Source organism: Micromys minutus, assembly GCF_963924665.1.
Source record: "Micromys minutus genome assembly, chromosome: 17".
NCBI lineage: Eukaryota > Metazoa > Chordata > Mammalia > Rodentia > Muridae > Micromys > Micromys minutus.
The window spans coordinates 44,155,141-44,227,229 of record NC_137952.1 but is presented as its reverse complement, the minus strand read 5'-3'; the positions used below and the strand labels follow the sequence as shown (position 1 = coordinate 44,227,229).

Sequence of the window (72,089 nt, the reverse complement as noted above, 5' to 3'; positions counted from 1 at the left end):
CCTGATACATAGAGCTGATCAGAAATTGGGTAGGACTTCCCATGTTTTATCATTACCTTTCCATCCATGTTTGACTTCTTATAGTAGATTGAGAATGCTTTCCCATCTTCAGAGTTGAGCCATGTGGAATTATTGGCTTCTAGTGATGTTGAATGTTGAAGATTGATACATTTACTGATTGTTAAAATCAGTAAAGAGTGGCTAACAGAAACCATGGACATTTCACAAAGATGTGTTTCACTGTTCTTGGTAAATCGACAGCCTTTAAACATTGACTTTCAAGGCTGGGTGTAGTGGCACACACTTAATTTCAGCACTCGAGAAACAGATGCAAACATATCTCAGTGTGTTTGAAATATAGTCTAAACAGCAAGTTCTAGGCTATCTAGGGCTGTCTCAAAAACAAAGGAAAATTTAAAGATTGGAAATATGCTTGTATGTCTGTGAGAGAGAGTTTAATTCTTATTAAATAGTGTTTTCAAATCATAATAGATTATGTAAGTTCATGGAAAGCACACTTAGTATATGAATAACATTTGTGGATATAAATATATATTTAAGAGAAATCCTGACTGGTGGAAATATGGAGAAAATAAACCAAGGGAACATTTCAGAAGACAAAAATTAAAAAGAGTTTGAGTAACTGTCTACTGAAACGTATAATTTCTCCCATAAGAGACAGTAAATTATATCTGAAAATTTAAGTGACCCTTTCAGCCTGTTGAATATTCCATAAATACAGGATCAGAGTCACTGAAACCAGCTTCTATGGAGTAAGATCTCCTACTATTTAGTCCTAAGACACTGACTTTCTCATTAGTCACTGCCTCCTGCAATTCTGTACACGCTCTTCACTTCCACAGGAGATCCTTGGTTTTCTTGGGTGGGGAGAAGTGAAGCATTCTTTCATTGAATTATAGGACCATTTGATCTGTCTGTGTTCCAAAGATAAAATGCCAATCACATAGCCCTAGATAATGCCAGAATTTACTGGTGTTGTCTGTAAGATCCAAAAAGAAATATGAGTTGTTGGCCAACACTCAGAAGTCCACAATATCATGAGCATGAGCGCTGTGGTACCATCCTCTTGGGATTCTTGCCTTATTTCTCACTGTGTGTTGGCTTGGACTGTGGGCTGGCTTCGCTCATAGTAAGAATGAAGCTGCCAGCAACTCTGGGAGTTCCCATCTACTTTCTTTGTATCCAGCAGTGAGACAAAGAGAGTCAATCTTCATCTTGACATTTATCTCTACTCTGGAAGACTGCTTACAGAAATGTTTCCATTTTCCACCTCTCTCTGAAATCATAACCTTTATAATATGAACTCATGCTTTCTACCAGCATGAAGTACAGCCTCTTCCTTTACCTTCTGAAGTTTTCCAGTTTTCAGCTTAACCTAGCAACAGAGTATGGCAGACATGATAAAGTGCATGTACTGAGCTTAAGCTTCAAGAGAACATCATAGTCACTGTCTCAAAGTTCTACCTTAAATATGAGGACAACATTAACTGGACACTTGAGGGTTCTTTGGAAAGCTGTTTAGATGGTGTTTTGCTGGGGGCAAACACATGAAGGAACGTTTAGCTGAACTGGACACTGAAAAGCTAAGGCCGACTCATGAAGGGATGTTTCACCAAAGCAGACACAGGAGGGAGGCTATTCTGCTAAAGCAAACACTTGAAAGGACATGTGATGAAGGGTTCTTTGCTAAGGACCCACATTTATTGGTCCACCTTACCCTGCATAGTTGAGTTGCATTTGTTGGAACGTCATCAGGAGAAACACATTCTGGTGATATACTGCAGTTTGTTTCTGCCTCCAAGGACTTGGGTTGATTGGATGCACGTGCTGAGGCAAGGCACATGGAGGACATGTGATGTTTAGAAGGTATAACTAGGACTCCACAGAGTAACAGAGACAGAGCTTGGCTTGCCTGTACAGCTGCTGTGCAACACTTGTGGGTCTCCAGTCTTTGCTGATCTTCGTTTCCCTGAGAGAGGTAGAGCTGAGAACCTCTACTGGTGCTCCTGTTGGTACCTTCTGCTGACTTGAACTGAGGCTGAGGCCTAGGCCTGGCTGTCTCCGCTAGGTCATGTCACCACTGTTGCTAACGAGACTACCAAACAGGAATGCCGGTGTATCCGAAATGTGTTTGAGAGTGGATTGAGCTGCTGCTGCCTGCTAACCCGCTGTACTGAACTGCTGATTTCCACACAACACAGACTGGAATGCTCCAAAGAACCTTTCTAAAGAGGTTTACTTCTCCCAGATCCTTTCTTTGACACTACGTCCAGTGGGTAGTGGGTTACAAGGAAGGTTAAAGCATTTAAGAACCATCATTAAAAAAAAAATAAGGTTTAAAAAAATTAAAGTTACAACAAACTATCCTAATGTGGTATGAGAGGTCACATGGAACAGAGATAAGCCACATCAACTGGGGCCCAACCCAGACAAAGCTATTGACAGCCAACCTTCAAACACAAGAAACCCCTTCCTGAAGTGCTGACCACAGGCCCACAGTCAGCTGAGAAGAGCTTCAGAATACACTTATGGAGCTACGAGTCATAACAAATTCTTAGTGTTTAAGACAGGGGTTGTCAATCTGAGTTGCAACCCCTACAGTGTTTGCATATCAGATATTTATTTACATTACATTATTATATGTTCACAGTAGCAACATTACAGTTGTGAAGCAGCAATGAAATAATTTTTACGTTTCGGGGTCACCATGACAAATTATGTTCAAGTGTCGCAGCATCAGAAAATTTGAGAACCACCGATTTGAAACATCTGAGTACTCTGGTAGTTTGTTCCATGGCAACAGTTAACTGATTAAGAAATTGTCTTAGACAGTCTTCACTGCATGTTAAATCCTAGACTCTCCTGAAACCAATAAGATAGTGGACCCAATCCATGTGATGTCTACCTGGAGGTGTGATGCCAAAGCAGAAATGGAGGCCTTAATGAACGGCAGGGAACACTCAGCAGGTGAAATGTGGGAGAGATTATGCTGTCTTTGAAGGCGTACAGATTGTCTTCCTCTCTCATGGTTTTACCAGACTTCCCCGGTGTGAGAATGGAAGGAGGTGAATGTGGCTGAAGAGCTCCGCTGGACTGAGAGCCTCGAACCCAAAACACAGCATCCGAAAAACCTCAGAGGAAATGCTTCCCTCGACAAAACTGCCAATCACAGGCTCTGAAGGCTCAAGGTACTGGACATTCTTATCTGTGTCTCCAGGTACCATTTCTTAAAGTACTGCCAGTTCTCACAGTCCATGTGGAAACAGGCCAAATGCCATGCCTTTGGAGCTCACAAAGCCTGCTAAGAAGAAAGTTAGCATACTTCCTATGAGTATCCAACAACATACAAGGCCAGCAACACCCATGATACTTTTTTCTGGAAGGCTCTGTAAACAGATGAACCTCCTGTAATGTCTAGCACTGCAAGCAAACATTTAGAGAACTTTATTTAAAACTCTCAAGTGTTACTTCAGCCTGTTTCCTAGAATTTGTGTACCTTTTTTTTTTTCTTTAAATACACTGGAAAAGGATTAAAAATAAGTTTAAAACAATTGAATAAAAATACAAAAAGCAGAAATTCACATGAGAGTCATTGTATCCTGGCAGTTAGGAGGGGATTGTCCAAACACCACTCAGTACAAAATCTCTGCTGGAGGCTCCCCTTCAAAGGAAAGGCAGACATTGACCAGGAACGAAGGGGAACAGAGGCACCTTCCAGTACAGAGAAAAATAATCGTGGCTTTCTGGTGGCAGGTGGTTTCTTTGTTTCTCAGTGCCGCTCTTAGAAGCAAGCTGGAAGTTGTGTGTGTGTTAGAAAAGTAGATTACAGCTCCAAGACAACAATGTAATGGAATTTTAAAAATCACATTTGTAAGTAGTCAGATTTTATTAGCAGATAAAACATCAAAACTTATGGAGAGTGTAGCAAGAAAACAACTCCTAGGGATTCTGATCTGAGAACCAGGAAAGGGGATAACATTTGAAATGTAAATACATAAAATATCCAATAAAAAAAGAACATTGGTTGGATGGACTGTGAAGGATGTAACTTTAAGCATTATATGCACCTTTACAGACTTGTTGATTAGAAATGAAAGAAAATTGATGATGGAGATGTGGTTCAGCATTTAAGAACACTGGCTGTTTTTCCAGAGGACCTGGATTTAATTCCCAGAACCCACATGATGGCTCACACCTATCTGCAGCTCTGTGTCAAATGCCCTCTTTCAGCCTCTGTAGGCAATGAATTAATGGGGTGCATAGACGTACATGAACACAAAGCACAAATATACATTTGAAGAAATTTTAAGTATCATAAATGATAGAATAAGTTAAATTGGATTAAATATCCATGGAAATCAAAGTTAATTACCTACACCATGCCCATGGGTATCTTTACCTTACCAGTATTTGGTTTTATATTGAACAGTGGAACAGTAATACACTTGACACAAGGAGAGGCTAGAAAAGTGTGTATAGTCTCCTTTGGTCTTAGATTCCTGTCACCATATTTATGAACATTGAGTAGCCTGTCATGGCCTCCTGAAATGAAACTCAGTCATCTCAGCCTCCTAGAATTTAAATTAATAAAAACAAATACAGAATTCATAGAATCTGGGAGAAGGCAGATCTTATTTAGAGTACCGAGTCTGTATTAGTTATCGACAACTTGTTGCAGGGGCTTAAAATGACATGTTTATTATCCCCATATACTTTATATGGATCACAAATCTGGGTCAGGCTTAGCGGAGAGGTTCTTCTTGGGTCTCACACTAAGATATAGTCTAGGTGTGAGTTGAAGGTCTGAATAGGCTAGAAGGATCTTCTAAGATGACTCACTCAAGGAGCTCTTAAGAGCTGCTATTATCTGATAGCAAAAAAAAAAAAAAAAAAAAAAAAGTCACCTTGGTGAGGTGCCCTAAGGTTATAGATACTTCCTTCCTCTAGAACAGCTTTTCAGATAAAAACTCAGATAGCGACTTGAAGAAAGGTTAAGCATGCTTTAATGAACGGAGAGTGCAGTAGGAGACCAGAAAACCATAGCAAGAGCAAGGCAGGGTAGACCAGGAAAAGATTAAAGCTTCTTATAACCAGTCTTTCTCCCTTCACCCCCAGAACCTTTCACGGAGGTGGACACAGACTGCACACTGCCCAGCATGACATGAATGGTGGACCAGTGCTTCAGCCCTTTGACCAATCATGGAAGAAGTAGTCAAATGTATTCTATTACTGTTGGTCTGAACATTCCCATCGGTTAAGAGTTTGTGCCCACAAACTCAAGATGAAGGTTTGCAATATAATATAAATATAAAAATATACTTATCCTTATGAATTCATCTTTCAGTTTTGTTTAGCTGAGTTAGAATGGTGTGGGTGGTTTGATTGACTGTACTTGGTTTACCCTTCAACTTTGAGGCCAGTTTAGGGCCCCCACGCTGCTGGTTTGCTTTAGTTTTAACTAAGCACCAATAAGCAAGCTAAGGATGATTTGTCAAACCATTAGCATTCCGGAGTTTAACACTGTGTCTTTGAGATACGGCCTTCTCTCTCAATTCCCGAAAGTTTTGCTTGGCCAACAGCCTCATGTGCTTGCTGGCTGTTGGCAGAGGTCTCAGTTCTATACTATTCGCATCTTTTCACAGGAAAATTACCTTAGTCCTTTTGTGAGGATGAGCCGCTGGCTTTCCAGAAGTGTGAATGACCCCAAAATACAAATCACAGGTTATGGTATCTTTTCTGACAGTTAGTAAAGTGACACAGCATCATCCTCTGATTGCCTATTAATTTCACAAGGCAGAACATTCAGTGTGCAGGAAATCACATAGCAATTTGAGTCCAGTGACACAAGAATCATTCCCTGAATACCATGTTGAGGGAGGGGGCTGCTAGAATATCTTATAGATTTAGGTCTGCATGGCAAACCTGAGGACTTTGGGCTTTCCTCTATATGAGTCTCCAATATTGCTGGGAAATGCCCCAGACCTTACTATGTTTCATTTAGCAGGGACTGCTGCTTTGATGACTTCTTCTGGACTCTACACATTTAGTGGCTCCCACAAATAAATGACAGGATTCAGACCTTTCCTTTCTTGCACAGATTTTTGTCAGAGGCTGGTGTCTCCTGCGAAGCTCTTTGTAATTCTCCATCAGCACCAGTTACCTCTCATGCCTCACTGGCCCACATGGCTGATTCTGGATAGCCCATCCATGGGCTCTTCTTTCTGATGATACTGCCTCATTGGTATCTGAACTTATGCCATCCCAAATGGCCAAGGTGTCGATCTCTCAGGGCCTATGTTCTTCCTCAAGCTCTGATATTAATGAGTACTTCTGTACACGTGTGTATGTAGTGTGAGTTCGTGTGTGTGTGTGTGTGTGTGTGTGTGTGTGTGTGTGTCTTTTGTTGTTGTTGCTATCCTTTTCTAGGACATCTCTAATGGCTAAAAGAAAGCATCTATCCACCCATGTGAAGAACAGGAATCCTTCAGTGTGTGAAGCAGTCCTGAGTGAGTTTGTGGTTTTCACAGGACCTGGCCATGTCAAAACCTTCCTCCAGCCTGAGAGCACATGTGGATAGTGTGTGCTGAAAATGTCAGTGCTGTTCCCTCTTGCCTTCAGACTGCAAATTAATGCCTGAAGTGCAGCTTCCCTGGAGCTGCTTCCCATACAGAGACTGCTCCCATTGAGATTATTAAAACCTTCCTCCTTGACTCAGCTGTATCCCATAAACTCTGCCTCCTTCCTCAGATGTTTACAATAACCCCACCTCCCTGGTCAACTCAGCATATGTAATGACCAGGTGGAGCTTCTGGGTTACCTTGGCTTCTCCATCAGACAGCTCGGTCCACTTGGTCCCACTGTTTCTTTGTCCACATTTTGATTTTAAACATCTATCCTTTATTCTCTTGCCACTCCTAGGCTGGGTTCCAAGAACCTTGGAGCCATGCAGGACTGTGACATTACCTTAAATAGAGAAGGAGCTGGCAGGTCAAAGAAAGGGTCCCTTCTAGTTCAGAGTGGCAAAGAAGGCTCCTGGACTCTCTCCAGAAGCATGGGTGACTTCCAAAGGCATCACTGCTGACAAGTCCCTAACTCAGTCCCAATATGCTTAAGTTGGAAAAAGGGAGTGGTGAATAGAATCTCAGGTGATGGGCTCAGTCTGTCTTCTCTCCATCCACAAAGGAATATCAAGAGTGTCATTTCCATGGTCACACACTCAACTCTCTAGTATATATTGCTTATTGTGATTTCATGACTGCAGACCAAGGTCTCCTATAATTCATTACAGTGTCTTAGCTTCAATGTGACTGCATAATATCAAGCCTAGGGGAAACACACACTAAAATAAGTGTGTGTTCGAGTGTACACACTACTCCATTTTCTTTTCTGGACATACACACACACATACAGGTTTGCCATTTCAGCTTTTCTGGTTTCATGCATAACATTTGTTACTGTTAAAGGACTGGGGAGATGTGGAGCAATTACATGTACATCCACTCACTGCACTGCACTGTCCTGACCGAGGGATTCCTGCTGTTCATTTCTTGGGAGCCAAATGAAAAGCATTAGCTGGATGTCAGGAGAGTTGTTTCAGCTAAGAAACAATGCCAGGAGAGTTTGCATGCAGGGAGAGGAGATGTGAAGAAATGCACAGACTGGAGATCTATTTTTATTACAGAAACTGCAGGATTTACTAATAGATTAGATACGGGCAGTAGTAAAAAAAGAGCCTGGAACTCGATTGGGAGTCACAGCATTGACTCAGAGTCTAAACAGAAGCAGCTACATTCTGTGGATGGTGGTGCTTTGTTTTGTTGTTTTGTCCAGAAGTAGAAGTAATCAATAATTCCCCTGGAAATAGATTTTTGAGATGACCATTTGGACACTCAAATAAAGCAGCAAGAGGGGTCTGAATGAACTACATTGAATCCAAAGTGATGAGCTCAGCATAAATGTAGGGGCTATTACTCAGTATTTCTCAAAACTTAGTGCAATGAATGGCGATGCCCCTGTCTGTGAATTAGTATCGAGCAGAGTAAAGATACATGGTGATCTCTGGCTCCTGATATCTGATCATTCATCAGGGGAGTAACTGGAATGGCTGGGGCAGGAACATCTGGCCCTAGAGGATCCACTTTCAAGCTGTCTTCTCATCCAAGTCCTGTTACTGCCTTAAAGGACTGCTCTCAGAATACAACATGTAACTGCCTCCCCCAGCATATATGACTGCCTCATGGTAGTTGTCTACTCCATTATCACTAATAGTTCTGGGAGTGTCTGAGGTCAACAGTGATCAAGACCTTTGAATATGACCTTCACAGTCACAGTGTATCCCCATGATTTCTGTTGAATACCACGAACCAGCAAAGTTCAAAGGAGTAGGCAGTGATCCTGCTTCATTCTGACGGAGCTGCAGATAATTCAAGCTCATATTTAAAGCTGACACGCCTCATTCATCGTACTCTCTCACTAGAGGGTCAGGTCTGTAACAAAGGGACTTTAGCCTGTCTTGTCCACTGCTGTATCGTCATACAGAGATGCCGTTTGTGGGATAAACAGAACAGGAGGGTTTAATGTTGAGACTGAACCATGTGAAATGAGAGGTCAAAAAGTCTAAGCAGGAGGCTAAGAAAGCCATCAGTATAATTCAGTCTAGGTCTTAAGTCTTTGAACATGGGGCCAGGGGTATAAATACCTCAGTATGAATGCCTGAGGCTAGAGGCCGCAAGGAAGGATGTCCATGGGTAGAGTGGTCAAAGGCAGACTAATGTGGGAATCTTAACTGAAGGAGAGAGTCCTTGCCCTTCCTCTCCCCTTTGTTTGTTCAGAGCTTTCAGCATACTAACTGGTCCACGTTAGTGAGGGTCAGCTTTTGATTGTTGTTGTTTGTTTTGCTTTGCCTTGTTTTGTTTTGCCATTTGACCTATTGGTTCGGTGGTAATCCCGTCCAAATACTTTCACAGATATACCTAGAAATAGAGTTTGACCACGTATCTGGGCATCCTTTAGCCCACTCGAGTTGATCCATGAAATTACCCAGTATACTTTGGTACCAAGAAAGATGCATATCTATTGAAAAAAGACAAACAAGGGCTATATAAACTTATGAATAATTATCAGGCATAAATAAGAAGTTTACAGGGCTTTAAGAGTAACAACAACAACAACAACAACAACAACAACAACAAAAAGCAACAATATTTTCTTCACAGTGCCCCTAACCTAAGCCTCTTAATCAGGGAAATAAGATCACTTTGAATCTATATTTTAAATCTCTGCCTCATGTAGTATGTGGACTCTTCTCAGTCCCGAAGGCCACAAGTTCCCTTCCTCCTAAGTACAGGCCGTACCACCAGGATGTTCTCATAGAGATGCCAGAGATGGTTGGTTCTTGGGCTGTAGCAGACCAATTTCAATGTTTGCGTAGTGCAAACCATAAATAAATAGAGAAACATCTCTTCTTCTAGATAAAATCAAGGATGGAAACATACACATACTCATCACACAGGCACAGTATCTCTTCACCAGAGCTCTGTGGAACCAAGAATTTGAAACTTGAACCCAACTTCCAGGCTGTTACAAAGAATAATCAAAATAGAGTTCTAGGGCATGTTTTGCTCAGCAATTCTATTAACTTCACTAAGAAAGCCGAACACATGATAGAGTAGTTTGTAAGCTTAATTTAGAACTCATAATATTTACACATAGAGTGAACAGACAGGCATTTATATGACCGGAGCACTGGAACTGGGAGGCAAGACTAAACAGTGTGTGTTAGAAGGCACAGAGCACAGCATTCAGAAACCAGAGTATCTGAGACTCATCTCAAATGCTCATAAACTTTTGCTGCACTTGCAATTAAAATTTGCTAAAATTAGATTATGTTGCCACCAGGGGAACTGTGTGAATGCCCTAATGAAGTCATGATCTAAACTTCCAGGCTTCTCCTAAATATGATTAACATAGACCAAGAATTTAGAATGCTTCTCTATTTAATTAGGAATTTTATGAACTGGGAACCCTCATTTAAGCAGCAGAGCAGAAGTATCAATCCATACATTTAGGATATATTATTTAAGCTTTAAAATTCAGGAGTATGGAAATCTCGTCCACATTACACAGCTTTACTTGACCATCTTCCTCTGTGTCAGGGCGAATTCTCTATCATGTGTGACCCGATCCCAGAATTCCTCTGTCCTACTAGTCCGGACTCAGCTCATTGTCCAATCAGCATTTGATTGATAGCTTTTCCAAAGTGCACAAGAGATTATCTATATATATATTGCTTCAGAAGAGATGACCACACCACCCCTGTGTCCCGACAAGAGTCTAAAACAAGCCAGGTTTACTCTGAAATTGTGTGTTCAGTTTAAGTGTTTAGAGCACAATCTTTTAGAATCACAAATTAAATGTAATGGATGAGTTACCTCCACCCAGGAAATAAGTGCATCTTATTTATTAGCTCCGAGGCCCTATTCCTCCCTCAGTTTTAAATAATTTTTATAATGGAAATTTCCAAATGAACAATGGTAGATTTTACATTGAGGTCCATTTCCTCTTGAGAAAGTTCAGGCTGTAAACCTTCGCTTCTGTTTGTTTTGTTTGCTGGTAACACATCAGGCTTTGGCAGAATCTTCCCCTGCCATGGAAACAAGCAGGGGACAAATTTCTTAGTTTGTTTGTTTCTGTGTTTTTGTCTTGGTACCTGAATGAGATTCATGGTTCTGTCATCCTAACCGATGGAAATGGGCTCTCCTGATGGACATCTCTAGATGATTTAAAAAACCATTCCTCTCAGTTAGAGGTTTCCCAGTGCATGCTGGGCTTCTCTTGTCCGTTGATGACTCCACAGATATTTCCATTGTTAACCAGAAAGAAAAGTGCTTAGGGAAGAAAGAGGACTAGTGACATCAAGTTTATACACATTTGGGGTTAGCAAAAAATGATAGGTCAGCAGAGACTGGTCAAATGGCTTTCCCTGACAAAAGAATCCAAATGATTCTGGGAGCTGCTTATAATCAGGCATGAGACAAGACAACTCTAATAATGACCGATGAGGAGCTAGGTTCTTGTTCCACACAGTGATATGTCTGTTTAGCCAGGGTGTAATAGAAATCATATATGACAAAACTCAGGAACTAGCCCTTTCTGTTTATTTAGGTTCTAGGAAGCCATTTTATAAGAGATCTGGTGATACTCACACCCTCACAACCTAATTCTTACCACTATACCAACAGGGCCACTGTGGCCTTTTTAACCACCCAGGCCCTTTCTTATTCTTCTATCTCTGTGAAGTGACCATTTAGTTTTGAGATATTAATGCTTTTTTTTTTTTTTTACAAAAGAAAGTTTCCTTAATCTTAAATTTTTGCTAATGAGCGAGGTGAGAGCTAACCAGGACCTGACATTAGCTGGCCAAGGTCAAAACTTAGAGCTGGCTTGAGCTGAAATCATTGAGAAAAGAAGGAAAGTTGTGAGAGAAGGTGTAGGGACCCAAAAGGATCTCTGGCTTCCTATGTGAAGCTGATGTGATTCCGCCTGGGGCAGAACAAGTAAGAGCAATGAGATTTCAAGTGTCTCCTGGCCTCGGGGTGTATGTGAGGCTGTCAGGAGCAAAACCTGGCTCTTCCTGGTGCCTGGTGAGCACAGAGCTCACGTAGCTCACGTATCTTTTCAGCCTCAATGTATCTTCAGGGCAGGATTCTGTTGGAACGTGTCAGAAAAGGCCTTAAGTCTTGCCTCATCCCTTGGCCTTGAATAGGTCATGGGTTTGGCTTGCACTTTGGACTCCCTTGGAAGCCCAAAAGATAAAAAACACCAAGTAAATACCCTGAAAAGGTCATCTACACACTGTAAGCAAAAGGCTTAGCAGACCCACAAAAAATCCTTACAGGCTTTGGGAGCCAGGGCAAGAAGACCTAATAGAACCACTTTTATTAATCTTCATAGTAGGGCTCTATGCCAGAGCCCTCCCTGCCCCCAAGGAAGCTGAGCCTTTCATCCTCCCAAAGGCTTCTTATTTAGGAGGAAAGTGCCACAAAGTCTAATCTCTCCCTGCTTCCCCTTTTCACTTCCCTGCCATCTCTATCCTCTCCATTTTACTTTGTGTTAGTATCCTGAAGGCTCCCCTGCTCATTTTTGGAAACTTGCAACATCAGAGGCCAAAGAAATTTGCTTATTTGGATGGAGCTGAGTATATGGATTTAGGCATTGTTTAGCTGAGAAGGCGGGCATTTTTTTGAGCTCTGGGGAAGAGTTTGGTTAATTTATATTTTCCTTCTGCACCCCGACTTCAAAATGAGACATAACAGACATTAAAAAATGATGAGGAAACCAAACTGTACAAGTTTAATAAAATAAACAAACAAGGAAATAAATCACACTCAAGTAGTTTTCTTGCCCACCTAACTAATTTGCATACTGGAATATTAAAATAACCGTAAGAGCTTAGTGTACCAGGGTCTATGCCTTTAATCCTAGCAGAGCCAAGCCTTGTCTACATACTGAGTTCTAGGACAGCCTGGGATACACAGTGAGACCTAAAACAAACAAAACCCAGTAAATCTTACTAGAATAGATGTAGCTTCCTCTGCTTGGCTCGTTCTAAACCATTATCGCTATGCAGAGGCATTTTCTTCCTGTGTAGAGAAGATGGCTCAAATGGAAATGGGAGCTTTAACAGCTAGGAAGAGATTTGACCTGGTGTTCAGCTGTAGCCCCAGTTCCTCTGCCACCAGTGAATAATTTTCAGAAACCACTGGCTATGTGGTTCCCATTCAGACCAAACACTATTGTCAACTAAAGCAGTACACACAGACCCGGACTTCTAGTAAAGAGTGACAATACTAATTAAATAGTAACAAGCTTTAACATCATTGTTCTGTTTTGGATGCTGAACATGACCCTAAGTGCCCACCACTGAGTTTTCCATTTTAGACACTGTGTGACTGGACGGGAGTCCTGGGGAAATCAAGCCATCAGTATAAACCGCAGATAAGCTATGTAAGGCTTCTTGGTAAGTAGAGTCCCTAACTTCTCCCTCCACAAGCCCACCCTTTACCCAGCCCCCTCTTCCAGCAACAATTGGGAGGGCTGTTAAGGAAAGCACAACTCCTTCCCTTCTGTCTCTTGAGTCGCAACTGAGGGTGTCCGAATTATTCCGAACCTGGAATGAAGCCTAGGAACATCTAGGGTCTTCAGAGAGCAATGCTTTGACTCCAGATGGCCAGAGAAGCATAACAGAACTCCTATTGTTCTTCACACCTTATTTTGGCTTCTTGAATAAGACGGAACAGTGAGGTCCACAGGACTGCAGTTGAAAGCCATGTGGTGACTAAAACAACAACAAAACCAAAACAGAAACAAAAATAAAAAAACCCCTCTGAGGTGTTGACTGAGTCCAGGTAAAACAGGGATGGGAGTGTGATGGAGAACTTCACCTGGAGGGCAAGAGCTGAGAAGGACCACTTAGCAGAGCCCCCTGGAGAGGAAAGTACACATTGGTATTGGGAACTGCTGTCTGGAGAGTCGTGGAGACTTTACCTTTCCTCTGTCATTTCTTCACAACTACGTTACTGATTTTAGTGCAAATAATGGCTCTGCAGGTAACTATGTGAATTTGGTTCTAGGATCAGAATGACCAGAAAATCCATTTGTAGGTCTGACAAAGCCAGGTGCATGTGAATCTGTGAGATAAGATCAGCCTGGTCTTCAGAGGTAGGTCTAGGATAGCCAAGGATACACAGAATAACCCTTCTCCCAAACCAGACCAGACCAGACCAAACCAAACCAAACCAAACAAAAGGCCTAGGTCAAATGCTGTGTCTGTACTCAAGGTCCAACCAGTCACATCTTGTTTCTTGTATCTCTGAAGCATTCCTTGGTAAGGGTCAGGGCACTTAACTCCCCACATGTAGCTGAGTAGCCTTTGACCGACGGAATGCTGTAGAAGTGAGGATTTCCAATGTGAGCCCAAGTCATGAGAGATGAGAAATGTTTCTTCCCATTGTTGGGCATTTTCATGAGAATGACCCCTCAGAAGGATGAGAAACAAAGCAGAGCCGTCTCAGCACAAGCAGCCCACTTCAGGGGTTCTCCACTTGTCGGAAGCTTTGGGATTCTGACCACTCCTCTCAACATATATATGGGATGCCCTCTGTTCCCATCCTATATACAAATCCCTGGCAAATGAATTCCTTTGAGGATTCTTCTACAAACGCGCAGAGAATCCAATCCGAAGAAACAAAAATCTGTGTGCATATGTTGAGAGGCACATTTCCCTATGTTAGTTCCCTTGGGAAAGAGGCCCTGGCACTGGCTGGCTGTAGTGTAGATGAAGAAGGGAAGAAAGCACTCTCAGGCAAGGTAGATGTGACTGCCAACAACTGTGGACCAGGCTGGAGTCACCAGTACTACTGGGACACCTGTGGTTACTTAAATGAATGTAAGTCACCATTCAAAATTCCCACACCATTCATATCCCTGCTGTCAACAACAAACAGTACCAATGCTAAAAGCAGTTTTAATCACAACATATTTGCAGGAGTCATATCCCAAATCCTCTAAAACTGCAGTACAATAAGAGGTTATTTTAACATTGAAATTAATAAAGAATTTTAAAAAAAACCCTTCAACATAGACTTGTTTTGGAAATGTCTCCTTTACTTCACCCCCCTTTTGCTTTTACAGTCATCTGAAGAATCCTAGCAGAGAAGGCATCTGATGTGTCAGAACATCCACACCATAATAAATCATTTCTGTACCTCATTAAGATGATAAAATTAAAGTTCATATTAGAAAGCTAATTACAGTATGAGAATTCCTCAACAATACAGCCCACTGTAGCTTTACAAACTCGGTGGCTCTTGAGTGTGAGAGTTTAAAAGAATAGCACCAAGGCTGTTCTCAACTCTCTACGTCGACAACTCGCTAAAAGGATGTGTAACTTGAAAGTACATATGTACACAGGAGGAACATCGATGGTTTGCTTTATGACTTTTCATCTCCGGTTTTGCTGAGCACGTACAGGTGGATTTTCTGTTCACCAGGCACTGCCACAGGAGTGTCAGGATGCTGTCATCACCTAACTCTCCTAGGACGATATTATCTTACCACCATTCTGGAGAGATGGGAGGTTCAGAGGCAGAGCAATGTGGATGGCAGTCCAGCGTCAGGCTGAGCCACTAGCTCCTCTACATTTTCCAGCTTCTTTAAAGAATGTAAGGTGACAATCTCAAAGGCTTTCTATAAGACAACTACTTAGCTAAGCCAAAACTCCCTACGAATAAATGTAAGGCAAGAGGTTTCTTCATCTTAAGTTGCTTTATAATAGTTTCTTCAAAACTCAGCCCTACCCTGCAAATATCCATCGTTTTAGCCTAGCTGCTTCAGTCTTCATTTACATTGTTCTCCCAGAATCCTCCTGGCCTCTAGCCTGATCCAGTCTATCCTGCCCAGAGACCTATACCTAAAATAAAAGTTTGCCCAGTCTATTCTGAAATCTCTTTGGTGACCTTACCTTATTTTGTTTAAAAGTCAGATAAATGAGCCGGACACACGGAATGCTTACCAGCCAGGTCAGTATCCTGTACCAAACAGGCTGCAGCTTTATCCTACTTTGACCCTTTATTGTTGGCACATGCGGGTATTTTTGTTCTGGGATTCCTTCTGGGCTCCACACTACAATTGACTATGTTAGCAATAATCATTTTCTTTTCCAGACTAAAGCTGGTCTACATGCTAATGATCTCCTAGGAGTTCCAGCCTTCCTCTCAGCTCTGCTGCTTGGTAATCACATAGCCCTTTCTGGGTCAGTTATACTTGATCCAAACTGCTGACAACAGCGTTAGCATCAGGTGGAAGCCTGTTGGATATAGTCACTCGGGCTCCATTTTGGACTGACATCAGAACTTCAGAGGAATGTGGCTCAGCCACCCATGATTCTTCTGTATCCAGGATTACAGCATCCTTGACTTCAACCACAAGCTCCCAATGATATAGCCCATATCTTCCTGGCCTGATTTCCTGTACCTCTGACTGCTTTCGATGAAGCAAAGGACCAATAAAAGATCAATGACTGAATGAGCGGTGGGTTAATCCTCTGAATGACTCATTACACTTTCTGTGTCTTGTTGGAGCCAGAAAGACATTGATCTCCAGTCCACTGCTGTCTATGAATATTCTTAGAAGTGGAATTTTTCTTTAAGAGTAAAGATTGATGACAACTTTCAATTTTGAATTAGTTAAGGGCTCATGCAGTTTCAATACTGTAATAAGAGATTCTGAAATACTTTTAAGGTTTACAGTCCAGGAAGCACAGAAATAAGAATTCGTTAGATGCACAGAATGTCTCGAAAGAACATTCCCAGGCATTTATTCTGCAGTGTAACAGAAGGTGGTACTCTCTCCTTCAAGCTTTGAAATATTATTCATGTACCCTTAGTCATTGCCTATCTTTTGATAGGAAGGAAAATGCTAACTGTATAGCCCTAGTAACGACTGCCATATAGCAAAAATATCTCAGATTATTCTGGTTTCACACAAGCGTCTTCTTGTTAAAATTAACAAGGTCACTCCTATGACTTGCTTTTACTTAGCTTTTTTGTCCCAAGTTCTATCTTGTAAATAACAGATGAAATGGTTGGCATAAAAGGAAGTCTATTACATATAAAACTTCCCTCAAAATAATAAAAACCAAATAATGTCCTAACTTAAGGAAATTTTATACCACTGTGGCCCCAGCGAAGGAAGACTGCCTCACAGAAACCTTTAACTCTGTTCATCCAGGCAGCCTAAAGAGATGTGTAATGAGTAGCTGTCCCACAGAGGGACCCAAAACACAGCTGTGGCTGCTCAACTTACCTCAAAACTAAGATTTGGGGATTTTAGACTTAAGAGCATAAGGCAGTCTGCTATCAAAAACGTTTTCTGCTGGACATTTCGTTCGTTAACAGGCAACTAGCCAGGAATCCCCAGGACAGAGCCTGCATAAAATGGAAATCATCACTACCCTACTAGGAAGGTTCAGAACAGGCAACAGGGGAGAGGTTGATGTGAGAGCAACATGGGCAAATGCTCCTCAGATGCCACACGGCAGGCATCCTGGGCTCAGCACTGCAGCATCCTCAGTGAAGGTCTCATCCATTTCTACATTTCCCTCTTACCCCATGCTGGCCAACTTTCAACAGGGAAACTTTCCACCCACCAATGTTAGTTATAGAAATAAATGCATAACCTGTTCCAAAAGATAATTCTCCAGAAGTGGCTTTACTGGAATACATATTCTAATAGGTAGAGTTTAAAACAAGAAAAACAATTGGCCAGTAAGTGGAAGACAGGGCATAATCCAAGGCTGCTCTTAGCTCACCGAAGCATCTCAAAGACTCAGCAGATATTCATAGCCCACTAGCTTCATTTATACCATTTAGTTTACTTTCCAATTTTCTCGTAAGTTTTGGTCCAAAGCCTTCCAAGGCAAGCAAGTCAACCTGGAGGGTGTAATGTAAGTGGTTTTGAGTCCCAACAATGAAACTGGATCATCCACAACTGTCTTTGGTTAATGAAAACAAACATTCAGATTAACTTTAAGTAGAAGCAAAGAAGAAATAAAAGCTGAGACTCTGGTAGATTAAGGATCTTTGCAATTCAGGTTGTAGCTGTGGTTTTAAGCTGCTGAGGACAGGGGTGGGGGTAGGGGGTTCCAGTTCTCATACTTATGAGTAATTCCAAACATCTTTTGAGCAAGTCAATAGAGACTGAACCTGGATAGGTGAAAGATTGAGAAAAAGTATTGGGAAGGTACAAGGAAAACTATGTATGTATGCATAACTACATTTATATAATTATGAACGAGGATGTGGCTGTGTTGTGTGCAATAGGTACGTGACACAGGGATATACAACTGATTGTTATCCAAAAGGCCAGAGAGCATTAGCACTGGGAAGCAGAACGGGAAATGGACTGAATATATAACAACTGCACTAAAATTCTTATTTGGCAGTTTATTTCTGGATCCAATTACGACCTTGGCAAACAGAAGGCGGATGCGGATCAGTACGGCACTCTCTCAGTACAGTGGGTACATGGAGAAGCTGTGGCTGGGATTGCCAGCCCACCACCAATCCCACAACAGGAGCACACACGTATCCGCTCACTCTCATTTCCTGAGCAGTCAGGCCTCGAACAATGTAACTGACTAACATCTTCACTGTTCTCCTATGCTTTTGCCTCAATTTTCACCTTTTTTGGGAATCAAAGATATTGAATATTTTGTAAACAAATGTTCCTATGAAATCATCATTATAAATGCAGTCGCACCAAAAGCCAAAAGTGACATTTTTTTTTTTTTACTATTTCAAGGGCAACAAAAATGCTAAAACAGCAAATCTATGAACCAGTTTTATTTTATTTGCATTTAACATAATTATACACATTCATGTGTCTAACAAGATCTGCACTGTTACATTAAAAATACAGTACAATAACATTCAACATGAGGTACTTTATATATTTTCCTTCATAAATAACGCTGTAAGCTGCTAAAGTCAAGCACACTGATGCATGATTGGCTACAGTGTCCTGAATTAGCTGAGCTTATTTAAACACCTTAAAAAAAAAAAAAGACAGTTCAGTGCAATAATTATGTAGAAATTAGACCATTTACTTAAATACTATCTTAAGATATGATTAAAGAATGTTGCATTAGAACTGCTAGCCTAGTTACCCTTATCCCCAGTATGAACAATGATGAAGACTGCCAGTATGCTGGGCAAAGCATCTACAGCGTTTTCTGCTTAATGAAGTTGTGTTTATACACTAGAGCTGCCAGCCCTGTCAGAATGATGGTTTTTATTCTTATAAACTACAAAGTTCAAAATTACCAAAGAAAACCAAAGCAAGCGCATTATCTTTCATTTTGCTGGAAAAATGCATATAGGAGAATAGATTCAGAACATAAACTTTCTTATTTTAGGTATAGCTGCTCAATCTTACCCACAGTTCCTGGCATAGGCCAAGTCAGAAAGTGGGTATATCTTTTTGGAAACGTAATAATTAATATAAAGTTAAGTTCTTCCATCCTCAGTGATCTGCACTTGCCCAGCCACATGGAGGGTGTCTCAGTCACAGTAAAAGCGAGTTAGGAGTAGACACTGCCCCTTTAAGGCTATCACACCCAGCCCAACTATCTCACAGGACTCAATCTGTGCTAAACAAAGTTCCTTCTCCTCTGGCTTAAAAGTAAGTGCCTTCCAGTCACTTTGCATGTACCACACCAATCTGTATGGTAGCTATGAGTTACTGAAATGTTTAACCATAACTGTAAAGCAAAAACCTTTGTTGAAGTAATTTTAATTGACTATGTACCTTCATCTCATTGATGCTTTGCCAAAACTACAACCTGCCGTTCCCTTTGTTAGGGAAGTTGTCCTAGGAATATTCTTCTAGTCATCAATAACAGCTTTTGGTCACCTATGTTAACAGATGTATGTAATGGCAAAATGATTAAAACATTTCCCATAATCCAGTGCTCTCCTCCACAAGGTAAGCTGGCCAAAGGCCACAAGCCCATATCTGTAGGGGAAGAAATGGCCCAGAAGCCCAGTGAGTGGCAGCAGTCACTCACTGAGCCTGGCTGGGACCAGGGGGGGGGTTGGGGTTGGGGGGGGGGTGTTACTTCTGACACACCCACCACTAGCCAGGCTGGGAGGAGGCAGTTCCTGAGTTGGCAAGCACACTTGCATGCACATATTGCGCAGGCACACACACCCCAGGACTAGCCCCTGCTCCAGGTAAGCTAACTTTGGCTTACAGAGCAGGAGAAGGAGGCGGCCAGGGACCACACTCTGGGTGGCGGGAGCCATCTCAGGATCACACTGAGCAGAAAAGCTGCCCAGAAACACATGGATATTTCAGATTTAAGTGACTACACTGGACACTACCAGGGCCACAGGCACTGAGCCAACACGAGCCTTCATGAGAAAGAAGTTGTCTGCGAGCTTTTCCCTTTGCTTATGTTATCATGGAGAAATAAGAACTGCATGTGATGCTGATGAGGTCAATACTTGGTATAACCCAGTGTCACTCCGAACCATTTCTCAAATACCCTGCAGTCATATATTGGCACTTCAAGATGGCCAGAGGCCAGGTTCTAGCAGTCCAGAAGCTTGTTCATAACCAACAAATAAGATCGTCTATGGTCAAAGATCAGATAAAGAATGTTTTGGATTTAAAAGAAAAAGCATATAGAGCACTTTATCACATTGACAAGTAGTGCTAAAAACCGTTACTCCATACCTCTATAGGACTGTGTGGTCCTCTTTTAACAGAAGAGGGGGAGGAGAAACAGGACTCCTATGTAGTAAGACTTAAGAACAAGTCAATAGTGTGTGTGAGTGTGTATTTATTTGTATGTTGGGGGGTAGGGGGAGTCCAAAACTACCAGGCAAGAGTGGCTTTTCTGACTTGTGTTTGCTTCTCACTGGTAAACGGAATTACTGGCCTTACGGGCATTTTCAGGCTTCCCTTTAACCCACTGTGGTGTAAATTAACAAGTCTGCAACCTTTCTTCCTATCAACAATGACATTTTCTAACTTCATCACTTCTGAAAGAAGTGTGTGCATTCTGGTATCTTGTCTTCTAACCTGAAAGAATATAAGTCGGCCTTGTAGTAGATGTCGCGGACTAAACAAACACCTAATTCCTTACACCAAGGGTGAGAGCTGCTCAGTGGGTAGCACATATATGGACTTAGGCCACAAATTTAAAAGCAACAAATGTAAAAAAGAACAGAGCCAAACATGACGACTGGCCTACTGTTTACTTTCTAAGTTTACTTGTCAAAAAGCAAATATTCTTTCAAATTTGTACACTGAGGTTTACCTGTTTTTTTGTTTTTGTTTTTATTTATTGAGAGAAAATGGTTCTGTTTAAAAATAATGATACTACTTTAGGATACAAATTCCCATTCATTAAAGGAAATTCAAGTTGATCCAAAATCTTCTTCAGAGGTACAGAAGTAGGAGGCTGGGGGGCACTTGGAAAAGTACATGATCTCCTAGGCGTACAGATGCAACTCAAAATCCACAAAGCCTGAGTAAGAACTTGGCTCTTCTAAGCATATAGTTAAAAGCGGAATGTTGCATTTTAGCCTGTACATAATGAAAAGGTTCAAAGACATTAGAAACTGCCTACTGCTTCATTCATTACAAATTACCTGTGCTGACCACACGTCTGCAGATGAGCTAAGCGTCAGGCAAGGAGGGCCCATGTGGGCCCCTCATGCTGCATAAGAGAAGAAAAGTTCAGGCATAGAATATGAGCTCGGGGATCTGCCCTCCCTGTACACCAGTGCCATTGGTGCTGTCTGAGGAGCACTGGAACTGGACAGTCACCTTGCCACACTGAACTTCCGTCATGCCTTCTTGTCCAAAGTAGCTGAGTTCATTGCCATCCAGCACCACACTGGCTGTGTAGAAGGTGTCTGGCTCAATCTGCACTGGGTATTCAAACCACACAGGGAAGGTATTGCTGGATCCATCTGAGAAGTACTTGCTCAAGTTCTGGCCCAGGACAACGCCCTGCCGTTTGAGTTCAATCTTAGCACTGTACTCTGCAGAGCCACAGCTGGAGCCATACAGCCCGAAGCCTGCGATGAACACCCTCTTATCAACTGCAAACTGGATGCTGTCACAGCGACCCCGATAGCGCCACTGGTTGCTCCGATAGGCACATGACTGGAATCGGTGACAACGCTGGGGGACCAGGCCCTTGCGGGCCTTACTCACAAACTGCAGCTCCGGTTTTTTGGATGCGGTGTACCAGAGGAAGATGTCATTGGTCTCATTGAGAGTTAATACCCCAGACTGTGCAGCACCATTGGCGAAGTCATCCAGGGCCATGGTGGGGATGCGGATCAAGTACAGTGCCTTTCCTAGGACCTTGCGTTTATTTTCAATGCTCAAGGCCAGATCTTGCCGCTGGCATTCCACCTCAGCCCAATTCAGGGCTGCTTCAAAAACCACTATTTCTTTGGCATTCAGCGTTTCCCTGCGGAGGATACTTTCGAGTGTCTGGAAGTCGATGTCACAGAATCCCTCAGACTTGAGCGCTAACTCGGCTTGGGCATCTATCACCTCCCAGCAACGCTGTGTCAGGTCCGGCTCCTCAAACAGGCAGCTCTGAGAGAGGAGAACGCAGGCGTTCTTGGCGCTTAGGCTGGTCTCCAGGAAATTAACACAGGCTCTGGCAAGGTGAGGAACTATGTACTTTTTGGCAGCATACAGTGTGGCCAGCACTGTGTCTGCAGCCAAGTCAATTTCATCACAATAGATGTATCTGAAAAAAAGTAGCCAACATGTAAGCGAATTTCCACAGAACGAGCATGTGCAGAAAGGAAGGAAGCCACTGCTTTCAAGCCTGTCCAAGAATATAATTTCATGTGACAGTTACAACAAACATGTTAAAGAAGCATCCGGAATACATTCATAAGGTATTAATATTTCAGCTCAGCAGTAAGCTTATATAATTAAGGGGATTAACTTTGTGTTACTATTCATCCTCTATCTTATAAAGACATATTCAGTGCATTTTCAATAAAATAGGAGATACTGCAATTATCTAAAAGATGACTGTGAATCAGAGATAAGATTATGAAAACACAGCAACATTCTATTATACGTATTAAATGTTAAAGAGCTGACATTCCCAATCCTACAGCTTAAAAAAATCATTTATTTACGTGTGCATGAGTGTACGCTTGTGCACTTGGGTACTCCTGGAGTCCAGAGGGCCCTGGCTCCCTGCAACTAGAGTTACAGGCAGCTGTGAGCCATCTGAGAGGGTGCTAGGACCCGAATCCTGGTCCTCCGCAGAAGCAGCATTCATAACCCCTGACCCATCTCTCTCTTCAGCCTCACCAAAGTTTAAAGTAAACATACAGTTTTATTCCACTTTCTGTTTCAATAAAAACAAATGTCTTTTGAAACTGTAAGGTCAAAATTAAAAATTTTAATGACTTGATACTTTTCTAAAACACAAAACAAAAACCTGATGTTAAGTATTTCTGAAGTGGTTCCAAGTTCAATAAATCACCACACACAAACTTCCAGACTACCTTTTCAGAGAATTCTGCAAATCTTTCGTATCCATGAGTTCTAAACGTACACTCGCCCATTTCCAGAACTACGGTGTGCACTGCCCGCACTAGAACCTTACGTGTTCACTGACCTATGCTTTGGTGAACCGCACCTATCTTAGGAAAGGACACCCTTCTTGGGTTTGGGGGAATGGTGGCAATTTCTCGAGACAGTCTGTTAAGACAACCTGCTATCTCATTACAGGATAAAGGGGTAACCAGTGAGAACTCTGCCGTGAACAACACTGACAAAACCTATCAAAGCTTTAAAGCTAAAGCAGCAAGTACTCTGCCTGTTTTTTAATAGTTATTTTAGTCCAAAAACATAAACGCACACGTACGAGCCGAAAAGTTTCCTCAGTAACAAACACTGCTTCCAGGAAACGCTCTTCCTCACGGGCTCAGCCGGTTACACCGGCATGACCGCTCAGCAGCACAGCGCAGCACACTTGTGCTTTGCCTAAGGCCAGGAGAGCATCCAGAACATGGGCTGGATTTGTAGCCTCGCCCTGGAACTCAAGGGCACTGCCACTCCTTTTCTGAGTACAGCTGCTCCCCAGGACTCCCCAGTTCCTACCGTCATAACTATCCCACACCAACAAGACAAATGGAGCCTCACTCAAGCCCTGATCTTTGCAGTCCACCTGATTCCAGCATTCTTAAACATGGTGCTAGCAGGCTCTAGAACTTCATCTGCAAGGGAAGAGCCTTGGCAAATCATGTATCAAGTGACTTGGGCAAGATGTAACATTCTACCATTCTTGCTCCTGCTTCTTGACTGTTCATGTGTCCAGGATACAACACCCTACTTGACTTCAGTGGCACTGAGATGCTAACTAGGGCTGCATTCCACCAACAACAGATGGCACTGTCACACTCAGAGCTGACTTCACAGGCAGCAGCGAAGGGCAAGGATCCAAGCAGGTAGGAGAGGGTTCTCAGTGACTGTCTCTAATGGACTCTGAAGGTTAAAACGTGATGAAGCGGTTAATGTTATGGTGTCTCCCATGCTCACTTGCCTTTAATCTCCCTGCTCCCTACTGGGCAAGTTCTAGTTCAATTAGGCTTCAAAGCCATTACAAGACCAAGGAATTACAGACGTAAAAACTCTGAAGCTGACTCTAACTTATTTTTTCAGTAAGCAGTACACAATAAATAATGATTGTTTTAAAAACTGTGAGACTACAGCCAAACGTTTTGAACCACTGGGTGATTTTTCATCAAAAACACTTTTTTTAATTTATTCCAGTGAACTGAAATCCCCAGACCAACATATAACTTTGAACAATGAAGAAAACCTTAATAATACAGCTTATAATAACTAGGTTTAAACCCCACTGTTTAGCATTAGGCATTGGTAAAGATGATTGTTGGTACCCGATTAACATGCAGTAGAGTCTGCAGAGGATCAATAAGAGATAAATTTTTATGTAAATACGTGACTACCCTAATCTTTTTTACAACTTTATATTACTAATTTAAAATTGCTTACATTAAGCTACAAACGACAGGAAACTACCCCTTCAAGTATCTTTTCATGACCATAAGCATGTCCAATCTTGTGGGTGAAATGTTTGTGGACAAAGATAGTGAGGAAACCGCTGGGTCTTCCCAGTACTGCCAGCTAATTGAGGTACATAATTGCTGTTACTGTGAAGTAAGCGTTATTCCTCTGAAGACTTCTCAGCCTGTACTGCTTTGGGAAGAGAACATCCCTATTAAACAGTGTTTTTTCCAGAAAGCTATTTTTCTTTTAAAATGTCATTAAAACGCAGTTCCCTCCGTGAGCCCCTGGGCTCTAGGCTAAGAAACGGCACTAAATGCCTGCATCCCTTCATCTGACTTCTGTGAGAAATGCAGCACAGCTCTAAGACCGTTTCCAAGGCAAGCAGCACCCTCTCTCTTCAGAGCCTCTCCTCTGACACGAAACTTAGATCTGACTCAGAAGGCGGCAGAGCACAAATTCGACACAGGCAAACTCTTTCCAAACGCACAAATAATGCTTACTTTAGCATGGCAAGGAAGGCGGCAGGTTCGACGTCTGGAATTCGGATTTCATCTTTGTCCTCAGCAAGCTCTCCATAAAACATTGCATGGAACACCGAGCTCCCGACTGCTAAGACGTACTGTGGAGAAAGGGAAATCTCATTTCACGCACTAAACTGAAAGCATTTTCAGCAAGTTAATCCCAAAAGACAGCTAGCAAGGCAGGGCTGGGGGGATGTAAGGTGAACTAACCGACATCTTTGAAACAGCCAGGTTACGGTGTATCCTGACGGGGGAGCACAGGCTTTTCACACAAACTGGGCTCTCTACCAGCATCTCAAAGCTTTAACATTAATACACACCCCCAGCCCATTGTAAAATAAATAAAACCAAGGACTATTTATCTGATTTCTATAGGAACAGTAAACAGAGGACTTTCCAAAGCTGTTACAACATTTCCTACCCTTGGGGGGGGGGGGCATTTTTCTGGGCAATATATACAAACATGTAGAAGGAAACAAAGACAAAATTGAGAGTGGCCCAAGGTCTGCATCTCTGTAACTGGGCGAAACACATAGTTCCTGCCCTCAGCAAGCTGTGTGCGGACAGGGTCCCTCCACATAAATCTCAGGACTAAACGGGTAAAGCAGCTGTTGCTTACTTTGTGTCCTGGCAACCGCTGAGTCCCACCTGGTGGCCCAACCACAAAATGTACGTCTGCCATCAGATCGTTATTGAACATCACCGCATTTCTACAAACGAGAGGCACTTCATTAATTCACAGAGGCCTGGGTTCCTAACATACCCTTCCCCAACACACAAACTTACAAGCTAGGCAACAACAGTTCAGTGTTCCACGTCTCAGCAAAAGCAAATACAGGGTCTGAATCTCTGCACACACACAGAAGTCACTAAAGTTTTAAAAGTTATCTAAACTTCTGCATGACTTAGAGAAATGAAGGGTTTCTCACCTCTGTGCTCCACAGACAACAACCCTGTCGCTTAAATGTTACGGCTTGCAAAAATATTTTTATCTAAGAGTAACAGCTGTGCCGTTTTGGAAAAGATACAAGACAGTTTTCTATTACCAGTAAAGCTTTAGGGAAAGAGGAAACGGAGATTCGTGTTAAACTGCATTACAGGTCATGCTAAAGCAGAGACTTCAACGCTGGCAAACTTTGAAAGTGAATAAGCTGGCCGGCCAGCAAGGGCGCCTACCTTTCTCTGATGGTTGGATAAAGACCCTGCCAGTTGGGGGCCGGGATGAGGTTGTTGTTACAGAGATTGTGCTGGTGCTGCTGCTGGACAGTGGTGCTGCTGGAGTTGGCTGGCTTCTTACGGGGGAATATATCAGCAGCCATCTTCTTCTTCTTTTTAGTCTTCAAGGTAATTATTTCATAACAAACTGGGGGCAACTTGCTGCCCCCACTGCCGCCGCCGCCGCCGCCGCTACTGTTCGCTTTCTTTGAACCTTTTTTGGACCTGTTCTTTACTGTCTCTGGAAGCATCAAGAAGAAGGTGAGACATTTCATGTTCTTTTCTTTATCATCTACCATGAGTACAGGATGTGTCTCTTTAGAGCTAGATTTCGCAAATTTGCTCCAACATCAAGGCAAAGAGGCTAGCCGGAGCTAAGATGTTCACAGAAACTGACAAGCTGGTATTTTCCTGCTCTTCCCAGCCAGGCAAGGTGACCTTTTCACTATGTTGAAGAGAAACTGGCTTTAAGTTTTATCCAGGACCGGATCTGTTAAATACATTCCCATCATGATTCCTGCTTTCCTTATCTGCGCATGAGAACAGCCGTTTTCTGGATCACCTGAAAAGCGTATGCTGAGCAAGGGAGACAGGCAGAGAACCGAGGTGCTTGCTTTCGGAATTAGGTTAGCAAGATGTGGCGAGCCCAGCGAGTCAGTGCGACCGACCGACCGGCGAAGTTGTGTGGTGAATGGATCGGGAGGGAGAGTAGGTGTTACAGCCCTGCAGACGGAGTCAGACAGCCAGAGCTCCGAGCCAATAGCTGAAGCCACCAATCAGGATTGGTCGAGGCCAAACAGTGACACCTATTGTAGCGTGCACAGCTCGGCTATTAAAGGAGCAGCAGTTACATTCTCTTTTCTACTGTATATTTAATTAAGATAAACAGCAAATGAAAGACATTTGCAAACAGGAAGGGAGGGGTTTGTTTCTCTTTAGCACAGGAGCATTTTCATTTCCACCAAAACAAGCAAAAGCCATTAACAAAGAATGGGAACACATATGTCTAATCTCTCTTTCTGGCAAAAAACCTTCCTCCTAGCAGCGTTTACTTGCAAGTATTTTGAAAAGGATCTCCTAGACTAAAAAGCTAAAGGGAATCAAAGTACTGAAACTAAACCAAATGCATTTAAGCACAGCTGGGGGTGGGTGGGGGGTGTCTTTTTTTCAGTCTCTCCAGATGCTTTGCTAAGGCCGGGCATTTAGCTTGCTTCCAATGTTTTCTAGCTCTGCATTGATCTTGGACATGTGTCCCAGGTCACAAAACACTGTTAATTACAATGAGCTTATACCAGCATGCTTAACTGTACGGAAGCATAAGGCAAATTCTAGATATGAAAATAGCATTCAAATGAGACAAATCTGATAGTGTTTAAACCCTGTGATTCACTAAAGATAAGTCAGATAGGGTACCGCTCAAGATCTCAAAATCCAACTCAACTCCAAAGGCTAAATTTAATCTTGTCATACAAATTTTAAATAATCTATAAGCTAAAAATCAACACCAGTAGGAGGGCTATTTAAAACGATCAGTCTCCCGCTAACTAGTTACAAGGCAAAAAGGTCTCTGCTTTAGATAAGAATAAGGCTTCCCCAGCAGCTGCTAGTAAAACAGCATCTACTGGAGCTTCGGTTTGTAAAGACAGGGGTTGTTGGCTGTCCCTGGACCCCGATCGCTTGGGTCCATAGCCCTGTATGCTATGTAACATTCACCTGCATGGTGACTTCTCAGCAAATGAGAACACTCTCACTGTAACCAACAGTATTACATGCCAGGAACCAGCGTTTAAATCCCTAGCATCTTAATCCTAAATCATCCCTTTGTTTTGTCATCACTATCAGAACTCATTTGAAAGGCACTGCAAGAACAGAGTGTAAGAGAGACACAGACATGGTTACCTATCCCCATTTCTGATGGAACCAAGTGGCTGCTTATTTATTACAATTATTTTATCCTCAACTGCAGGGCTAAGACCCCACACATCAATACCCTTACGAATCACCTGTTGTACTTCGAGGATAATGTTAGGGATATAATAACCTTTTTGAATGTATTTAGAAGGCCCTGGAGACAGCTTGGCTGGTGAGTAAATTATTGCAATGCAAGGATGGATAGATGGATAGAAGGAAGGAAGGAAGGAAGGAAGAAAGGAAGGAAGAAAGGAAGGAAGGAAGGAAGGAAGGAACAGTACAGCAGCCTGTGCCTACAACCCTGACTCTAGCAGGTAAAGCTTAAGTAAGGCCTTGCTAGTCAGTTAGCCTAGTTAAATAAATAGACATTGTCTCAAAAAATAACAGAGAGCAGCAGAAGACACTCAATGTCAACCTCTGCCTCCTCACACCCCCCCACACACACACACACTCACTTGCAGAGTCAAACAGACTTTCATCACTCACACAGGACACAGAGGAAAAGAAGTAGCTTCTGAGTGAGCTGCCTGCCAGGAAGGTCGAATAGAGGGTCTCTCTACTGGCTGCGGCTGAAGTTCTCATTCACAGGTGCTTACAAAGCCCTTCTGATAGGAGGTATTTCTGAGCATAAATCCCAAACATATTTCTAACAAACCCAGTATCTGGCTCCTGAGGTCAGACTAACCAATTAAAATGGAAGAGGAAGCCAGCTGATTTGAGGCAGTCATTATTAGCTGGCAACAGAAGGAGACAAAACAGAAGAAACAAAAGAACACTTTGAGGGCTTTACTCTTCTTATACATAGCTATATGTAGCAGAATGTAAATCTCCCAAACCACAGCTCTTACATCACTAAGGAGAATGGGGTAAGTGCATATAGTAGTTTAAGAAAGGAAATTACATAAGGTTTTAGAAAACACTCTTTTGAAATGAAAGGTCCCAGGTATTGGGGAAAACCAAGCGTTGTAGAAAAGCAGGAAACAGGAAAAGTAAGAGGAGGAGAGGTAAGTACTACAGGGTCACTAGGGCAGTGCTTGCTATAGAAGGCCAGAGGCTGGTGAGGTGGCTGTTAAAAAGACACACACACACACACACACAGAGAGAGAGAGAGAGAGAGAGAGAGAGAGACAGAGAGACAGAGACAGAGACAGAGACAGACAGACAGATACAGACAGACAGACAGACAGCTGCCTTTCCTGCTCAGGTGACAAGACAGGCCATACACTGCTGCTAAAACTGCAGTCCCGGGGCCAGAAGCAGCATGCCCCAGGAGCCTTTAGGGCCTCACGGAACTTGGAATCATAAGATTTTAACAAGAACTTGCCCGCAGTGTGCAAGGCACTGAGGTTTGAGTGAGACTTCCCCAAAGATCCAGGTTCAACACCTGCCAACATAGTACCTTCAACTCAAACCCATGAGCAAAAACTCAAGGTAATTTAATCTATTAGAACCAGGGATTTAACCTCTCCTATCTTGTTCTGAAATTCTTCTGTTCTGATTCATGGTGCCATTCTAGGATCCAGGTGAACAGCCAGCCAAGTCAGTCAACCTAAAGCATATGGTTCTCTGGAAAAGAAGTTCTAGTCCAGATTCTCAGGGGTCAACAGCAGAAATACCAAGCAGATGAACCAGCCAAGCCCTAAATAATTAACTCCCTAATTTTGCACATGTAGGTGACATCAGCAACCAAGAAAACTGTTCCATTCTGGCTAAGCCACTTAACCCCAAATTATGGGAACAGGCCTTGAAATCAAGTCAGTCTCTAAGGGACCCAGTTTTCTCAGCTCAACAGTGAGGACTGTTCGGAAGGACATTTCTCCAACGATGCTTAGTCCAATTAGAAACACATCTTATACTCTGACTTAGAGCAGAGCATACATATCTGAAGAGTTGAAAATATTAAAGTTCTAGCTGATTTTTTTTCTATCTTACTCTTTTATATTTTGATGTTACTCTTGATACAGTCAATCTTTCAAATGACTGGTTTGAGAAACCGGATTATTTTGTGGGGTACCTGAAGCTTAATATCCAAGGCTCATTTCCATCAAACACTTAAGACTAGGGATAATCAGAAGAAAAAGACGGTTAGACGCCATGTACCTAACAGTGTGCACACAAAATCCACCAAACCGCATGCGAAATCTCAGTGTGGGATGATGCTTCTGGAAAGACAACAGCTTCCATCTGCCTTTCTGAGTAATAAAAATTCCAGAACACAGGAAAACAGCATCACCACCTTCAATACCCTTCCTCATGCTGTGGTGACCCCAACCATACAAGTATTTTCATTGCTACTTCATAACTGTGATTTCACTACTGTTGTGAATCTTCATGTAAAATCTGTGTTTCCAATGGTCTCTGGGTGAAAGGGTTGTCCAATCCCCAAATGGGTCATAAGGGGCCAAGAACAACTTAAGTAAAACGTTATGGAAACAAACAAACAAACTGGCATGAATCTGTGTGTCTTTGTTCTCTGTTCTTGTTTCTAGTTTACTACATTAAATACGTAACACCCCCTCATACAGATAAAAATAAAATCTCATCTACTCCCTCTCCAATCCAGATACAGCACCTGCAGTTTGGAAAACTCGTCGAAAAAGCTGCTAGCATTTCCTTACTTGTTCCTACACTTCCTCCTTTATAGAGCTTTTTGAGATATAGTTAATCTCCCTTAATGAGGGAAGTAGGTCAAGAAACCCTTCAACCTTTAAAGAAAGCATTTCCAAGATACACAGTACAGAGCCTGCACTGTACTAGGAGCTGGGCACAAAACAGGAAGAAGTAGAAAACCTGGGTCCAAAGGTTAGCTAATCACAGTGGGTTCCTATTGATTTTATAATTGCTCGAAAGTTGAATCACCATTATCTATCTTCACTGGATTCTGAATTAATGAGAAAATTATCAACAGAGCTTAGGCTCACTTAGATCATCCTTTCTCCACAGGAGGGTTCTCGGTTGGCTTGTCTTCAACTTACAAAGGCAGTATGGGCAAGGGACTCTTGGAAGTCTGAAGAGCCACAGTCTAACTGACAGGCCACTCGCATTACAGAAGTGTGAGGATCTGTAATGTGGGGATCTATAAACTGAAGTCCACAGTAAACAGGAGGGAGACACAGGGACTGCAAGGCAGGTCTGCTTGCCCAGTTCTGTCTGGTCCCATTCAAGTCCTCTACCACTCACGGCAACCACACCACACGTAATCTCCTGTTTGTATTTCTAATCCATATAAGAAAAATATATGTGCAGAGTTCACAAAGACAAAAGCCAGAAACATACATGGTCCACACCCATGTTGGGGCATTTCAGAAAAGAAATGGACAGGATCTAGAAAGTGCTCTAATGGGAAGGAAGAGCCATGGGGAAGTTGCTGATATCCAGGAGGTTCTCCAGGTAAATCTAAGGTCAGAAAACCAGATACTCCAGGTTAACATGGGGTTCTGCGTCCACAACAATGCTGGCAACTCTTGTTTAGCTTGTTCTAACTCTAGCATCGCTGTCTGGACTTGTACATGGCTTGTTACAGGACACGTAAAACCAAGTCAGTGTAGTAGACAAGAGGAGTGGCCCTCTCAACCCGGACTCACAGGAGACCAGTCAACCTGATGAACTGAGTTAGAATGCACCTGGTATTTGCTTCTCTGTCCTTTCAGGACCAAGCAAGCCTTATGCTTGTGATCTGGGAGGTTAGAGAGGAAAGTGACCAAATGCTGGCAGCCCCTAAAGATGGCAGCAGGTGCCAGAAAATGTGCTACATACTTTCTAAATCAGGTGATAAATGAAGAGGCAACCAAGACAGCATGCATAGTGAAAAAGTAAGATCCAGTAACAAGTTTGACTTTAAGGTTGGTTACTTAATATCCGAGAGCCTCATTCTCATCTGCCAAACAGAATAATTCTTAAGGCTCAGCCCTCTCACATTGTGAAGTCAAAATTATATGTTGGTCAGTTGAAATGGTGATAAGTGGGAACCCGACTTAAGCAGAAAGCATCATTTATGATAAACTCAACCAGAACATAAGGCTCTGGCTCCCCATCCCCTTCCGTGCAGCACCTTCAGGCAGTGTAGCTGCTGATCTTTCATCTTCCTGGTGTGGTCTGGCCCTACCTGTGGGCCCAAGTCTTTGCAGCTCACTCTGATTTTCCAGTCTGGATAATCAACATTCTCAAGTGTGTGTTCAGAACAGGGCCATGGAATCCCAAACTGCTGTCACCAAAGCTACACCTGGAGCCAGTATCACAAGCCACAACCAATGAGGAGGCCAATGCTGGCTAGTTGTGCCCTACGGTGCCTACAACAGGCTGGAAGCTACAAGCAGTCATCTAGCCTCGTGACGGGCAATGGTCACACTAGCCATCTCTAGCTGGTCTCCTTCAATGAGCCATCGTGAACTCTAGCACAAGCTGATGATACACAAGCCTTTGGGTAAGGCATACCTCAGTTGTCTAGAAGGGTGAGAAAGGCGGATGGTCAGTTTTACTAAGTCACCCCCTTTACCAGAGAGAACTCCAACTAACCGTGAAATTAGACGGGAAGCATCCAAAGTCAGAACACATCAATTTTCAGTGATAACTAATTCTTTAAAGAATCCGATGTACCATTTTACACATCCAATAATTATAGTTCTGTAACATAACGTATCTCAGTACACACCTTGTTGAGAATACTAAATAACTCATTTAAATCTCAAATTATTCATGCATTAAATGAGATGGTTTTGAAAGAGTATTTAAGACTTATCAAGTGATACTCTACAGATAGCTATTTAAAGAAATATATTTTACAAAGGTTAAAATACTTTGATAAAAAGTATTTTAGATATCTAAATATTTAGATAGAAACGTTTTATATATGCTAAATGATCTGTTTTATAGATAATTTCCTCTCTAGGTTTCTAAGATTTAAAAAAAAAAACAACCTACTTATGGGCTGGAGAAATGGCTCAGTGGCTAAGAGCACTTACTGCTCTTGAGGAGGACTGAGTTTTGTTCCCAGCACACATTCTGACTGGCTCCAGGACATTTGATGACGAAAGTACTACTGTTCTAATGCAGGTCAACCAGAACTGCAAATCCTCATCTTGTTTGTCTCAGGGAATAGTGAAGCAACCTAGAGAAAAGATTACTTTTCTTCTGTTGAGTTGTATAAATTTGAGTTGAATTATTTCACTGACTTCAAGGTATCATTATTTCATATAGTACAAGAAGAAAGGCCTCAATTGAGAGTGCTACTATGACAACCGTTTTACGGCAGAAAGCGTAGGTGGAGATCCTGAAGTGCAAACTCGCACTGCCAGCCTCGGCAAAGCACCCCACTTCCGTTATTTTTCTCACTGACAGGTAAGCAGGTAAGGAATAGAAAGCAGTGGAGACTAGTAACTCTCTGGGTAGCAGCTGTGAGAAAGACTTATCAAGTACTAACACTAACTGTAAAATAAAACTGAGCGGTGAAACAAGTCCCTATAAGATGCTGTGTAGGAAGGATACGTGGCTCAGAGGTAAGAACACTGTCTAGTTTTCCAGTGGTACTGAGTTCAATTCGCAGCAACCGCATGGTAGCTCAGACCATCTATAATAATACCTGGTGCCTTCTCTGGCCTGAAGGCATACATGCAGGCAGAACGCTGTATACATAATAAATAAATAAATCTTTAACAAACAAAGATGTTGTGTACTGGCTAGAGAGATGGTGTGGTCCTTAAAGGTTAGACTTACCTTTACAATAAGGTAAGATCCTGTGTATACTCAGAGAAACAGAATAACCTATATTAACATGTTAATTTAAAAGTGAGAAACATTATTCTAATAACCAATACCCTCCCCCTTGTGACTTCGTATATACTTGGAAACAATGAGTCCAAAGAAAGTCCAGGCCCTGAGATCTCCTTGGAGATCTCTGAAGGGAAGCTGTTTTGATCCAACAGGGATCTCTAATCCTACTAGGAACGACCAAATGGAACAACTGCAAACAACCATTGCTGTGAACTTTTCCAGATCATGTCTGCTTTAGATGGCGAGGAAAATTAATGTGCTTTGGTAAATTATAAAAAGAAACAAAACAAAACAACAAATAAGTATATCGTGAAGGTGGTAGTTTACTTTCTTGGACTTAACGCTACCTGTATTAGGAGACTCACCGAGAACATCACAATCATCACAAAATCCGAAAGACCTTTCACTTCCAACTTAAATAATGGACATCTTACTCTACTGAGCAGTCACCCTGATCTAATGAGCACAAGGAACGGGAAGAAAGCATGTAGAGAAGTCCAAACCATCCAAACCACGTGACATTTATTCTGCACTGCTCTTGATTACTACTAGTGGGATTCCAAATCAAACAAAATTCTACAGCACCCATAACTCTTAATAAAAAACTCCTAAAAAATAAGAACCCTAAACAAAATGCTGCCCAAATATATGCTGTTCCCTTACCACTCAAGGCTTAGAAATAATCCTTCAATTTACCACTGTCTGGTCACGCCAAAACACCCGATAGATAAAGATTATTAAGACATTTTCAATTTTATTCTTTGATGTGCTTGAATAGTATCATAAGGATACTGTTATTGGAACTGAACTTTTGTTCCAAATACCTTATTTCCATTCAGAAAGAACCAGTTAAAATTCTGTATTTAGATTTACCACTATACATCCATCCATATGGTGTCAGTTAACTAGTACTCACTGAGGTTTCTTACTTCACTTTTATACTACGTATAATAAGACTAAGATATAATATCCTTCAACTGATTATGATACAAAGCTGAAGGGTTGGATGCTCAGGAAAGTCTAAGAATGTGACTAGAAAGGAGCAGTAGCTGGGATGACAGATCACCTTCACAGCCTTTGTTCTCTTCCTTTCTTCCTTCCTGTAATAGGTCCTGCTCCATGGACCTGGCTAGCCTCAAACTCAGAGCAATCCCTTTACCTCAGTCCTCAGGTACTAGGAGCTGAAGATCACACCCCATGCTTGGTTCTAACATACCTTCTCTGAAATATACACTTTCAAACGAAAGTTTAAAAAGACAGAGATATTACCAAAATTATTAACAACAGTCTCTTGCAAAAGAAGCCTATGATGGGGATACTGTAAAAAGAAGAGGAGGGGGAGGAGGAGAGGAGGAGGGGAGGAGGAGGAGAGGAAAACAAAAACAAAACCACTAACTTCCTGCAAAAGCTCAGAGTAAAAATCTCTTCTAAGTTCAAATTAAAAATGGCTTATATTATTTTCAATTAATTTTAAGATTTCTCTGTGTGTGTGTGTCTATATTAGTTTATGTGCACCAAATGCATGCAGGTATTCATGCATGCCAGAAGATGGCACCAGAGCTGCTGTCACAAAAATTCCAGGCAGTAGTAAGCTGTCGTGTGGCTGCAGGGAACTGAGCCCAGTTCTTCTGCAAAGGCAATATTATGCATTCTCAACAGCTACAGCATCTCCCCCCTGGCCTGGGTTTTTAATTAGCTTCAAACTGCAATTCCTTGGGTGTGTTGTGAAAGATGTTATGAAGGGATGGTGTACTGTACATTTTTGTTTAACCTTAATCACATCGACACCAAGAAACATTCAGAGAACCTCCATATGCCAGGGAAAATAAGATGGCGCCAGTAAAGCATTCCTTTGTTGCCCCCTTCTCTTGCTGTTGTAAAATGAATACATGCTGGGGAACGTCTATACTTAACTTGGTTTCTTATAATAAAACAACAAAATAAGGTATGTGAAACGAAAGCTCAACTCCAATAATATGCGGCGCGGTAAGTTTTATTTCTTGTGATAACTGTACTATTTAAGTAGGTTAGTGCTTGTACTACCCTAGGTAAAAATAAAATAGTCTAATGCTCTTAAAACGTGTCTCTTTTTCAAAAGTCAAGAACCTGTTATTAAATCTGGGTTTCCCCAATCTACATCACACAACACTCAGACACAAGCATGTGCTGTGGTCCTTAACTGTCACTGAAGTTACCATACATCTTCAGAGGGGAGAACTCTTAAATTTTCTTAATAACACATTTTGATACATCTTACAGCTGCACGGTCTCATAGGAGATCCATGTCAGTGTGGTGACAACTGGAATCAGAGCAAGGTCACCCTCAGGCTCTCAAGACAGAAGGTAATCTCTATCTAAGTCAGCTAGTTCTCTTTATATAGGCAGCTGTGGGCATGTCACGGAAGTAGTGAGGATTTACTATTTGCTTTTCCTAATATCCTCTAGTAAAATTTAAAATAACATCAATCAGGGAGACAAAGGGAGAGAGAGATGTTTATTAAATGGCAGATGGCCAAATCTCAGCTGTACAGAGATGGTCGTCATAAAAACAAAACAACAACAACAACAAAAAAAAAAAACAGTTATCATAACAATGGGAGTGGACTCTGCTGCTCACCAGGAGGATAGGCAAACATCTACGCAGGCAAAAGAAACCCTATCTTGCTTGCACAATCAGGACAAAGCCACAGGACTTACAATCTGGATCTCTATGAGCCCACTCTGACTCATTCACTAGAGTTCTTTTGACTTGTCCTCTTCTTTCTTCATAGTATAAATGCTCTTCAGCAGCCTGTCATTCTCACAGCACTCCGTTTCCCATAAGCTGATCACAAGCATACCCCTCTCTTCACCTTGCAGTCCAGGACTCCTTGGCATATTGACACTGCACATCCAACTGCACTACCTCTTTTTATGTCACTGGATCAGAGTTCATTCTCTGGGCCAGCATCTCCTATCTCTATGGAGAGCCAAAAGGCCACACCCACACACCTGGCATCCTCTGGTTACAAAAGAGCAAAGTTCAAGCTCAACAAGTCCAAATTCAGTTAGCAGTCTATATTAAATTTACACAGTGCAACTGATCCTGAGTTTTGTAAAATGTCCTGAGACTGGGGTCTAAGTGTTCCCAACTGTCTGTGGAATATTCAACTAGGTGCTATGGCAAAGAACCTAGAGCTATTAAATGTCTCCTGAGGCTCTCCCAAACAAGTTCAAGCACATAAGCAGTTTAGAATACTACTATAGCTTGTAGCTAATGCAACTGAAAATAACAAAGCTTAACCTAAAGCAAGTCACTACATGCACTTCAAGTAGGGCTCTGGTTCTTTACAAGCTTAACATCTAATGCAATGCAGACATTCACAGAAGTGTGGGTTAACTACGGGCAAGATCACTTACCAGGACAAAGCTGCTTTCAACCAAACCCAATTCATGGTCGGGCATATTTATTTATAGCACCAGTAGAAGAGTTTTAGTGATTTAATGAACTGGAAAGGATGATAAATTCTGTAATCCACATGAAAGAAGCAAAGCAGTCATATGAATAACCAAAAAAAATTATAATTAAAAAGACTTTTTTGTGTCTCTGAGACATGTTTCATCTGTATTTAACATTGAATAGATGAAATTTCCACTACATTAGACACACCCAATCTTCAAACATATCAGTAAAAGCTGCATGTGTGAATAGGGCAGTTCAAAAACTCATGCCTTCCCAGCACACAGCCGCTGCTCACGTCTAGGTTCAGATCATTTCCTAACAGACGGAACAGTCCATCGCTTATGTGTGTCTTGTTCTAAGTCCCTGTATCAATCTGTCCGCTGTGTGAAAGGAAACCAAGGCAGATCTACGAGTCAGCTAGAATCTACACATTCCCTCACAGAACTGGCGTAAGATGAACTTTATTCTGGTGAAGAATAAAAGAAAGAGAAAAGAAATGAGATGGTTAAGTTCTCCTGGCTATAAAAATAGGTTTCTGGGTATAATGTACACCTATTCTGTGTGGACCTGTTTAATTAAGTCTCCTACATCTTAAAGACTGCCGATCTGCACTGCTTGGGGAAGTCGGGAGGCACCAGTGAGAGACTCCCAGAACAGCATCTGGTGGTAGTGATGCAGAACAGTCTCCACAGGAGAGCTCTGTGCCACAAACAGATAGGAAGGGATTTGCTTCACAAACTCTAAAAGAAGAGACTGTTCCACAATCTGACTCTTTTCCCTGTCATGCAAAGCCTGTGGAAGGTCACCCCAGCAAACACCAGAAGGAAGGGAAGATAGGAGGACAGAGTAAATCATTTTACCTTCCTTTTACCTTCCGTGCCCCAGCCACACCAAGAACGGGACATGTAGGCAACTGGTGGACACCTGAGTGACTGAGGATTCGTCCAACTCTCCATTCCTTAGCTATCTCCCAAGTAACTTAGAGTCACGTCCCATGGCATCTAAGAGAAGCTGCAGTAAAAGCATCCAACGTGTCAGGTCCGACGCTTGAGTATACACCTATTCATACGGTTATGAAGGGGAAGCCTGCACAAGGCATTTCTCATGAAACTCAAAAGAGAACGGTTGCCTCAAGTGAAGCTTTTGTGCAATTGGTGTGAGTCAAACCTTCAACATTTGTAAGCCATTGTTACCTCAGAGAATTAGCAAGGTGTGCTTATCAAGACCCTGATAGACAGTTTCTCAAAAGAGGGTAAGTCTGGCATTTCAAGAAACCCTGACAGTGTTTATTCCTGATGGTGAATTTCAAGCCTCTCGGCAAAAGTCAGAAATTTTAGAAACGGATTATGAAGTCAGAAAGCTTCCCAGTACTTAATTAACACTGCTGTGATGAAAACAGCTATCGTATTATTTGACTCCGGGATACTATATGATGAAACGAGCCATAACTCAGTGAACCAGTGTTTTCTAACAACAATGCAGAGAATCACGAACTGGTTAAAAATGAGACATATATCAGCAAAACCGTACACTTCAAAAAATCCATCTGAAGTAAAAGATGAGCCAATAGCTCTGAGCATGACAGAGGTACTAACACTGCTTTGAAAATCTATATGGCAATTAAACAAGCAAAAGACCCTTTCACGTGGTCAGGTACATCCTGATGGTGATGTGAAGCCAAGCCTGAGCCATCTGCAAACAGGAGCTCAGGACTAACCCAAGCTGTGTGGAGATATTCATGACGACACTGAGGAAATCAGCTAAAAACTTCAGGGGACACATGATGAATGGATTTCAGATACACTAAGTGAACGGTAAGTAGCAAATTACCTGGAACTTTTATTCAAATAAAGAAGCTCTATGCATTCGCTAAAGATGTGCTGACGTCAACTGGAGGAAATGTGAGGAGGGCTGGACTGCACACCTTTCTCTCTATTGCTGCCCACATTCAGACAGTCCACTTTCCAACAGACACTCTCTAGCTTCAAGCACCCTAGAGTCTTATGGCCCTAAGCTCCCAGAGAGTGAAGGAGACCACCCTCATCCCAGTCAGCACGGACAGGGAGCAGGGGAAGGGCACAGGATGAGATCCCACCAGCTGCCAGCAGCCCCTTGAAGCCTGAACCTTCCTCCTTAAAAGGTGCTTCTGGAAACCTTCTCGGCATTTGTAATGCTGATGGTAAGATTAAGAGTTTAATGGATTTCCAGGCTAGTTAGGCATGTAGATCAGCCTAAGTCACATTAAAAGCGTTTTGACTTATATTTTCCGTCAACAAACATTTAAAAATGGGTGGTGGTTGTTATCAGCAGCCAAGGGCCAAAGTTAGTCCCTGAGTAATAAGCCAGAATATGACAGAAAAACAAAACAGAACAAAAACAGCCGACACAGCGGAAGTGAGGTTGCCATTCAAAACGGAGAAACTCAGAAATGGATGAGCAGATTAGAAAACTAAAACCAAAACTCCCCCAGGGCTTAGGAAAGAGCAAACCACCTTCAGGAGACCCTCAACAAGGCACAGACCTATTAACAGGTCTATTTCCCCAGGAATACCCATTAATAGTTTGAACCTACAGGAAGCATGATTCATCATCCAAGAGGTCAAGCCTTACTTTCCTTTCAGTTTTGGTCAACAATACTATTAAGAACTCAATATAAAATGGGTTGTAACTGTGCTATTGAGTTCTCCTAATAACAAAATGTAGATCTAATCCGTTCCAAAGACAAGGCAAACTCATCAGAACAATGCTTCTCTAGCAGTCGGTTTGCGCAGATCACTGCCCAAGTGTTAGTCTCTGAGTATGCAGATAACTCTTACCCGTAAAATCCATACACATAGAAAAAGAAAACAAAAGAAAATATCCTGAATTTTGGACTTAGATGCTGGTTTCATGTATGTATAGAGAGCACCACCTTGATATAAAATTAGCCTGTGTATGTGTGTATATCACAATACAAATCTGAAGATCAAAGGACAATGTCTCGCCATAGGGAAGGGGGGGGCTGAGTCTTGATTGTATTCTTAGAGTCGAAGGACCCGAATGGAGGCTACAGACTAAGCAGACTAAAATGACAACCAGTGACTAAAGCAGGGAGGACAGCAGGGAGGCAGCTACGCCCCTTCTCAGGAAAACTCAAGGTAAAGAACTGAGACCCTCTGCTTCTGTGGATTTAATATTACATCTAACAATGTATCTCTGAATGGCTGTGCATTGTCAAAAATCACGTCACTGAAGAGGTTTCAGGGAGGGCACCAGAAGAAAATAGACTTAAGAGGCACATAAGAGATGCCCTGATACCAAAATCTCAGAGAGAGAGAGAGAGAGAGAGAGAGAGAGAGAGAGAGAGAGGGGGGCAGAGAGAGAGAGACAGAGACACACAGAGAGAGAGAGACAGAGAGAGACAGAGACAGAGAGACAGAGACAGAGAGAGAGACTTTAGAGGCAGACACACACAGATGGGCAAAGATCCAAGCAGCGGGACAGAACATCACTGAGAGCTACCAAGGAAACATGCTTTAAAGGCATCTCAGGCAGTGTTACTGTCTACCCCACTATACTAACATGTAGACTGACACCCAAGGATTCTAGCATCTACATAATGACCTGGTAACACACCTGTATAATTTAGTACTTCACAGGTAATACACCCATTTAATCCTAAGAGCCACTCTGCCTATGTTCACCATGAGCTACACATTCCTGAGCCTCATCCTCGCTGGTAGGATGATCAATCATCAGTGTTAGGCTCACAAGCGCCAAAGAGTTATGAATATACTATTGTCTTAGAAATGCACTGGAGGAAAAGGGAGTAAGACTGTGCTCACCCACAAGAGTATTTACAGTATACCCTCTATATGGTAGACATCTGGGACACTCAACAAACATCAATTTCATACCCCTCAGGACCCCAAGAGGACAACAGCAATGGAGGAGAGAAGCAATACACAAAGCCAAAATAATGACGTGGGTAATTTAGAAGGTAAGTTATGCCATAGAAAAAGAAAAGGCATACACTGCCATGACAGTGGGAGGGTTAGCTCTCGTTAGCGAAGACTTGAAGGGCGTGAGGAGCTCATGGAGGGATCTGGATGACGGGACTGAGTAATATTACAGGCAGAGGGAGAGTCCAGCACATAGACATTATGTGGGAATGTGCCTACTGTGTTCACGGGTTAGTTGGGAAGGATGAGCAGGGGAGAGTGGGAGAGGAGAAATGGGAGGTGGGCTCTGAGTTAGTGGGACAGGTTTGGGTAAGCCACGTGAATGATGAGGAACCGCCTGTGTGGCACAGAGGGCTCCGCAGAGTTTGAAGCCTACCCCGATTTAAAATTTGAAAGGACCATTCTGTGTGGAGGACGGTACAACTGCCTAGTATAAGAGGGGAGAGCAGAGACAACACAGGAGAGGAGACAAGAAAGAACCATTCTGGTAGTTCCGGCGATAGGGGGACGCTAAGGAAAGGAGACATTCCCCTTGGACGGCCACTGCCTTAGAGCCAGCAGGAAAGGAGCTAGCTCCTGGTTTAGGTTGAAGGCGCAGCTCTGAACAACCCCAGATGTAGGGTAGGAGAGAAAAGTCAAGATAGCATCAATGGCTTTCGAATGAATAGCCCTGGAAAGGAAGAGGGCAGCTGACAGGCCAGGTTTAGAGAGAGAGCAATGTTGGGCTTCTTAAACTGTCTTGTTTAAGGCAAGTAAGTCAGAACAGGTACATGGAGCTGTGAGCGACAACAGCAGTATCTGGAAACCGCAGAGGTGCAAAGCACGGAGGGGGCCTTTGGTCTATCCCACAGGAGCAAGAGAGAAAATGAACGGACAACCTGAATAAAAAAGAACTAAAGACCAATGGTACAGGAGGAGGATGTGGAGTAAGTACACAAATCAACTACAGAAGTGACTTGAGAAGACACGGTCAACTATTTCCCAAATAACCCACAGTATGTGACGCGTATCCCAAATCAAAGAAAACATGATTGCGCTCGAATACGTTACATTTCAGTCTTCTGGTGAATTTAACTTCCTAAAAAAATTACACAGAGATGGGATTGATCCAAACTGATAACTGAGACTCACGTGAGTGCGATACTTTAAGAAACACCAGTGGTAAGTGAGAAATAACAATGGCCACTTGCTTACATTCAAATGCCATCCTTCCAAACATGAAACACATCTTAACTGTAAATGAATGAAGGATAAATCCCCTTGTCCTGACATGAAACCACGGCAAACCAAAAGTCAAACTGTTCTGCTCTTCTGCTTATACATTAACAGTTACCGGTCATGGCTCGGAAGCATTTTAGAAGATTACAAAATGCTAGTGCGACTTTCAGTAAGGCCAAACTTTAAGATGTAATTATTACAAAACAGCAAACACGAGTGTCATTATCTGCACCCAAGAGAGTAAGATGCAATGCTTTTAGAGTAACAGGCAATCATAAAATAAATGCACAAAAACTCCTTTCCCTCATTCTGGCAAGCCAGTTTCATAAACAAAGTGCAAAAGGAAGAAATGAGAAAGTTCAGGGCCTTACTGAAGAACGTGAACTCTGCTGCTGAGCCAGACAGGAGGTCTGCAGAGCCAGCTTTCCTGTCTCCCAACAGGAGCACTGACCACTCTACAAGAGCACGGTGCTTGTCAAATGCAGCAAGTAATGTCCTTAAAGGACAGTGAAGTGCAATCACGTCCTTTTCATATACTCCGCCAAATAACAGCAGGCAGATCTTTCTCTAAGACACACCTTCCCGTTGTGTGACAGAGCCCAAGACTAAAGATGAGTTCTTCAACAAGTAAACTGAACGTGTTTACGAAACTATGCCAAGAGGATGCTGAGAGCCAACCAAACTCCTCCACAAACACTAGACCTTCCTTCAGTGGAGGAACACTGAACACATGGCAAGTAGAGTCGAGAAAATATGGAGGAAAAAGCAACAGCTTAAAATGGTTGCTGTCAGGTCTCAAAGAAACCTGGAACAAGTCTCACTCAGCAGTGCCCAAGTCTGTTCTCCCTATCCCTGTCCTAAGTCTCAGATCCTATACAACCTCAGTCATTTTGGCCACATGGTTTCTTGGCTCCTGTCTTGGTTCCCACGTGCTCTTTCCGTCCTCTCTTCTCTCCCTCTCCCCAGCTCTCTCCTCTCTAGGGCCAGTTCAGTCTGGACCCTTCCAGATGCTTCTTGGCTAGCTCTGCCTCCCATCTACAACAAAACCCTTCTCCTTAACCATACCTGGGAGGAGTCGAATCCTTACTTTTATTCAGTTACCCCTGGGGAGACAGACTAACAAACTGAGATAGAAGGCCACTGGGACAAAGTCTGAGAGATTTTTACAACTCTACAGATTAATATAAATCTAGCATCTTTGTCTGAAAGCACAGGTAAATGAAAGGCTTTCTTAAATCACATGACCCAATCTACCCAATTTATATGTATTCTAAATTTAAGACTTTGGCATAAAAATGGGGTTTGGTGTACTGGTGGGAAAAGGGCTAAGAGATTCAAATCTCCAAGGTTTCTGCTTAGTTTATTCTACCCCTGGACTTGTCAAACACAACCATTTATCAGGAAAAATCATAAAGGACAAAAGAGACAACTGGACTTAACGACATGGAAGTATAAAACTGTGGTAATGTGCAGTGCATTTTAACATAACAATGGCTTGAATATTTTGTTAAGGAAATGGAAGCATTTTATTGTCTGGAAAACACCAGAACACAAATTACCAACGAATGATTGAATGACTCTTCCAGGAGGAGCCCACATTAATACCTCCAAAAAGGCCTTTCTTCATGACTACCTCTCCTTCTCTTAAACCCTGTTCTTAAAATCTATATGCAGTTTTCAATAACTCCCAACTCCACTTCAAAAAACCCAAAGCCAAAACAAGTGAATAATGAATTTGTGTGTGTATCACATATTTAACTCACTTTTTAAAAAAAAATCACCATTTAAAAGCAAAGCAGGACTGGTACTAGCTCAAACAATTCTCAACAGCAATAAACCACCAACTTCAACAGTTATAAAGTATATTAAATCTAACTCAATTTTTATAGAAAACCAGGATGGATTAAGCACTCACTTGCTGGAACACCTGACCACAATGTAGGTAAAGAAGGGACAGGTCATTGCAAAAGCAAGTAAACAAGCCTCAAGAACCATAAAAAAGTTCACCTGGTTCTTGGGCTGTAAATCTTGCCCAACAAATCACTGATACTGAGACTTTCACACAGGGCACTGACCTAAGCTGTGCCTGTTTCCCTCAACTGCACTAAGCCCACATACTGTCACCATGAACATTTCCTTCCACAGTGCAACGGGGAGTAATGGCCTTGCAGGCTTTGGTTGATAGCAAGTTAACAAACTGTATTAGCTCACAAAAACAAAAGAGGCCCAATGCACGCTCAAAATCAGTGCAGCCCTAAGGGTACACTTGAATTCACAACACTTACTGCTTACAGTCAAGTCTGTAACACATAGGCAACATATGTCTCTCCTGCTTTACTGGGGTTTTGTTTCTTTGTTTTGGGTTTTGGTTTGGTTAGGTTTGGTTTTTGACCTTTGTGGGTGGCTAGAAGGAAGGAGTTCCCTGCCTTTCTCTCTCCCTTTGTCATTTTTAAGTATTATATTACACAAGTGGTTTTTTGTAAATAGTCTTGAAAAACACCTTCTAGGAATAAAAATTTAAAAAAAAATTAAAATGCCGACAGTGGCATTTTTTCCCTCACAAATTGTTAGAGTCACTTTTCTTCCCTCCCCCCACCCCCCCATTTCCTTTTTTGCTTTGCCTGGCTGTAGGATATTTCATGTTTATGAGCTGGTAGAACACAAAATTGTTTTTAAAAACATAGTTCACAATTCACAGGTTTGTGTGTGTGGAAGGAAAAGTGTTAGGATCATGGAATTTTGCTAAACAAATCAAGTGTGTACAGATCTGTGTTTCTGGAAGGGGTGAGGGCTACTCAGCGCTGAAAAGTACCCTTCCATAGAAACCTATAATTATCTCAGAAACAAAACCTGGAATGGACAACCTCATCTTTACCTATAATGAGGCCAAAGAACTTACAAGGGTGAATGAAAAGGAAGAGTCCAGCTTAGAACCCGATGGTAACAGGTCCCGCCCACTTCCCCTGGAGGACCCGTTGCTATGGAAACCCAGAGTAACCCTTTAGATTCAAGAAGCCTAAGAAATATTCTCCCAGAGACAGAGGTACATTAAATAGGAGGCCCTGTTATAGGGTTGGGAGGAAAGGTTAAAAGGAGATAGACAGCCTCGTGGCTGTAACAAGAGGTTGGGAGTGTGGGGTACGGAGTGGGGGGATTCAAAACGCCAGAGTCATACAGTTTAGCCCAACTTTTGACTTTGACTGTTAGGAAGTTTTCTCCCTCCTCTGCGGGAAACAAATCACTTTTGTGCATTTAGAGACCCCCCCCCCCCCACTTCCCAGTGGGAAACAAACCGCTGTTCTGTGTTCCGGACAAGGAGGAGTGAACTTTAATCCCAGCAATTACAGACCGAATGCTACTACTTTGTAAAACCTAAAGTCCTGACTTTCTCTTACCGCACCAGTAGTGTCTCTGAACTTAGAATTACAAGCGGATCTTTTTTTTTTTTTTACAAATAAATGCCTTGGGTTTGAGTTAGTCAACTGCGAACACGTGAGATTTAAAACTCCCTTGCGAATCTCCTCCAACAGACAAGTTTCGGAACTATCCTAGGGGCAGGATTTACAGAGGTGGCGGGAGTATTTCAAAAAGAAAAAAAAAGCCCACTTATCTTCAAAGGCCTTCTTTAAAAATAAACAAACAAATAGAACTAGCTAGGTCTTCTGCACGCTCACACGGGACAATAGGTTCCCTGACACACTATGCCGCACGCCCTAAACAATACTTTCTTTGAGATAAAGGCAGTAAGAGTCTTTCCTTCCCGAGGCAGCGAACCACCAAGAACAACCAAGACACCAAAGTTCAACCTCTAGGTTAGAGCGAATGGGGCCCTGCAAGGCGCTGGGAACTTGGAGGATGCACTTCTGCAGCAACAGGACGCCGGCGAGCGCGCACCTGCAGGGATCGGGGCAAAAAGGCGGGGCGCGGGTCCTCCGAACCCCCAGCCCCCCGACCCCGTCGGCCACGCCCCAATAAGTTTCTTGGGAGAAGTTTGCACCGGCCCTTAGGTGCTCTCGGTGCGCTCGGGACCGACTCCGCCCTGCACCCTGCAGGTGGCCGCCACCCCGTCCAGGACCTCCGCCCCCCACCGAGGTGCTTCGGCCCACGTCGTCCGCCCAGTCGCGGCCAGGCTCGCCTCGCCTGCTGGGGTCCCATCGGTCGCCCAGCTCTGCACCCTCCGCCCCGCAGCCCGCACGAAGCCCCGGTATCCCGTCGCCCGCCTTAACCCCCCCCCCCGACCCAACCCCGCTCCCCTCTCCTGCCGCCGCCCGAGCCCCCCTCGTTCGGCCACTCCCGCCTCCGGGCGCGCGCCCCCGCCCCGGGCCCACGCCGCGCACGCGCGCGGTTGCCCGCCACTCGCCCGCACTCACCGTCAACGTTCGGCGTGGCGACGAAGGACGCTACTCGCAGCTTCGACCAGGTGCCCGCTCCCGCTGGCCCGGTCCAGGAACTCGGGGATCCAGAGCCCGGAGGGCGAGGCGGGCACCCGCACGCAGGGCACGCTCCCCGGGACCGTGAACGCACGCCCGAGCGCCAGGAGGGGCCGGGAGGCGCTCCCGGAGGCTGCCCTGGATACGGGGCATGCGCAGAGCCCTCCCTCTGCCCCGGCCCTGCGAGTAGTGGGCGGGGCCTCTGGATGGCTGGAGAGAGGAGCTCTAGGGTTTGAGTCTCGCTGGAGACCTCTGTGTCCTTGCCCCACTCTGTGTCCCTGCCACTCCAGCTCACTCATTACATCAGATATTAGACTCTTGTGGAACCTCTGTTTTGTAGACTCCAGAGCAGTCTTCCGGAGTAGTAGACGAGTTGCCTTTGATTTTGGAACTCCCTTTATAGACTGATGAGTGTGAGATCCCTCAGCGTTCGAAAGAGCAAACATTAGATACAATCTTCAATGATGGAAGGAAGGAGAAAGGACGCAGTGTTAAACAAAAGCTTAGTTGAGAGACAGAAAACCAGGCAGAGCTGAAGTGAGAAGACAAACTCACCTGTTGGGGAATATACACACAAGGGCAAATTTTTATCAAGGAATCTGAGCTTGCGAATGCTCAGAAGCAAGACTACCCTGGATGCTGCTTAGAGGGTTAAAGTGGCAGAAATGCAGCTGAACTGCCTCTGGAAATAATCTTTAATGTTTGGCCCAAGATTCCAATAGTGAATAAATGGAAATTGCTTAAAATGGGAGACGGGGAATCCTGCGTTGGCCTTTTGAGGTACAATGATGCCTGAAATGTTTAGTTATCTAAGAAGTAGTGGAGTCCTAAGTTCAAGAATATTAAGACAGGGCTTGGGGTGAACCAACTCTCCTGAGTTACTGGTCAGCAAGGTCCCTGGAGACCAGAAAGCAATTTAAACTATCGTTACCGTTACTTGCTCACTGGGGCCACTATGGCTGAAGAAAATTCAACCTGCTTTGGTTACAAAACATAAACCAAGCTGTACTGTTCCAGAAGGTGCTGCCCAGGCTGCTGAGGGAGAACTGTCCTGAACAGTCTTAGGTGTGGAGCCTGCATGCTACACTACTAACTGTCCAGGCAAGATGAACTCACTGGTACAGTAATGGCAAATCTGTTATGGAGATAACCAACACCGTCTGGTCTTTGTTAGTTAGTTAGTTAGTTAGTTAGTTAGTTAGTTAGTTAGTTTGTTTGTTTGTTTGTTTGTTTGTTTGATCTGGAGCTTGCTTCCTAGAAAGAAATCGTCATCCACTATTATAGACTGGGTCAAAAAACTGTGGCTAGAAAACCGTGGGCCCGAGTGGAAAAGCTACTGTTGTCATTTTGCTAACAGTATATGATATGTCATATCTATCAAGTTGCTTACTGAATAATTTTTATGTCCGTAGATTTGATGGGTTCAGTAGGCAGCAGTTGCTATAGAGACTCATAACTGTTCAAAGTACCGAGAATAACTGTTGAAAGCTGATCTCTAAATTGAACATCAATAGCATTCCCCCAAAGGGCTCAGGAAATCCAGAAAGGATAGAAGAGAGGAGGACAGAGTTGCATCATGGAATGTGGCAGGGTCTTGTATCCTTAACCTGTTAGTTACTATGAGTATGAGCCTGCTCAAGGTTGGAGCCATCAACCTTCAGTCACAAAGCACCAAAGAGCTCAGCCGTCCTTACTCCTCCCTGAGGCTATGAATTCAGTGCTGGTTGCTATGGGATGGAAAGACCCTTCCTTCAGTGATGTAGTCATTGGTACAAGGCTGATTCAGAAAATAACCCCTTACCCATGCTCCTGTGAACAATTCTAACTAAACTTCAGGGATCATAAGAAAAACATAACACAAGACAACACAAGAGCATAAAATGAAAGAAAAAACAAAGAAGAGTGTGTTACCCAAGAAAGCAAAAAAGGATTCTGGTTGCTAAATATGATCTAAATGCATTATGTATGTATGTAAAAATGTCATGTCCATTAGTATGTATAATTAATATAGGTTTAAAAAATAAAGAGAAAGAACGTAAAGAACAGATGGAGAAGTTCCAGAGATTGTAACTCACAGAATGTCTCCTAGCTTTGCTTAATTCCCCTTTGAAGTAGTGACATGTTTAGCACGGCAGGCCCCTTCCATATGCCACTGGACCAACATCCTTGGTAAAAAATATATCAGCAGACAAATGACACCCACAAATCATACAGACACAAGCGCTAAATACTTATTTTAGTGTGAGTTTGGTCCTGTGAGAATGTCTCTTTGTTTATTTGAGAAACAATATGAAAAATGAGTATATGAGAAAGACAGTTGGGCTTTCCAAATCAAAGCCCCTTAGATAGAATGTGCATGCCATAATAAATGGCTTGTTTGTGCCCCAATCACTTAATGCCTCTGAGCCTTACCATGCCCACCTGTGATATGGGATCATAATAGTTATCTGGACAGTGCTTAGTTTTATGGTGGACTTTCTTGGCACAGATTCTAGATGGTTCAGGTAGGGTATGTTTGAGATGTCATTAACACATCTGAAGCTCTGAGAAAAACACTCTACTATTCACTGTTGTGAATTTCATCCAATCAGCTGAAAACCTCAAAAAACTAATCTGACTTTCCATAATCAAAAAAAAAAAAAAAAAAATTATCAGCAGTCAGCATTACGCAGCACTTCCCAGGGTCCCAAGGCTTCCATGCTGGCCCTCCAACCCTGAATAATCAAATAACCAATCTCTCTCTCTCTCTCTCTCTCTCTCTCTCTCTCTCTCTCTCTCTCCCTCCCTCCCTCCCTCCCTCTCCCTCTCTCTCCCTTCCTCCCTCCCTCCCCCTTCCCCATCTCTCCTTTTCTATCCCTCTCCCCCCTCCCTTCCTCCCTCCCCACTCCCCCCTCTCTCTCCCCTCATCTCTGTCTCTCCCTGTGTGTATCTGTTTCTATCTCTGTCTTTCTCGTCTGTTGATCTATATCATACTGGAGTATATGTGTGCCTTATATGTGTATTATTTGGCATATGCACATATAAGCTGCTTATCTAACATAGAGGAATAAATGTAAATTAAAGAAAAACAGAACATTCAAAGTTGAGTCATTTGTAAAAAGTTCCAAACCAAAACAAGACAGAGCTCTTTACAAGTAAGATCAGACCTTCTGACAAATAGGGATAGAAAGGATGACCACATCTTTGTAAACTAGCAAACTAAAAAATAGGTGCTATGTCTTTAAGTGAAAATGACCTTGAAGCACACAAAACCTCTATTTGAGTTTTGGCCCATCTTCTCTCAATCACAGGAACAACTTTCTGTTCTATAGACTGGATACTGCTTGGTTCATGGACCACTAACAAAAGCCAAGCCAACTTTAGGTTTTGTGCTTTGGCTGACATTGGTAACACACACACACACACACACACACACACACACACACAATTCATCCTATCTGTTCTGTTCCTTGAGCCAACTCTGCCTAATAAAACTTGTTTCTCAAGAATATTATGTAATTTAATTTTAATTAAAAGCCAAGCATTATTATCGTTAACTTGTTACCTTATGAAAAATCAAATTCAGGTATGTTAAAGTCCAGTACATAGTAGAAGATAATTTCCTGACAAATGCTATTATCTGTTAATGACCATCAGACATAAAATAAAAGTGGGAGAGATGGATATTTGCACCTTGAGAATACTTTTCTCTCAGTTCACTGGGTAATAAACACTTAAAAAACAGGTTTATGGGGTTAAAGAAAAAGATTCATATCCACAGTTACTACACAGGAAAGGTGACATATGTATAAAATTTAGTTGTTTATAAATAAATTTCCTAAATAGATACTGATAAAAAATAGATGTTAGGTATATAATAAAACACCAGACTTACAAAGATAGACATAAAAGACCTCATCAGCACATTTTATTCTAATTTCTGTTCTGGTTCTATTCTTTCTGTTTGCTGCCAGGATGGGAAAAACCCAGGAGCTTACTTCTGACAAAATTCCCAACTTCCCAGAGTAACTGCATACTGTAGCAATCAATCTATATCAGCATTTTTATTGATTTCTTTCTGGAGAGTCCAATAGCTAAGGGAGCATGCTAAAATGATTAAAATATTCCATTTAGTCTACAAATACTGCAATTTGTTATTCTAGGCAATGCCTCTATCTTAAGGGAATTTATTAAATAGTCCAAGAAAAAGAATCCTGACTATAATTTAGAAGAATGTGACAGGTACCTTAAGAGGAAATGAATGATTTGGCCAATTATACTTCATCAGATAGTTAATGCCAGGGGCTTTCTTTCCTCATGCTGGCCTCACTATGGTTCCTAACTTTCCATTTTGGTTTGGTAAAGGCCAATGAGGTATGACAGAATATTTTAAATAGGTTTCATTTGAGGCTGATAAGTCTTAGATAACTTAATATTCTCATTTCACCGACTCTCAGCTTCTCGGATGAAAGGACACAGAAAGGTGGGGTGACTCCGAAGTACAGCTTATTTAGATTTAAAACTCCTTCTTCCTCTTATCTTTTCTTGCTGTCTTGATTATTTTACTTAAAGGAGAGTTTAAGTGTAAAGTATAGAATAGTGTAAAGTATAGAATAGAAATTCTGCTGACATAATGGAGAATTTTTAACACAGGTACATGAAAAGCAACCATAATAAAAGGTTTAGTTTGGGCTGCTAATGGGACAGTTGATTAGAAGCTATTATAAGGTAGAGCATAATGACTGTTGTTGTACTTCTGTGACCAGCCATATTAGAAGGTAGTATCCTTTTCCTCTTTGGCAAAGCATAAAATGCTACTTCATAAAGTGCTCCAGAACTCACAAAAATAAATGATCAGGGAACAATTTTTAAATTATCAGGGTGTGTTCTTATGAGAATTTGGGAATACCTTCATTTTGTGATTGTGTCACGGCAATTGGAAATTAATTAATCTGGACAATCTATCCTAAAAATGGAAGAGTTTTAATAAAATCGGTGGGACAGGTCTCAAACTGTAAATGAAAACTATCGTTTGATGAATGGTAGCAGTGATAATAAAGGTTACAGTATACTGTGAGACAAATTGTTCAAAGATTTGTAAGCCTTGGAATCATGTCTAACAAGGTTACCTAATGTGCTATCTCCTAATTTTTTAATATTAAACTCAACCATCCTGCCTTGAGTCGCATGCAGCCCTCCCCCATGATCTTTTTTTATACTAACTCCATTCAAACCACCATATCCACGTCCATATTACAGTAGAATGCTGTCTCTTTCCGTAGCAGGTAATGTCACCCTAGAGGCTTCTTAATATGAGATATTTGATTTTGAAATGATTAAAACATAACAAAGAGGTCAGAAAACATGGCAGTAATAATTAATTCCAAATTCTACTTTCCTCCTCTTCTTTTTTTTAAGAGTTTATCTTATAGACAGATGTTGAGTATTTAATGACATCAGGCTCAGTGATTCATGCCTATAATCCCACCACTTGGGAAGCTGAGAAAAGAAGATCCGGAGTTAAAATCAAGCTTTGACTACATATCGAGACCCTCATCTCAAAATAAAACCAAATAAAAAAAATCCCAAATTCCCCAATGAAAAACAGACAAACAACCCCCCCCCCCCATTTTTCATATATCTTAATTATTCCTGTATTTCCAATCCCATGTAAACTTTGTGTTGTAGTTTGAGTGAAAACAGAATACACACAGGCACACACACACACACACACACACACACACACACACACACTCCCGTAGATTCTTAGGGGGTGGCATTATTATTAGAAAGGTGGCCTCACTGCTCATTGGAGGAAGTGTGTCACTGGGTGTGGGCTTTGAACTTCCAGAAGCTCAAGCCAGGCCTAGTGTCACTCCCTCTTCTTGCTGCCTATTGTTTCAGATGTAGAGCTCTCAGCCCCGTCTCCAGTACCTTGTCTGTCTGTGCACTGTCATGATTTCCTCCATGTACTGGCTGGTTTTGTGTCAACTTGACACAAGCTGGAGTTAATCACAGAGAAAGGAGCCTCAGTTGAGGAAATGCCTCCATGAGATCCAGCTGTAAGGCATTTTCTCAACTAGTGATCAAGGGGGGAGGGCCCAGCCCATTGTGGGTGGAGCCATCCCTGGGCCGGTGGTCCTGGGTTCTATAAGAAAGCAGGCTGAGGAAGCCAGGGGAAGCAAGCCAGTAAGTGACATCCCTCCATGGTCTCTGCATCAGCTCCTTCTTCCTGACCTGCTTGGGTTCCAGTCCTGACTTCCTTTGGTGATGAAAAGCGATATGGAAGTGTAAGCTGAATAAACCCTTTCCTCCCCAACTTGCTTCTAGGTCATGATGCTTGTGCAGGAATAGAAACCCTTAGACACTCCATGATAACAGTGGACTAAAACTCTGAACTGTAAGTCACTCCCAATTAAATGTTTTTCTTCATAGGCATCTCTGTGATGTCTCATCACAGTAAGAGAAACTTTGTATCAGTGTTAGGGGGTTTGAGGAGGGGAAACCAGGAAAGAGGATAACATTTGAAGTGCAAATAAATAAAATATCCAATAAAAAAGCAATAAAAAAGTTAATAAAACTAAATGCTTGTAAACTACTTTATATAAACATTAGAAAAAGGTAAAAGCTATATGTCAAGCTATAGTTCTCTTTTTTTAAAAAAGTAATCTCTAAGGAAAATTTACACTATTTTCTTGACTGAGAGCAAACACTTTATTAAGCCAGTTTCTCTAAGACGACATAAACATTAGAATACTTATTTCTATGTCCCATTTTATTGAGGGGGTAGTCTAGACCAGAGCTGCTGACTGCAAACACATTTCGACAGTAGCACTTTAAACATGAATAAGGACAAACACTATTTGGGGTGGACCTTGCTTTCTCTCTGTGCTGGCCTGGATTATTGTATGTATGGCCCAGGATAGCTTGGAGCTAGCTGTCTATCTGCTTAACCTCCCAAGTACTAGGATCACAGGCATGTAGCAACAGAGTAGCAAACTCAGATAAATTAATGTTAATACTGTTTGCAAGTTACTGTACTAAAATACCTTTTCAACATGCAATGCATAAAAATATATTTTCAAAAAAACTATATATACATATATACATGGAGTGTGTATATATATGTGTGTATGTGTGTGTGTGTATATATATATGGAGAGAGAGAGAGAGATCTCATTTATATGCATTTTAAATCATCCTCAAGTGCTTGGTAAGAAATTCGTAGCAATTTTTTAGTTATGTGTATTCACTTGCATCAGCTTATAAAATTATGCTGAAATATACTAACAATGCAGTATATTTAATACCCATTGTAAATGAGTTTCACTAATACATCTTAAAATTACTTGCTAATAAAAGTCTGATGCTTTCGTTAATGTGGCCAGGTTTTTAATTTTTTTTTTTTTGCAACATAGCCCATTCCATATTGAAATTTAATCTTATACTTGTTATAAAGCTGCTACTTCTCTAGAAGATTTGGCTAGAAGGAAATTCTCTTTCTCAAGCTTCTTTGTGTCCACGTTCAGAACACTTGGATTAAAGTCATACTTAAAGATGAATGGGTAAATATAAGTTATCTGTGTGCGTGTAAAAACACGAGGAAAGCAATGACTAAATATCTTAAGATGGGTGTTGTAAGCAACACTTTATGAGAAGGTGGGAAGAAAAATGATGATGTGGAGCCAGGGAAGCAGCATAGTATCTTCTTAATGCTGTTTTAATGAGTTTATTTAATTACTGAGACAGGAGCCTGTTGTCTTCCAGGCTATATCCTAACCCCCAGGTTCAGGCTCTCAAATAGTTGGGCTAGCAGTTTTGTGTCACTGAGCCTGACCGAAATGATATATTCGTGATGCTGCCTTGTCTACCAAGGTTAAAGTGGTCTTTTCCCTGCCTTAGAGATGGTAAAACTCTTCTGTTTTACACCAATCACTGTCGATCGAACTAACAGGCAAGTTGGGACATCCAAAATGTCATGTCCAAGAACAAAGAGTTTATTCGTGCCGGAATGTAGAATGCCATCAGGGAGAAAATAATAATACTCATTGCCTAGAATAAGCGTTCCCAAAGTAGCTCCAGTGGTTTTTTTGCGTTTTATAGATAATAAAGAGAGGAGGAGGAAGTACAGGAATGTTACAGCAAACCGTTTTGCGCAGTGTGCAGTACTGGTCAGCAGGACAGCCCAAACAGCAAGAACAGCACAGGACATCCTTGGTCACTTACGCTACACATTCCAGGTTAGAAATGTAACAAACAGGAAAAGACTTTTGCATGGAAGTTCATTATTATCTTTATGGCATCTCCAAGTTCACAGAGGCATGCTCTGTTGGGTCAGGATGACCTGAGTGACCATGGCCCCATATTCACATGTATCCCACATTTTTCCTAAGCCTAAAGAATGCATGACCTCACTGCTGTACCATCTGAAGTCTTTTCTCAGCTTTTACCAACTTCCTAGTCCGATGAATCTGCTCTTAGGAAGGTTGCCAGTAAATTCTCTTGGACTTTTTCCAACAACTCCTTTTGGATGGTGGGTTGCTGGAAGCCAGAGATTCTAGCACAGCCTTAAATGAGACCACTCAGTTCAGCTTCTGGTGGTCTCTCTTTAAAAATCTAGCTGCAGAACCAAGAGCAAATCTAGGCTATGACGCTGTCCGTAAAAGAAGAACTGGGATAAAGCACAAGCACCTTTTTCTAGAATCTGCATCCAGTTACTCCAGTACAAGAGGCCAAAGCCAGTTCTGTTGGTGAGACCAGCATCACGTGGGAGGCTCTGCAGAGGGTGTGGCCTCAGGTGTCAGTGCAGCCAGGCTACAGCACCATGTATACGAAAGGTATATATATGTGACTAGTCCCGTCATGTTTTACTGTGCTCCTTACCAGTGCCCCCTTCCAGTGACCCCTTCCAGTGCCCCCTTCCACTGCCCCTTCCAGTTCCCCTTCCAGTGCCCCCTTCCAGTTCCCCTTCCAGTTCCCCCTTCCAGTGTCCCCTTCCAGTGCCTCTTTCCAGTTCCCCTTCCACTGCCCCCTTCCAGTGCCTGTCACGCGCCCACGCTTCCCGCCGCTAAGAACAGGCGTGCAACAAACAAACAGATTCTTCTGCGGATAATCTTTATTGTACAGCACTTTGAGCAGGGGACTTCTTGAGCAGGAAACTTCTCTCTGAGCCGGGGACTCCCTACCGGATTCTACTGTCTAGGCGACCTCTCACACGAAGTCCCCCACGTGCGATCTCTCTGTCCAGTCTCTGTCCACTCGGGATCTTCTGCAATCTCTCCTATCGGGTCTCTCTCCGCGTGGTACCTCTCCGCCATCCCTCCACATGGGGTCTCCCGCAATCTCTCCACTATCTTCCTCTCCTCCTCACATGGGGGAGAAAATGCACTGCTATATATGCCTAAGAGACTTGTGTTGCTACCTGATTGGTGCATCCTCCTGTAGCTCAATCACGTGCCCCAAGAGCGGGCTATGACGTATGTGGCGCATGCGCATTAAGTCTCTTGGCTGGGCAACAGCTCTGTTTGCTGAGTTCTCGGTGGGAAGCCGGCGCCATGTTTGGGTGTGGCACAAACGGCTCCCTACCAGTGCCCCCTTTCAGTTCCCCTTCCACTGCCCCCTTCCAGTTCCCCTTCCAGTTCCCCCTTCCAGTGCCCCCTTCCAGTGCCTCTTTCCAGTGCCCCCTTCCAGAGCCCCCTTCCAGTGCCCCCTTCCAGTGTCCCCTTCCAGTGCCCCCTTCCAGTGCCCCTTTCAGTGCCCCCTTTCAGTGCCTCTTTCCAGTGCCCCCACCCTGCAATGTTACTGTAATTACCGCAATGCCAATTATTTAAACTTAGACATCTTCAAATTTTATTTGTCTCCCCCTTAGAAAGGATTATTTTTTTAATATTTAGTCATCTTTACACTTTGAAAAACCTCTCTTTAAAACGAAAATATGGATAAATAATAAAAATGAATATAATTTTTGATCAGGAAACCATAAAAATATGAAATAGGATAAGAAGGCTTCATAAATTTTCTTGAGTTCCAGAAGAAAAGCCTGTAAATGCTGTATGTTTTGTCAAAAGTCTGAATCTGATTTCAAAAAAATTAAATATACATTCATTTGCATATGCTAATGACAACACAATCTTTCTGGCCGCTTACTAACTATTTGAACCTTTTTTTTCCTGTATTCCTTTGCAATTGATAGATTGGATTGGTCCATTATGTAAAACCTTTTTTGATTATGTTTCGAGGCAAGCATACACCAATCCAAGCATGACAGTAAACGGCATTGTATTTTACCAAGTGGCAACATGGCTAACATTTGGTTTAAGGCTGAAGACAGGTGTGTTTTCTTCTATAAAAATACTTATTTGGTGCCTGTCCTGTTTCAAACTGAATCCTTCACATTCAGAAAAAATATATATATAAAGAATATATATTCTCTTTTAATGCCATTAAGCAGGTATTGTAAATAACCCTATTTAAGTAAATTGCACTCCATGAAGCTTTGAATTGCCGTTCAACATTTTGCACCAACACGAGTAAATAACAAAATAGACGACAACAACTACAACAACAACAACAGCCACAAAACAGCACCTGGATATGCTATGCTGTTTGTTGTTTGAAAGGTTCAGCACCCTGTGACTGCTCATAATGAAGGAAAGACTCCGGTGTTCGTGTGTGTAGCTGGAGATGGTGTTCTTCCCCACCAGATAACAACTGTGCTAGACTCCCCACGGTTCCAGTTCCTCCCAGGTTAGCTTCCTAGGATCCAATATGATAGCAAAGCAAGTACATACCACCAGACTTCTTTGCTTTGGTTTTCTTTAGAAGCAAACAGAATTCACAAATAGAATTACCAGGAAAGTGGTTTGCTTGGCAGTGGTCCATGGGAAAGCTGGTGTAAGGGAGGGAAGTGAAACAATCAGGGAGAAGCAGCCAAGTAAGGCTGCAGGCAGCTGGAGCTGGAGTGTGCTGGGGACACTGGGAGCTGGCATAAGTACACACAAGCACACAGACACACATACATACACACACACATACACACACATACACACACATACATATATATACACACATGCACTCACATACACACACATACACACACATACACACACATACATACACACACATACACACATGCACACTCACTCATACACACACATACATACACACACATACATGCACATACATACATGCACACACATATATACACACATGCACATGCACACACATATACACACACAGGCTCACACACAGCTATAAACCAATGAAGGGCTAGGAATTCGAAAAAAATCTTTATTCACTACCTCCTGCTGATCAAGTCATAAGAGAAGTGGAACCATTAACCAGAAACTTCCATCCATCAGTGATTTGAGGTGTTCTCAGAGAAACGGACTCCCCACCGCTTTCCTTCATCAGTTCCCCTTCATGGGGCAAAAAGAGTTCTGCAGCCAGATAAGACATAAGTGAGATTCGGTAGCTCATCATCGAAGTCTTGCACTTGCATGAACAGAATGGAACCGGGATGTCCTGAACACGGAGACATGGCAACGTCACACAGACCCTTCCGAGTGTGTCCGAACCTGATACTCATTCCCTTGAAGGCTTATGCTTTTCCCCATCTTTACATTTTCTGCTTTCTACATTTCTCTCAAAGTTCAAAGTCCGTCTCACAGCCATGTTCCAATGACATACACGGCGAACAGCGACTCTTATGCCTCCATGAGAGCAAGCCCAAATTACCAGGTGTGAGCTGCATGAAGAAAACTTTGCACCCAAGCTTCTTCTGAAAAGTCTAAGAACTTTTTTTTTTTTTTTTTAATGATGGCACAGATGTCTTGAAGGAGTCCTGAAGGCAAAACAGCAAGCAGCTCTCCAAGCATCTGCCTCAGAAGGAAAATGTACCGCTTCACTTTCTCCTACTTCCAAGTTGATATTTGGCTCTGGATGAAGGCAGTTTCGATTGTCACAGGTGATGTAGTTACAGACTAGAACCTCCAAAACTGGGAACTAAAGCAGACCTTTCTTCTGAGAAGTTGATTGTCGTAGGTGTCTGTTAGAAGGGTCCGGAGCTGACCAACACATGGCTGACCATCTGAGAGTACACCAGGTGTTGCTCTTCACTCTCCAAATAATTGTACATCCTCTGAGTTCTATGGAGGACCTATAGAAGAACTGAGTCACAGGTACCTCATCAGAGAGGAGGACACTCCAAGCTGTGTGTCCCAATTTTCTTGGCTAACCCGTGCTTTCAGTTTTTGATCTAACAAGCAAAGTTCCCTTTGGTTTCTAAAGGCGATTATGAGAATGTCACCAGACACAGGGAAGCTCATTAGGAATTTTGAAACTTTACTAAATTGATTCAGGGAGTAGGAACCTGACCTTTTCAAATGTTTCCAGATGCTGAGCACTGGACTGAAAGAACCGCCTATTACTGATTAGCTGTGTTATAGCAAAAGGACCAGTTTTCGTTTGATGTAGTGAGTTGTGCAGGATGGAAAGGCTCTGACACTCAGTGATTAATTTCTAAAAATGTGGTTGAGCGGATCAAATTATGTATCATTTGCTGCGATTAAATCTGAGTCCCTGCACTGTATGCAGACCTTTCGCTTTGCAAACGTCGCCAGCCTGTGAAATTAACTGTGCCACTTAAGAGCTATCATGCAATTTTCTGTTTTCCCGAAACAAAAGCAACAATCCGGGTACATTAAAGATCGTTATATAATTGACAAACCTGCTTTTTATAAAACTTGATATAAAACACTTAAATGGCTATCATTTGCAAAGGGAGCTACTCATTAACAGCGCAAAATCATTTAAAAATTAGAATGAAAACCACACTTATTTTTGGCCTCCCTAGGATACTTCCAAATCTACATTTTTATCGTTTACAAAGTTTCCTTCACTTGGTTGGGCCAGTTACCTTACCTGATTTCTTAACTCATTCATAGAAGGAGACAGAAAGGTACCACCAGTGTCCCTGTTTTCAAATACAACTAAAGAATGATTTCCTAGTAACAATGATTCTCCACTTCAGCAACTGGAAGGCAGCTGCGTTTCTGTCAAATCACAGTGGTTTGATTTGGAGTTCAGTTTTAAGTCTTAAAATTCTTATTGGGTTAGGCATAAAAGGTATCCACAAGTTACGAGTATAAAACTCAGTGACTCTTCACAGTCTAATGACACTGGTGAAGCTAGTGATTACATCAAAAAATGGAGTAAGGCCACTGTCACCTAAGCCCTGATCCCACTGCCTGCTTCCCCTGGAGAACCAATACTCTCTCTCTTCACCCTGGATTCACCTGACCTGCATTTGCATCGGATGTAGACGAAATCTCATGGGATGTACTGCTTTTGTCCCCCTTAGTTTGTGAGCATAATTGTACATTTTAGATTATCAGTGAATATGATTTCACATGCTACATTTAAAATCACCGGTCAGTTTGATTATTAAAACAGTTGATTTCTAGTTTTTTTTTCTATTCTAAATATTGATACTGTGACCCTCCCTGTACACAGTGAATGTAAGTATGTTGGATTTCTACCTAGGAGTAGTGATAATAGTATCTGCTCCCTTAGTTGACAGTCTCTGACGGTGGCTGTGTGGACTGTTACGGTACTGTCACAGAGCTAGTATTCCTTATTCCCTGTCTATCCTTGGTATCGTCTGTCATTTCTTCAAAGCCATTATGTATCATATGACATATCATTAATACTATTTTGCTCCAATTTTGATTTTAACAATTGGAAGCTCAGTCTCTTGGTGTCATTAACCTGTAAGTTAAACAGTGATTCAAAAACAAATACTAAAGTTTTCTGTTTGTACCTCCACCTATATAAGTGTCATGACTTGAGTCTGTCTTAGTTAAGCCACATATTTATTTCAAAGTAGCCATGCACAGGGTAGAAACCTGAAGGTCATCTCTGTTTGCTACAGTAGAGTTTGGTACCCAGGAAGCAGAAGAGCATGAGGTTATATTAGAATTGTAAGTGTGAAGCCCGCTGAGTCAGCATTATCTTTACACCAAAAGAGGTTTTGAGCAATACGCCTAAACCCTGACAAAATGCAAGACCACTAAGAGCACAGCATGGATTCAGCCTGACATAACCACAGCCAGCCTGAATCATCACTACTAATGACTCTGTAAGTAAACAAAACAATTAGAGAGGTGTGTGCAGCTTTATGACCTTACCTTAGTGCTAGGAATGGGCTTGACCCTGACCTCAGCTTGAGATAAATCAGGTTCATTCTAGAGAGGATGAACTAATCTTGTCCTGTCCACTTTAGAGGTTTCTATCATTCTGGCCCACCTAATCTTAACATCACCAAGGACTATACTTTGTCTGTTGGACCCCATCAATTTGCATTCTGTGCCACCCTGTATCTTGTTTTCTCTGGTTTCTTTCTTCAGCCTCACAGCACCAAGGAGATCATTCTCCTAACCCAAGACCAGCTTGCTCCAGGACATACACTGTGTTTTCATGTCATGAGAGCCATATTTATGTTGTTATGTTTTTCTTTGTTACTTAAGCTATAAAAATATTATATCTTCCTCTTTTGCTATCTTTACAACCTGATTCTATTGTTCAAATTATACCAGTTCTGTGTTTTAGTGTGTGGCTTTGGCCTTGTGACCTTTTTTTTTTTTTTGTGGCTAATCATCTTTAATTGCTTCTGACTTTTCTGTCCAGTTCTTTCTCTCCTGCCATTTCTGACCCAGGAACTTCTACCTAACCTCCCTTGAGAAGTTACTTTCAACTAAACATAATGAACAGTACGGACATTTCTACACTGTAAATTAACAGTTATTTCAGATAGTCAATCTACAGAAAATGAGTAAAAGAACAATTTCAGTTGAATGTGTATTAAGCATTACATATCTCTTCTTTATAGCCAATATCTACAGAAAATAATTCAACAAGACTGTTCCTTATGTTCTTTATATTTAGCTTTGATTTTGTATACTGGTAGATTATGGAAATAGCACTTTGTAAACAAACCACAGCCTCCAAAAATAGTGCCTTAAGACAATAAACATATATTTGCCTCATGAGTCTGAGGAATGGCAAGTTAGTCAGTCCTGAGTTGGGCAAGCCTTTCAGTCTTGGTTGGATTTTTCTACATGTTTGTTTCCTATCTGTCTGCAAAGCCTTGGTTAGGATGCCAGAGGTTACTGGTATCTGTTCTAGGTGTTGTTTTCTCCTGCTTCTGGGGTAGCAGTCTAGCCTAGACAGGTCTCGTCTATCGCAATGATGAAGACAGGAAGGCAAGTGTGAGCAAGTCCTGTTGTACGGAGGCTTGTTGTGCCTCTGAGTCCTTGTTCCTTCTCACATCCCATTAACCAAGACAAGTCATATGGCTGCTGTGTCAGTCACACTGGGAGGTACAGCGAAGTATATGGCTAGGGGCATGGACCAGGCAAGGGTAAGGAGCAGAGTGCTTGTACGTCTCTCATGGCAGGTCATCTCAGGCAAGTTACTTCATCTTCCTAAACCTTGGTTCTGCTCTCTATGATTAAGGGATGATTATAGCCCAGGAGACGCTCCCAAATTTTTATAATGATTTAAAATATGATATATATATATATATATATATATATATATATATATATATATATATATATATATATTACAATGATAAGTGCCTCAAAAGTGGCTAAGTTATGAAGTGGGAGAGATATTGTTAGTGTTATTGTTATGCTTGCATCATTGGCTTTAAGCAGAGTTCTGAGGTGAGTGAGCTTGGCTTTCAGTGCCTGTGTTCTCACAGGCGCCTCAGGACTTATTAGGCTTCCCATTCCACTAGCTCATTATAGTAGTCTACTCATATTCAGAAAGAATGTAGTCAGTGAATGAGGGCGTGAATTCATTTGTCAAGGACATGGGTATTTGATTCTCGTCTTGTCTTGCGTTCAACCAAAATGAACTGGGGACTTGCCTGTATAAAGCTTCCTCTACCTGTTACAATCAAGTTTCAGAAATGTGAAGAACATATACAGTGACAGGGAAATACCATTCCAGAGAAGTTCACAGTTTAGAGGCAAAGAAATACTAGATGAAATGCTGTTTCAACTTTGGAGCCAACATACATTGGCAGTAGAAGTCTGGTGATAAACTAAGACTGTGCGGGAGGCTTTAGAGGAAACACTTTGAGGCTAGGAGATACGTAGGAGTTGCTTAGACACTCTGGCATTTGTGAGAGGGACATTCCAGAAAGAAGTGGGTGATTATGTAAGGAAACTGAGAACTGTCATGTTCAGTCATTGCTTATTCATGCTGAAACATATAATAGAATCATAAGTGTGAGGGGAAATGAATGTAGGGAGGTGTGAGGTGAACACAAATATTTGAGGGAGTGGAATGCTCGGGCTTGAGTATTAGAAAGACCAAAGTGGGGAGAACAGACGCACAATGGAAATCATCAGTGATTTTGAGACAAGAGTTTCGAATTGTAAAAGTTTAAGCAAGAGATGATGTGTCCATTATCCTGAGCTACAATAGGGGAGCCAAGGAGGAAAGGATGAATATGACAGAAGCTCATTGATGTTCTCAAGACTTTGAGATTAATGACGGTTGTGAGAGGTCTGCTCACAGACTGTGCAAACATAAACAGGAGATCCAATTCATCACCATACAAGTCAGTCAACAGATGATTATTCACTGAGAGAGTACCTTGGTCAGATCAATGCAAGATGATAAAGACACAGTACTCTGATAAGTAGTAAACAAGTAGCTGAAGTAAGTCACCAAATTAGAATAAAAGCCTCTATCAAGGAAGAGATAATGCACTTTGAGATGATTGAAAAGGAGTAACACCTTGTTTAATAAACTTCCTTTTCATGAAGCTGAGAGATATTATTCTAAGCTAGATTATTCTTGTCTCTATTAATTGCCACAATAGATGCTGTTTCCTTTAGAAGAGGGAGGTCTCATGCTGTTCTTTCTGTTTTGCTAATCTTTATAGCATGAGTCAGACTCAAAAAACCAGAACACTGGGCTGGAGAGATAGTTCAGTGGTCAAGAGTACTGAGCACTTTTCCAGAAGGTCTGAATTCAGTTCCCAGCAACCACATGGTGGCTCACAACCATCTGTAATGGGATCTGATGTCATCTTCTGGTGCATCTGAAGACAGCTACAGTGTACTTATACATAAAATAAATTAGAGTTCTTTAAGAATTTAAAAAAAAAAGCCTAGGCCAGAATCACATAAGTAGTGGTCTTTAGTCAATGGTAGTTGTCTCTCTGCCCTAACTTGTTTTCTGTTGTTATGAGAAAACACAAAACAAAGGAAACTTACAGAAGAAAGTTTATTTTATCTTATACTTCTAGCTAACCATGTATTACTGAAGGAAATCAGAGTAGGAAGTAAAGGCAGGGACTAAAACCTTGAGCCAGTGGAGGATTTCTACTTACATACTTGCTCCCAGGCTCATGTTCTAACTGCCCTTTTTACGCCTCTCAGGATAACCTGCCTCAGAGTGGTACCACCCCTATGGGCTCGGTCTTCCCACATTCATCAACAATCAAGAAATTGCTACATAAACATGCCTATAGGCTAATTTAATGATGGCATTTATTCCCTTGAGGTTCCCTCCTTCCACAGGACTTCAGTTTGTGTTCACATGACAAAAAGTAATCAGCACACACCCAGTGGCTTCTCCTTCAAGGTTGCTATATAGCTTACATTGAGCAGGAGTCTCTAGGGAATTATGAGATAAGAATTTAGATACCCATCCTTAGTTTAATGCAGGACCATTCCTCAGAAAGGTGGCCTGGAAACCCTTCCTCACAGTCCTACCACCATTTGTGCAGAAGCGTTTGTTTTACTTTTCCTAACAACTTACGTTGGCTCCCACAGAAACAGACTCTACAATGAGTAACCACACACAATCGATAGAGAGGGAGTATGATTATTTTGGAGATACCAAAGCAAGTAGGGAAGAAAAGAAAAGATGGTTTCAGTTACTCTTCTTATTGCTGAAACAAAATAGCCAACAGAAGCAACTTTTGGAGAGCAGAATTTGTCTTGACTTACATTTGTAAAAATTTTATTTTATGATAATATGGAAGGTGTAAATGTTTATGTCATGGTGGCTCTGCTTGTATTACTGAGATCCATGAAGCTCACACATGAAACCAGGAAACAGCTTCAAAGGCCAGCCAATCTGCACATCATATGGAATCCACAAACTTCTAAATAGCACCATAAACTGAAAAGAGAGTAGTCTATATGTGTGCATGTGGAATGGGGTCAGGGTGGTGGTGGAATTCAGTAAAACCATGCCACTCTGTCCCTGGATTCAAAAATTGGTGAGCACAAGCAGAACATAGCCAGACGTGGCTTAATTGTTTTAAACATTAAAATGTTTTCGACTTCTAAACATAATTATTATATTTACATTATTTCAAACCCTGCCCCAATCGCCCATGTCTCTTCTCCACTCCCTCTCAGATTCATGACTGCTTCTGTAATTATTGTTATATATTGGGGTGGAGCATTGTGAAACTTCCCCTATCAAGGTTGGAATGCTGACAGGTGTGGTGATCATTGGGTCTTGTTTAAGCAACCACATTGTTAAGATTTCCTGAATGCAACTTCCCTGACACATATAGAAGACATACCTAAAAGCAGGTGGCCAGATCCTTTGGCTTTTACAGTCTTTCTTCCACTCTTCTCCACAGTGTTCCCTGAGCCCTATATATATGGTTGCTTGGTTGATGTACCAATTAGGTTAGAAACCCAATAGTTGCCAATTCTCTGTATTCTGACCAGTTGTGGGTAGTAATAATCACTCCATTAATAGAGTTCCAACTTTGATAAAAAAAAATTCACAACATTCTTCCCCAGTATATAACTAATAATTATAGAGAAGGTCATGAATTTGAGAAATATTAGGAAAAGACATGGGGATAGTTGGGAGAGGGTTTGAAACACTATAATGTATTTATGTTTGGAATTCTAAAACATTTTTAAATTTAAAATTTATAATAGTCTCAAGATGCTGAGAAATGAAACCTTTTTGGGTGAGGGATGAGAGATACCTCTAGGTATAGATAGAAGTATTTGGAACACAGTTAGGAAAATCTTGCTTCTGGGAAAAGGCAGTAATAGATTCTCCTCTAGAATCTATGACCTTTGTAGCTATGGAGAGTTAGCTGGATTTACAGAACAAGGTATTGATTCACGCCTATTGAATGGAACTTAAGTTCAATGAGATAACTCTCCATTTCCCAGTATAAAGTGCCACCATTGCACCACTAAGGAATATCTTGCCAAGCAGATCACTCCTGTGATTCATAGGCTTTACAGCCAGATCTGAAAATGGGTAGCTTTTTGTCATTGAAAACACACCAGGTCATTTGTCAGACTGCAACACAGAAGACCTCTAGTCCTGATTCTTACAGGGACCTAATATATGAAAACTCATGAATGACATATTCACTGTCCGATTCCTACCGGAGTTTTAGTCTCCACTCGCTCCATTGTCACATATCAAGATCTGATGACAGAATCCCAGGGCTTTTAGATGGCATCTTCAAAGTCTTCTACATTCTTCCTGAAAACTAACCCAAAGGCTTCACGCACATGTGGGGAATGCTTAGTCACTGCAATGCTCCACTTGCTACCTATTGCCATATCAGTCAATTTTCTTGTTGCTATGCCAATATACCTTACTGAAGCAATGTCTTTATTTTAGCTCCTGGTTTCAGATGTTTCAGTCCATCATAGTGCAGAAAGCATGACAAATTGGTCCCTGCCTATGGGAATCTGTGTTGATAGGTCCCTGACCCAGACTAGGAAGCAGAGAAAGCAGATTAAAATGAGTAGCTAGTTTAACCCTCAAAGGTCCATCTCAAGTGATACATTTCTGCTTGTAGTAATGGCCACTAATGGTGTGTGTACAAAAAAGTTTATGACTTTAAATTCTTGCAGTGAGTGTGTAGATGTGCCTGTGTGTGTGTGAGTGTGTGTGTGTGAGTGAGTGTGTGTGTGTGTGTGTGTGTGTGTGTGTGGATACAGGGATGAACTTATTCTGTCTTCATTTCATTCAGGAAGAGAAGAGCATAAAGAATAAAAAATAATGGGAGAAAGGCGAGGGAGACATGGAAAACATATGGACGCTAAAGAGGGTGGAAGGATCCTGGGAAATCAGACGTGGCTCCAACATTATCTTGCATGCTTAGGAATTTCAGTGTCCTATCATGGCAAGGTTAAAAGGAAAAGGTTGAAGACTAAGCAAGCCAGCTCAGTCAGTCAACAGGTTCTCCAGAGCAGGAGTAAGGATTAAAAAGAAAAACGACAATTAGACAATTAACATGACCCGTCCAGTTTTAAGACTGAGGTGGGTTTATTTTTTTCCTTGTCTGCTTTTATACCATTTTAATTACATGCAAGTAATAAGGTCAGTTCTAGGTTAAGGGCACAAGCCAGACAATAAACACAGATAGTCAAGAAACAAGCAAGACAGTAAACAAAGTCCTATGATCAGTTTCTAAGAGCTTGTCAGGATGTCCAAGGTATCTGAGTCTACTTTCCTGTCCTAGCCCAAAGTCACATTCTTGCCTGAAGCCTACTTCTTTGTTCTAGCCTAAAATCAGATTCCTGCCTGAGCTTACTTTCCCTGTCCTGGCCCAATGTCAAATTCTTGCCAAGTGGTCCCAAAAGCTCTCCACAGAGGACAATAAGTCTTCCAACACTGTGATTTGTAAATATAAACAATACAAATATATTTTAATTATTGTGGGTTGGATCCAGAACCTTGTACATGCTAGGATAATGTCTTTATCACAAAGCTATATACACAACCTGGCTGTGTAAATGTCTGTTCCTCCATTTTATTTCTGTTATTGTAGATTCCATAGGTCCTTTCTGAGAAGAAGGGAATAAAGTGTACAAGTTTATTTATTTTGTCTACTTATTTAAAGCATACATTTAAGATGGTAGTTGAAGATAAGTCAATTCTGAAGCAGGGACTTTAGAATTAGAGTTGGAATGCAGACCCTACACTGGAGAAGTTTTTATTTGTCAACAAATATTGAGTGACCTTAGATAGACTGTGAACTTTCTTAGCAAAATGTGCACTGATACTTGAGTGGTTGAAAAAGGGACTGTTTCTCATTCCAATGCAGTTCCTGCCAATCATATTTGTTGAAGTGGTTTTTTATTTTATTTTTGGACTATGGAAAATTCTTTGGAAATCTCCACCACCTCTAAATCATGATTTTACTCAGTGTTGCATCATATTTTGGGCAGGTAGTTGGGAAGAACGAGGTAGAAGAGTGCTAAAGTAAAAAAAAATTCATTTCCTGAAATAGAATGTCCAAATATCACTGTAAACTTACCTGCTGTCCTTTTGAAGTATAATTGATGTACTAATCAGGAAAATAATTCATTCTCACTTCTTTAACCTTGTAATGAAAAATTTAAGGGAATTCAAAATTGGATTTTTTTTTTTAAGCACAGGGCAGGTGGGCAATAGTGAATAGAAGAGACGAAGTGCCTGCGATGTTGGCCTTTTGTAAAGGAAACCATTAGCTCTCTGCACCTCTCTGTAGCTGCCTTGTGAGAATGGAAGACTGAAGTTTCCCAGACCTTTAGAAGACCTGGAAAAACTGAAAGTATAAAGCTTTCTCAGTATTAACAATTTTCTCAAATTAGAAAATCAAAAGTTGTGCCACCCAAATCTCATAAATAGCAAAATGCAATTTCAAAATGAAAAGTTTTTACTAAACTTTGAAGTTATTAATGAGTTAAAACAATGACTTTCAACTCTGACTTTGGAATAAGGTTGATATGTTGTTACTTTAACTTATGTTGACTTGGGTTATACATTTCCCCCAAGTCCACTCTCGGTAATGATATGTGTTTGTACTAACAATTCTGCTCATTAACCAGGTTTTCATAATCCCCACTTTGTCTTCTGGGTTATGAATGTTGAAGGCACATTTAGCACAGAACTTATTGTGAGCAACTGAACGTCTATGGCAAAACAGAAACAGAATCTGAAACCTTTGCCCTGCTTCTGGTACAGCCTCTGTTTTCTCTTCTGTAAGACTTGAAGTAATGGTAATACTTATTTCCATAAACAGCATCTCTAAGCTAGATAACCTTAATTTTCCCACAGTCTTTTATTGCTCCTGTTCAGTTCAATAATTCAATTAAAACTACAAAAATCTGCTTATTAGATTAGCAAAGAGTAGATGTCTCAAAAATGCCCAAATCTAATATAAATTCTGAACACTGGGATCTCTTAGAACTCATAGAACAAAAGAGTAAATCGGTGGAACTTTCAGAAGCCAAGCTTTGGAATATGTTCTGTTGTATGTACCAGGTTTAACCATTATACATACATAGCCTGTGATTCTACAATTCGGTTTCCAGGAATGTCACTGCAGCAAAAACATCTGAAATATTAACTGGGGCTGGAGAGGGCTTGTGGTTCGAGTAAATGTCAGCATAGTCATAAAGAAATAGTTTTTACTCAATAACTCAAGATCCAGTTCTGTCTGTGGCATGGAAGTAATGCATCAAATAAGCATTAGAAAGAAAGATTCAACGCCCTTTTTTAATTCTGGTTATATATTTATTTAAGTCTGTTTAAACTGATGTGAAAGTGATAAGAAATAGAAGAAAGGGATTTAAAAAAAGATTAAAAGGTGGGAGGAAGACAGGAAAACACCGCTTGATGGTGGCAGTCCTTCTGTTATGTTTGAAATAGGACTAAAGATGACCTTGTTAGCTGTTATTATTTTCAGTGTATCCATGAATGAGAAATTGTTAACGCTAATGTCTTTTAATCTCCTCTGATATAAGATCACTTGAAGCACTGAGGGATCAAGTGGCTTTCCTTCTGAGTGAAAATATTAGTGAGAGCACTTGTGTGCACACCAGCCTGCTCATTGTTGTATCTTGGTGCGAACATCTTCTCCATTGGTAAATTTTCATACTCCTTCCAAACTTTACATTAGCTTTTGACACAATTCCCTTTGTATTCTCAATACCAGGGAATATCTCTAAGAGTTTCCATGAGAGAATGATTTTTATTGGCACCCCTTCCCGTGGGATATTTCAATGGTCTCATCCCAGCATCTCTGATTTATATTAAAGATCACAATCCACATACCCCCTTCACAAGGCATCTGCTCAGCCATTCCGGCAGTGGGTAGGCTCTGTCTTCCAAGACTCCATTTGCAGTCTCTTTGAGTCTCACTTTCAGTCTGAACACAGCATCTTCATCTTTATTTAGAAATATCACTTGGGGAGGGGACTAATGTATTCCTTCCCTTTCTGATTTTGCAAAATGCAGGAGGGATTTATCCGTTAAAGGTAAAGAGGCAGCACAGTCGTCAGGTTTGCTGTGTACGTGTGAACTCTAACAAATGCATGGTGACCACTTCTCCTGGGAAAACGAGCTCCACACCACGGAATGATTAGGAAAGTAACCAGGGGCCAAAGGAGCCAGAGGAAAGATGCTTCAGTCTATATTATTACAGTTACTAGCACTTGCTAACTAAAAGTTGAATCATTTTGTTGGAGAAGAGTCTGAGTGTAAAAACGATGGCAGAGCATTACTAGAATCTACAGTGAGTGCCCATCTTTGGACAATTGCCATTATTAAGTTTTCCTTATGTGTGTTTTAATCTTCCCCACAATTAATGTTTCCTGTAAGAAAATAGGTGATATTGAAAAAATAGCACTCTCCATCTCTCTTTGTAATTTATTTTTATTTATTCCATTTTATTTTGTTGCAGCACTGGAGAACTCACCCAGGGCTTACCACACACTAAGCAAGCATTTTATTTGCATTTTTTTTTTTTTTAGTACTGCAAAATCTAATTACATTTTGGTGTAAATCGATAAATTTAATTTGATTTGGGTAACTTGAGGATTCTTTCACTAATAAAAGTGTTTTCTTTTAGTTTTTCTTTTAAATTCCCTCTAAAATCGGTATTTATTTGAACAAGTAACCTTGATTAAATTACTTTCAAGAAGAAAATACTCTATTATAATATTTGTCTTTGTCCCAAGAACAATAAACTCATGTTTGTTTTTTTTTTCTCTCTTACACATCTATTTTATCCTGGCCAGTGATATTTTATGGTGGTTTCAATTATAATCTCTCATATTTTATATTAGAGCTAGGATTTGGTCACACGAATACTATGAGTGTAGAGTCTCCGACATAGGGAAGCTATTGATTTTCCTACATTTAATAATAATGGTTCTAACCGTAGAACTCTTGCTAGTAGACCATACTCACTTTCTGAATTTTGTTTCTGCTCTGCCTTGAGTTCCAACCTTTTCTTCCTCTCAACTCTCCCACTGTCTTACACGACTGTATTTTTCTCTCCTCGGTGTGCTATTCCCATAAGCATTCCCACACCCTGTAATCTCACTTCCACTAAAAATAACACGAGATGCTTCCTCCGCCTGTCATCGGATTTCTCTTCTCCCCTTTACCTTAGAGAAAGGCGCCATCTTTGCTTGCTGACCTCCTCCCCTGGCTGTGCGCCAAGAGGTGGCACAGCAGGTCTGGCATGAAGGTCTTCTCACAAGGAAGGGAAACTTCAGAGTTGTCACTAAGTGGGAGTAGCACTCTGAGTGTAAACTCTTCACATCTACGATTTTTTTTTCGTCTTCTGTTCTCACCCTTGGAAGCTGGAACTTTGCTGCACATCAGTCAGATGTTACCCACATGGGGCACATCAGTCAGATGCTGCCTACGTGGCTGGCCCCCAGGAAAGAAATCCTGGGTTCTCAGGCTATTGTGAGCTTGGCTACTTGGCAGAATTTCCCACAGTCTCTTGTAGCAGATTGAACACGTATAGTGTGAATCCAAAGAGAAGGAGTTGAAAGAATTCAGCTGGTTTACCCTAGAGCTTTTTCTCTGAATCTTATTATGTGGCTAATTCAGTTTTGTATTTTTCTAATGCAGTCAGTCACAGGTGTGGGTTTAATTAATACAAATTCCTTAAAGCCTCTCAGACAAGAACTGACCAGGAGGT

At 41.8% G+C, this 72,089-nt stretch overlaps 1 protein-coding gene across 2 annotated transcripts; it reads right to left on the bottom strand.

Moving 5' to 3' along the window:
• Nucleotides 1-18,409: 18,409 nt before the first annotated feature.
• Nucleotides 18,410-47,154, bottom strand: BTBD3 (BTB domain containing 3). 2 transcript variants are annotated; one of them, XM_080930987.1, is made up of 5 exons: nucleotides 47,051-47,154; nucleotides 26,361-26,640; nucleotides 25,804-25,894; nucleotides 25,164-25,282; nucleotides 18,410-22,357 (listed from the first exon to the last, which is right to left on the bottom strand). In XM_080930987.1, the coding sequence occupies exons 2-5, from the start codon at nucleotides 26,501-26,503 to the stop codon at nucleotides 21,325-21,327; spliced, it is 1,386 nt and encodes a 461-aa protein (XP_080787113.1). In that variant the 5' UTR covers nucleotides 26,504-26,640; nucleotides 47,051-47,154; the 3' UTR covers nucleotides 18,410-21,324. The 2 variants fall into 2 exon arrangements, with proteins under 2 accessions (XP_080787113.1, XP_080787112.1); XM_080930986.1 differs by lacking the exon at nucleotides 47,051-47,154 and having other exon boundaries at nucleotides 26,361-27,055.
• Between the last annotated feature and the right edge of the window lie 24,935 nt (nucleotides 47,155-72,089).

Excerpts from the sequence above, each read along its gene's own strand:
- BTBD3 (XM_080930986.1), bottom strand. The coding sequence starts at position 26,698 with ATGGTAGATGATAAAGAAAAGAACATGAAATGTCTCACCTTCTTCTTG. Across the intron at positions 25,895-26,360 it reads TATCCAACCATCAGAGAAAG|AAATGCGGTGATGTTCAATA; the intron begins GTAGGCGCCCTT and ends TCTCGTTTGTAG. Across the intron at positions 22,358-25,163 it reads GCCTTCCTTGCCATGCTAAA|ATACATCTATTGTGATGAAA; the intron begins GTAAGCATTATT and ends ACTTTTTTTCAG.